The sequence below is a fragment of the Haliotis asinina genome, chromosome 16, assembly GCF_037392515.1.
Source record: "Haliotis asinina isolate JCU_RB_2024 chromosome 16, JCU_Hal_asi_v2, whole genome shotgun sequence".
NCBI classification, from domain to species: domain Eukaryota; kingdom Metazoa; phylum Mollusca; class Gastropoda; order Lepetellida; family Haliotidae; genus Haliotis; species Haliotis asinina.
This window is the reverse complement of record NC_090295.1, coordinates 24,139,581-24,200,828: the sequence shown is the minus strand read 5'-3', so window position 1 is coordinate 24,200,828 and position 61,248 is coordinate 24,139,581. Positions and strand designations below refer to the sequence as shown.

Sequence of the window (61,248 nt, the reverse complement as noted above, 5' to 3'; positions counted from 1 at the left end):
ACGCGATGAAAAAGCCCGCGAAATCGGAGTTCAAACGATTCACTAAATTTTTCCCATCGCTGGGGGAAAAATGGTTTCAACAGCTGTTTTGCGCTGCGCCCATTACGCATGCGCATTGAAAGGGTTCGCGTAGCTTGAAACAGTATGCATGCCCGGATTATGAGGTCGTGAGCAGTAGTCTACTCTTGGTTGTGTACACAAACAAGTAAATAATCTACTCGTTACATAAAAAAACTTGTTGATTGTGGTAAGCAACCTCTGTCACAGAGAAAGCTCAATGTCTGGTTTATTGACACCTATATGTCTGCCTGCCTGTCTGCTGAAGACAATATGCTATACAGAGCTTCAAGCATTGAACACATGCAATTTGAACTTAACACTTATCAGGCTAAACGCCATAAAAAAATAAATGATTTATGACTCGTCCCCCCGAGTCCTCTCTCTGCCACATTATGTAATTAGGCAGGTGTGATGCTTGTACACACGACGTGTTTTCATGGCTGTAAGTTGCAAACAAACTACAGTGTTCCCAGAAACTATTGAGAAAATCTTTGTTTTTTTTCTAATGATGCTAAGATTGGAAAAAGGGCTTTCACTATGCACTAAGCATACTAAATAAGGGAGACAAATCTTGAAGGCTTAGAAGGCAGCTCATTACGTCAAGAGTTATCTCCCTTGTCTGAGCAGACGGCTTCCTGTGTTGACATGGCGGAATTTACAGCAAGAGAGAAAAGAAAGCTCATTCTAGATGATTTTGAAAGGGGTGAGGCTGATGCTAAAGTGTTAGCTTGTAGACATGGTATTCCTCTGTCTACAGTATACAGAACTTTGAAGAATATTCAAACAGGAACCGGGATAGAGCATAAAGCAGGGGCAGGTCGGCCTAGGAAATTCAGTGTTGTGGATCGCCGAAGACTTGGGCAGATTGTGAGTAGGGGCAAATTGAAAAGTGTGGAGAACATCAGAAATGAAATGATTAGCAGAGGAAGTCCTCAGGTATGCAATGAAACAGTTAGGCAGGAATTACAGAGACTTAATTGGGTGAAAAAACGTGGAATTCCCTCGCCGTTGATGAAAGATGCACAAAAGGAAAAACGTTTTAACTGGTGTCGGGCTCATGAAAATCAAGATTAGGATAATGTTTTCTTTTCGGATGAAAGTTCTGTTGGGCTTTTCCCAAATTGTGTGAAAATTTGGACCAAAGATACTGTCAAACCTATCTACCATCGACCAAAACATAGCCCGAAGTTTCACATGTGGGGTGGCATATCGGCTCGCGGAGTGACGCCATTGTGTGTTTTCACGGGAAACTTGACAAAAGAAAGATACGTTGACATTCTAAATGGTCACCTTCTTCCGACAGCACAAACATTGTATGAAGATGATTGGATTTTCCAACATGATAATGACCCAAAACACACTGCGCGCTACACAAAACAGTGGTTGTCGGGCGAAAATGTTCAAGTTTTAGACTGGCCCAGTTACAGCCCAGACCTAAACCCAATTGAGAATATGTGGGGAGTCATGAAGGACAGAATAAACCAAAAGGGACTGAGAAATATTGAAGATATGAAGGCCGAGGTGGTCCAATATTGGGATACCCTGTCACACGATTACCTACAAACTTGGGTAGTGTGCCTAGGCGTATTCAGGCATGCATTGCTGAGCGAGGAGGTCTAACAAAGTACTAAAACAAGACTGAGACTGTAAAAGGATGATGTTTTAACATGTTTATGTAAGTAAAACGCCAGAAGTTAATAAACGTAATGAGTTACATGACGCAACATGATTCTCAATAATTTCTGGGAATACTATACATGTCATTTACATATGCATGTATAAGTGGGCTTATCTGGATATGTGTACGTGCGCATGTGCATGTATATGCACGTGTATATCCATTTGTGTAAGTGTCAGCGCATGTATGCGGGTGTATATGTAAATGTATTCGAGTATGCATATGTTAGTATATGTACAAGCTTGTTGGTGTGTATATTCATGTATATGTATGTAATACTATTCATGTATATGTGGATATGTATGTAATGTATATGTCTATGTGTGTGTATATATGTATGTATGTGTATATGTAAATGTGTGTAGGTATGTAGGTGGGTAGACAGGTAGGTAGGTATATGTCTGTGTATATAAATGCAAGTACAAATCAGCGTGCATGTAGATAAGTGTGTGGGAGTGGATGTCTGTCTGTCCCCCTGTCTGCCTGATGGTCTGTCTTTGTGCCTGTCTGTCTCCCTGTCTGCCTGTCTGCCTTTATGTCTGTGTCTCTATGTGCATGTCCGCGCGTTTATGGGAAATTAGGCATGGGTATATGCACATAAATCTTAAACCTTTACATGTTACAACTTGCATATGATGTATACGTTTGAGTATATGTATATAAGTCTTTTATTTTCTAATAAATGTAATATTTTCATATTACAACCATGATTATCACTTCCTACTATAATGGATGTGTGCACACTTATGAGTTTTTTCCACAAATTCCACGAAAGATCCTTTCTTTCTAACCTGCAGATCATGATCTGTCTTGTTACTCTTTTCTTTTCTTGTCCCCCCAAACAAATGCTGATTTTGAGTCTTCCCTTCATGACAACTGATTTGAGTTCACAAAATATATGTATATTTCCCTGGTTTGTACTCAGAAACCAGAATGTATTTGCATGTTTGCTTGCCAATGATCTAGTCCATAATAAACTTGACGTAGTTCATGTTTCATAGCCAGTCTATACCAGTAACAGCTCTTACTCCCACCATTGCCGCCATTTATTTCACAATTTAATGATTGATAATTCTGCATTTATGAGGTCGATTGCCTGTATTGAGAAATGTCGTCTATTGATCAAAGGTTTGTGGCGGCGGATTTCAATGGCTTCCAACAGTTTCCTTTTTGTGGAGTCCTGGTTTTTGGTTGACATGACTTCGAACTCGTCGAACTTGATGCGATGACTGGGGAATTTTTGTTGATGGTCTGAGAGGGCCGATTTGCTGTCTGCCTTACGTACAGGTAAAACAATAACAAAGTAACAAGTGGAATGAATTAACGAAAGCTGGAAGCCAGTATAAACAAGCACTGATAGGAAGCCGGCAGTTATGATTACAATGATGGAAGCCAATGGTAAAACATTACAGATGATAGGATACGTTTACATAACACAGATAGGGGATAAGGGCGATGTACATGATTGGGGATAAGGATGGAAGCCGATGGTGATACATTACGCATGATTGGATGATGTTTACATAACACATGATTGGGGATTAAGGATGATGTTACATGAGGGTTGATGAACATGATTACATGAGAGTTGATGATGTGCAAATACAAGTTGATAAGTATCTATCTGTGTACATTCTATCTATGTAATTCATTAGTGTTTACACAACAGTGTGCCAGTGTATAGCCAATCTACCCGTGTACATCCGTATCAACTTGTGTTTGTACATCATCAACCCTCAATCAGTGCTTGTTTATACTGGCTTCCAGCTTTCGTTAATTCATTCCACCTGTTACTTTGTCATTGTTTACCTGTACATACATATAGCTATGTACCCCATTCTCATTCACCTGATAAAGGAGTAAGCATTAGCTCCGAAACGTTGTGTTCTCATAATAAAGCAGTTGATATCCATAAAATCTTCATTCTTATATTTAAATACACATTTTTCAAAGACTTTCGATAAGCAAGATGTCAAAGTAACCGGTCTATAATTACAACGGTCGTTAATATTAAATTTCTTATGTATAGGTATGACAAATGATTCTTTCCATGTGTCTGGGAAGACTGATGTTTGAAGTGACTTTGTAAAAGGATGAGTTAATGGTAGAGACATATTAAAGAAGACGATACCAGACGTAAAATACGATTTCCTGCCCCATCTGGTCCTGTCGCTTTATTAATGTTTAATGATGATAACACGTCTTGAACATCCTGTTGAATGAGATGTAAATCAGTCAAATATGCACTGTTATTATTCAGAGTAACGTTTGGAAGATCTTTATTAGGGTCAGCTACTGTTGCCTGCTCAATAAAGTAATTATTCATGACATTTGCTATTGACGCTGGATCATGGTAAACATCATTATTATAATCGCCACCATAGTTTGGTGCTATGGTTGTTATTTATTTCAATATCTAATTTTGCAATATAGCCCTTCTTGGCTTTTCTAACTGTAGAAGTTACCTAGTTTCGAAATGTTCTAAAAGTAGCCCAATCGCCTTCACGAATTTTTAGCTTCGCGATTTTATGTTCTCTATTCCGTTTCCGAATGAGCTTGCGGACATTATTATTCATCCACGGGGTATCTTTACTTCTTATCATAACAGTTTTATATGGTATATGAGAATCACATATATGTGATAGAGTTTTGACGAAGGAATTTGTATTCATATTTATATTCGGTGATAATAGAACGTTTTCCCAGTCAGTAATTTCGATGTGAGAGCAAATATTGTCTTTATTTTTCTGATTGTAGTCATAAACATTTCTCTGATATGTGCTTGTTGATTTCATACATTCCTTTAGTATTACGGATACTGGACAATGGTCACTGCAGAAAGGTTGCAAGACATTAGAATCTTTTACCATATCGAGACGAGAAAGAAATATCAAATCAATGAGGGTTTTACTGTTTTGAGTGATTTTGGACGGTGATTCTGTAACCTGATGTAAACCATGAATCGCCATAAGATTTGTTATTTTCGTGTCTAATTTGTTGAAAATATCTATATTAAAGTATCCGACAATGATTGTACTTAACGCCCTATCTAATGCATCCCCAATCGATTGATCTAACAAATCCCAGTACTACTCGTTTCAATCTGCTCTATAGAATGCACCCAGTAGATACTTTCTGCTTTTGTAACGGAACTCTACCCATAATGCTTCAAGACCAATCTTATCTAGTGTTTCATTTAGCAATGAGTGCGTTCTTAACGTAAATAGCGACCCCATCACCCCTTGTAGGTCTGTCTTTCCTGATAGGACTCTGGAAGTCTGGAAGTCTGGAATCTGAATACAATGAGCTGGAATTCCTCCATGGAGCCAAGTTTATGTCAAACAGATAACGTCATAGTCATTCAATTCTGCATTTATGAGATCGATTGCTTGTATTGAGAAATGTCATCTATTGATCAAAGGTTTGTGGCGGCGGATTTCGATGGCTTCCAACAGTTTCCTTTTTGTGGAGTCCTGGTTATGTAAACATCATCCAATCATACGTAATGTATCACCATCGGCTTCCATCCTTATCCCCAATCATGTACATCGTCCTTATCCACTATCTGTGTTATGTAAACATATCCTATCATCTGTATTTTTTTTCCGTCATTGTTATCACAACGGCCGGCTTTCTATCAGTGCTTGTTTATACTGGCTTCCAGCTTTCGTTAATTCATTCCACTTGTTACTTTGTTATTGCTTTACCTGTACGTAAGGCAGACAGCAAATCGGCCCTCTCAGACCATCAACAAAAATTCCCCAGTCATCGCATCAAGTTCGACGAGTTTGAAGTCCTGTCAACCAAAAACCAGGACTCCACAAAAGGAAACTGTTGGAAGCCATCGAAATCCACAAACCTCAATAGAGACCAAGGATACTACATACCATCGGCCTATGAAGAACTGATCAAACCATAGAAAATCTAAGCATTGTGTCTATTTGTTGTTACTACTCATCCCACTCATTGGCTTCATCACTTGTGCTTATTGTTGTATTAGCTCCCTACTGGCCTCCTCCAATTATGTACCACATGTTTACTCTATCACATGCTGTTGTTAATGTTAATCCGCTGTTTGTCACAACATACCATGTATATAAGCTTCTCACTATTTCGTTGTATTCACATTTAGCTTGAAAACGATGTAAGAATCTATATCGAAACGTTGCTCAAAGTAATAAACAAGAAGTTGTAATCCACAAAGCTGTATGTTTCATTCTATATCGAAACGTCGTGTTCTAGCATTAAAAAAGTTGTCATCCATATACACTTACTCTATTATTACAACAAATGGATTTGTTGTTCAAACTCTTCAATAAAGAAGAGCGAGTACTTTCTTAAAGTTACTGGATCTATTTTTTCGTCTCGTTTGATGTTGGTTTCTTTTTTTCGGAACATAACGTAAAATACAAAAGATTTGGCGACAGTGGAATTTCATTAAAATGTGACTAATACCCTGAGATATTTGGGTAAATGACTGCCTCACAGTAGAATTCATCGTGATATTTTCCACACGATGCATGAAAGGATAACATGCATTATGAATAGTGTAAATTTTGATGCATCAAATGTATACATCGTCCGAGCTGACATGGAACTTTTAAATGAAATATGAAGTTATGCACATCGCAAAATATCTTTTATGTAGTTTTTAATGGAAATGATAATGGTAAATAAACACATCTGTGAAGTTAACAGTGAATTACACAATGTAGCGAGAATGGTTAGGATGGGAGGCAAATCCAGTAACACAGATACTAGCGTGAACCCAGAAGAAAGAATAAATATTATTGTATAGACACGCATTTCATGGATTAATGAATTACTGAGCACGTCATATATGCATGTATACATCATAAAATGTTAATTTAACAAGCGAATATATATATCGCGTTGGGCGAAATGACTTAAAGCGCCAGACTGGAGATCCAGCCAGGTTGAGATGTCGGGATCGAGCCCACCTGTGACAGGGTGTAAAAACCTTGGAGTGAACTTTGTGTGCTGACTCCACCAGTGTTGCCACAACCCTTAGTGTGCAGTACACAACCCTGTGCACTTGAAAAAACCCACGAATCCGTTGGCATATGACCAGATAGTGGCCTCATGAATACGTGCAAACACCAAGTTGCAATAAACTTGGACAAAGCACTGTGACTATGTGTCCCAGTTCACCCTGCTGTCAATTGGGTACCTCGTCAGGATGAGTGAGTGAGTGAGTTTAGTTTTACGCCGCACTCAGCAATATTACAGCTATATGGCGGCGGTCTGTAAATAATCGAGTCTGGACCAGACAATCCAGTGACAACAACATGAGCATCGATCTGCGCAATTGGGAACCGATGACGTGTCAACCAAGTCAGCGAGCCTGACCACCCGATCCCGTTAGTCGCCTCTTACGACTAGCTGAGTCGCCTTTTATGACAAGCATGGGTCGTCAGGATGAGAGAACCACAATTAACTCGAAACACCTAGTGGTATCAAGGGGTTGAGATTGATAATACAATGTGACGTTAAGATCGAAAGAGACAAATATCAGCGCCTTGAGCAAGCACTATTTGCTTGGATATGTGCCAAAAATATCCAATAACATAAATATATAATAGTATGATAAATCACATACAGACTCATTGGATATTAATCGGGTAATAACATGTTCGTTCATGTTGTTCATTTCTCAGTGAGATCCATTCCTAAAACTGCTTGAAAAGGCAACTTTTGAAAGCAGGTGTTTCACTTTGGAACCTATGCGTGTATATTGCTCTCGTTTGATCACTTAGAGACAGTTTCAGGCTGTCTTTGTCAAACATGCCATTTTGCTTATCACATTAACTGTGTACATTTCCCGATTCACTCTATTAAACGCATTGTGGCATTCTTTGTTCTTTGTTAACGTTACATAGAATCATTTTGTTTACATTTTAGTTGGTATAATGTACATTAGGCGACCTACCAGTTTGCTTACCAGACCAAGTAACTACACATACTGATTCATTCCATTAAACTCATTATCGCAGTATTTGTTCTTGGTTAAAAGCAGACACTTTTCGAAGTATGGTATTATCAGTAGTCTGTGCTTTGGTATGCGTAGTCTGAGAGTTTAATGCATTTTTGTAATTTAATTGGCATTATTATCCCGCAGTGTTTTCCGGTCCAGTGGAGATATCAGACCACCTCTCTATTGTGTGGAAGCACTACCATAGTAATACGGCAAAACACCTGACTCGTACGTGGAAGTTATCTGAGAAAGCAACTCATTTATTCAGAGGACGGAATGATGAGACTGTCGTGGCTGACAGTGTATGTGTCCTTTTCGTCTTATGTGTTTTGTGTTGACCGTAGAGCAGGGTCAAATGAAACCCTTCTACGTGAAGCCCTTTTAAATGGATATGACGTCAACGTCAGACCAGTTCGTGACAAAGTGTCGAAAGTATCTGTTCACATTGGGATTGGTCTTGGGTACATTGGGCAACTTGATGAGAAGGCCCAAACCCTGAATATTATCGGATATGTCACCATGGGTTGGAAGGATGATTTCGTTCAGTGGAATAACACAACAGGGCCACCATCAATGAGGATGCCAGCTGGGAAGATATGGACACCCGAAGTTGTTATCGTAAACTCTTTGAGTAACATAGGACCTCTTGGATCCAGCGACTCGAGGCTCGAGATAACTTATACAGGCAATGTGAGCTGGGGAGTCCCCATATCGACATCACTAACATGCAACGTTGACGTCACTTCATTTCCTTTTGACTCTCAAACTTGTCACTTGGCATTTGTCAACTGGGCATCGACACAAAATGGTGTCAAACTAACAAATATGACAAGTCAAATAGATTTTACCTTTTTAAGGAAGAAAGGAAGTAGCGAATGGAAGATTTTAGGTAGTTCGGTAGTCGCAACCATGCTCCCAACTTCTCTTAGTATGACTGAGCAAATGGTATTTGCCTACATTCGTCTAGAAAGAAGGTTTATGTTTCATGTTGCCACGAGCATCCTGCCTGTGGTTTGTCTCTCGGCCCTTAACCTTTTGGTGTTCCGGATGCCAACAGAATGTGGTGAAAAGATGTCACTGTCACTTTCCATCTTACTTTCCTATGGGATCTATGCCACCATGGCCTCCACGACACTCCCATCGAATTCGGAATCCCCGTGTCTCTTCAGTATCTATTTAGCCATACTCATCAGCATCAGCTCTGTCAGCGTCATCGCAACACACGTTGTAGTCGTCCTGCATTACAAAGTTGGGTCATGCGAGTGGAAAATATTTACCCAATGGTCGTCTTGCACTTCAAAGTCAGCCAACATCATTGGAGCTTACTGTAATGAGAAAGACCACCGAGAGCGTGAGAAGTCCCTACTGTGGAAGGACGTTGCAATAATTCTCGACCGAATTTTCTTCTCATTGTTTCTTCTCGTGACATTCCTGGTCACAATGATCTTCTTCATCATGATGTCAAAATATCGTTAATATGATTGGAAGATCACTTAAAAGCGATAGATGGTTATCACCGCTATTTTCAAATTGATAGTAAAATTAGGGGTAACTGTATTTTTGTTTAACAATGGGGACATAAGTACATACACTGAAATGGTGGGAAAGGAAGTTGAAACAATCAACAGTGACGTCATTGTGGGCATTTTGTTATTACTTTGAATCGTTGTGTTCAACATGGAGAACATAGTGATTTACTGGATGCTAACTCCACTTTAAACTGTTTCCACAGCCGCCACTGGTTTAAATTTCAATGACTTCATGCATTGTATTTGTGTGACTGTACATTGTGTTCAGCACTACATTATACCTTCTACAATAAATACTAAGCAACGTTTTCCCTGGGCAGGTATTTACATCTGTAATATCTTATTCCAAAGAAACCATGAGGCCAGCTGGGTTATGTCCCATGTTTATTAAAAGGAAGTGAAAACTGTTTAGTATACGTCAACCAGACGGCACGTGACAATTAAGCTCTTCAATCTATACAACTAGACAGAAAGAATGATGTACGACCAGACGATTTCGTTATTTGGAAATATCGCTGCTAATCCTGGCCTGGTAAGATCTCTCAGCTGTGCAAGAATTTTTGGATTTTCGACAGATTTCTAACAATGGATGTTGTGATGCCCAAGATTGATTTTGGAACATTTTTGGTGTTTTGTACTGTATTTGTAAATGAATCTACTGGTGACATGACGAAGGTAAACGTTGTTGATAAGTAGATATCATGTGCAAGAGATAATATAATAGACAATACAAGTCTAAAATTTAAGGTCTCTGATCTTTGTCGACCTTGGAATGGTGTTACAAATGTACTGGGGATAAACAAGAAGCGTGCTAAAATAAACGTTTCGGACATTCTAGAATTTGTTGACAACTTGAACACTCTTTACTCTCGATTTGATACTGCCGATTTCGATAAGGGTGATACTTGTCCTCTCTATAAAGGTCAAATAACCAAGTGGCAATTGCCCCGGCGGCATTTGTCCAGATGGCTTTTGTCTGTGTACCCTTTGTCCTGCTCCCAATTTATGATTGTCACAACCTTACTTGCGTTAGTCAAAGTATTTTAGTGTTCAGTGTGTACAGCTGTCATGGGAGTCTGTCTCGTCAAAATCGATGTAATGTTTCCAAAATTGTTAACAAGTAAAATGTCTGGATTCAAAATGCAAGATATTGGCATTACCTACAAATAGAAAATTGAAAAGAAAGCCTTTTAACTCTCCAATGACAGTACTCTTTTCCTGCATTTCAACTTCTTTCTTCTTGACGACGATATTCAGAACAACCAGGGATCAAAAGTCTTTCATCTCAACAAGCATAAGTGTTTTAAATGAATTATTGTAATGTGTGTTAATGATTTTTGAATACTTTGTCAGTTGTTTCAAACTGTTATATTGATATACTTTTAGTGTCAGTGTTCCTTAGCTTAACTTTCGTGTCTATCAGTCTAAATGTGAACTATATTATGACTAATCATCATTTATCTTTAATCCTTTTTTTGTGCGTGTTGCCAACTATTTTAGCAATACTTAACATATGTATGAGAGCTTTTTGTCTTTTCATGTTTGGTTTAAACATATTTATTCTTGAAAAACGAGTGGATTGGCAAACAAGCTAGGAGCTTATGTTAATGCCTCTCCAACGCACTTTACAAAAGTAAATAAACCAAAGTTCTAATACAGGATAGTCACATGACAAACCACAAGGTAAATGCACATGAAACTAGTTAATGGTCAATGTTACAAAAGCAGCCAATATATTTCTTAGAGCTAATAATTATCAAACATATTTTAGTATCAAATCAACAAGAAGCAGTGACGAAGAGGTAGACAGATTGATGGCTAGATTAATTCTGCATATTTCTTAGTACAGTGTAACTAGGACAGATAAATAGATAGTGTTGGGTACCTTCACGATGAGCGCCAGAGGAACAGGAAGGATCGTTTGAAAGATGTCTTTCAAATTGATGATAGTTCAAATCACTACAGCCTAAACGAATCCTGCAGTGAATAATTTGACAAAATCGACTTCCATAATTCAGATCAAATCCAAATGTATATCCAGGCTTTGGGGTTATTTTTTCAATAAATGTTTTTGGGGGATTGTATCCTTTTAACGTCATTTGGTAAACCATTCCAAAGATCTACGGTACTTGGTAAAAAGGATCTTGAATAAAGAATTGTTTTTACGCGAATGTTTTGTAAGTTTGGTGAATCTCTTAAGTTGTAGGAATTACTGGCCGAACCGCTGTCTGGGACAAGAGTACATAAGTAGTCTGGTGCTTTGTCGTTTATCATTTTATGGAAGAGGTTCAGTTTTTGTATACGTCTTCTCTCAAAAAGAGGAATAAAGTTAGTTTCTGCATATAGTTTGTTATGGCTCTTGTTGCCCCTCAAAATGTCCTTAATGCATTCAACTGTATTTTTTTCCAAAGTGGTATTCTGAGCAGACGCGCAGTTGTCCCAAACGTGACTGTAATAATGAAATAACGGCAGAATGAAAGACTGGTACATATTCTGAAGTGACCTATGTGATAAACGATATTTCAAACTTCTCAAGCAGTTTATCTAGAAACAATACTGTTAATTTGAGCAGCCCAATTAGCAACCTTTTGAAATATAAGACCTAAGTGATTATGTTCATCAACTTCATTTATAGGAATCCCTTGCATAACTAATGGGGGCTTGGGGCTGGCAATCCGTTTTCTGCTAAATTGAATTGTTTCCGTTTTTCGGGGTTGAATTTCACTTGCCATTTATTCGTCCATATTGATATTCTTTGTAATTCGTCATTAAGACTGTTTGCTGTTAAAACAATATCCTCTATCATTGCATACAAAGATGTGCCATCAGCAAAAAGACGTATGTTACAAACAATATTATCCACAAGGTCATTAATATATGTCAAGAATAATAGAGGCCATAAAACTGAACCCCGAGGAACTCCTGCCAACACGTGAATATATTTAGAGTTACATCCGTTTATGAGTGCCTTCTGGACTCTGTTACTTAGATAACTAGTTAGCCATTCTATCAATTTACCACTAATTCCAAATGTCTGTAATTTATTTAAAAGCCCCCTAAGCCATACTTTGTCAAATGCTTTACTTATATCACAGAACACTGCTCTTACTTCTTTACCTTTATCCATAGCACTTGCAGTAAAATTGAACAAATCCATTAACTGATAAGCTGTAGAATCACCAGGAATAAATCCGGATTGCATTGTACTAATGACATTATTATCTCTTAAATAACTGAACAAGTATTTATGAACACACTTTTCGAAACCTTTAGATACGGTACTGAAAAGGGCGACAGGTCTAAAGTTGCCACATTCATTTACTGAATTTACCTTCTTGTGTAAAGGAATTACTGATACCTTTTCCTTATCCTAGGAAAAACTGCTGCGTGAAGCTATTTGTTAAAAATCTCACACAGGGGAAATGGTAATTTAATAGCACTTAGCATCAGAAAGGTATTTCCAGTTCCGTCAGGGCCAGTAGCTTTGCTGGTGTTTAGAGAAAGCAATATGTCTTGGACATCGCTCTGTGATAGCTCAGAACAATCTAATCTACTATGTGTTATCATAACTGGGAGAGGAAGGGAGCGATCCGGATCTGGATCAGTAGATTTACAAAAAATTATTTAAAATGTTTGCAATTGATTCTGGATGGTCGTATATTACATTTTCATGTGATGTAGGTGGAAATGATATACATGTTTCCTTTCATCTACGATAAGGTTTTATCAGACGCCACCATGTCTTACTATCACAAATGTCATTGATAATATTGTCTAATTTCTGAAAATACATAATTTCTTTTGATTTCCTTACAGCTGATACTACTTTATTTCTTAAATTCCTAAACAATTCCCAGTCAGTGGAAGAATTTCTTCGTTTGGCAATCTTATGTTTGCGATTACGTTTACGAATTAGTTTTCGTATTTCAGCTGTCATCCATGGTTTATCTCTGTTTCTAACTGTCACAGTTTTATCTGGAATAAATCTATCGCAAGTATGTAATAACAAATCTGTAAACTTGTTCACTAAAGAATCGATGTCGGTTATATCCAACATTTCTTGCTAATTAATCTGATCAAAATAAGAGAATAATCACCCAAGTCTAATAATGAATAATTGTTTTTCTTTCTCTTGAAACATGCGGTTTGTGGTTTGCAGCTTTTCAAACTAACGAAGACAATGGTCACTACACATAGGGTCAGTCACACCAGAAGAACATACATGATAGTTTGAGACAAAGATTAGATCAATTAATGTTCTTGAGTGTTCCGTGATCCTAGTAGGTTCAGATATAATTTGTCTAAGGCCTTAAGTTGCTTGTAAATACTCTGTACGTTGTTAATGACAAGTGAGATAGTCAGTATTAAAATCTCCTACAACAATCATGTGGAAGTCCAAGTCTGCTGCATTACCCATCAACATGTCAATTAAATCCCAATATGCATTGCTCTTATCAGAACGATAGAAAGTGCCAACTAGACGGTTCTTATTTTTACTTGAAAGTTTCGCCCAGGGTGCCTCTAGCTCCACTGCAGATAGAATGATATGTTTACAAAGAAGGTGTTTACTGGCGTAAATAGCAACCCCACCTCCCCTTGTGGATCTATCCTCTCTAAGTGGTTTGTGAAAACCTGGCATTAAAATATCATCATTAGAAATACCTGAGTGCAACCAGGTTTCTATAATACAAATTACATCACAGCCTTTGAATTCTATTCCTATAATATCAACTTTTTCTCTTAGACTGCGTGCATTTAAATGGACTACGTTCAAGTTTGACTGATTGAACAGCGTAGGTTCCGGATTTGGGTGAACATCCTCACAACAAATCAAAAGCATGATGGAGAGCCGAATGTGATTACCTTTGGTTGTCAAATAAAAAGAACACGTGGCATGTAGAATGTCCTATTCGTAAGAGATTATTTTTTATAGTAAGAAAAGAACATAAGAATAAAACACAAAAAACGAATCCCGACATTTTGGGGGGATGGGACAAAGACACGTCCGACTTGACCATAGATGGATCAAACAAGAACAGCATATATCAACTGGAAACTAATCAGTCTAAGTTAACTTATCCTCAGTACTTTTCGTTACACTCCACTACTGAGTCTAACAAAACCTCATGGGAGGTTGCGTCAGGTAACCTTTGAGATTGACCAATCAGAACGCAGCTTACCAAATCGCGAATGTGAACATTCTCACATACCTTTTGAACTTTTTATATCGAAAAGGTTCGTACCCGAACGATTCCGAATGCTATCTAGCGTACGCTTGCTTCCGGCTGGTGCACACGGCATACGTACAACAATGACAACGGTGAGTAAACAGTCGCGAAAAATAGTGTTTTTGGCAATATTCAAGGATGTTATCTTGCGGAAATATTAGCTAATGGTAACCGTGTCAACAGAAACCCCAAAGCGTATATACTGCAGGTCAAATAATTGTGTTATATTTTTGTTTGTGGAGAGATCTGTGTCGGTGACCTGAATATTTTGAAAGTCCCTCCGATCCCTGAATAGTAGCCGTTGTCTGACTGGTTAAATCTGTTTAACCGTCTCACGTTTGATTGGACAGTCATTGGTCGCTCAAAGGTTACCTGACGCGACCTTCTACTAGGTTTTGTTAGACTCAGTGGTGGAGTGTAACGAAATACACTGAGACTAAGTTTACCGAGACTGGGAAACTAATGCGATACAAAGAGAGCAAGCGTCGTGCTCTCATTGGTTTACAGAGAATGTGAATTAGAAATAACTTGACATGAAGAGCCCGCAGACCTGCCTCTTCGTATACACTGCAGGTGCTCATTTGAGCTAGATGACCATTTCGAGTTGGTTGAACAGACGAGAAGGTGACCAAAAAAAAAAAAAAAAACCACGAAAGTCAAGCACATCTCTGCTAAACACGTGAATCAGAACTGTCACAATATTTGTGATAATATATGTTGAGGAACATTTTCACATTTTTCAAAATACGGAAAATCAGAAGCAATATCCATTTCGTGTCTACAGTGCGGTTGAACTAGATTTGACACGTCTCCCGCTGGACCAGCTTGTTCTGTCCACCGATTGGTTAGCGTCGTACGTGAATTAACATGCAGGCTATAAGGTCACCAATCGCTGTGGGTCACATGATCCGTGTTTGTTCATTCAGCCAATGAATGTCTACTTATGTTTACAAAACATAAGACACGTGCTGGCAAAATTCCACCTGGACAGAAGATGTTACGTTGTACGATGTAACAACTCACATGCTGTTTTCCTCCTCACTATCCACATCGGTAAACTCCACTGATCCTTGAGAGCCCTGCGATAGTTTCAGGTGTATTTTGAGCCTCAATGAATGTATCAGTTTGTCAAACTAATGCCTTTTGATTATGAGCGATACCTGGCCATCCAGTCTCTTCACGAACATTATCCCGTCTCTCACCATGCAAGCTATTTTAGCAATACCTAACATATGTATGGGGGCTTTCTGTCTTTTCATGTGTGTGTATCTTTTGTTGTATTGTATGTGTTTCAACGTTAACCTTGTACACCACATTTTCTTCGGGATAATAAAACATTATCTTGTTCATATTATGTCATAATATGATGCCAATTGACACCTATCATATTTCAAAATATATTGACATGAAGACATTTTCTCACTGCTTTAGCTTAAAACCCCAGAAGGTAGCTATGTATTTGCATTTGGAACTTCAGTTTACAGCAAATGTGTATGCAGCGATGAAGTAAATTCGGTATCCTCAAAACAGCATGCAATACAACAGTTACAGCACGCATTGTCATTCAGGACAGCAATAATAGCAAAGATTTCGAAAAAGGTTTGCTCTGGATTAACATCCCTTACTTGTATTTTCTAGAATACTAGACAGTGTATCATTTTAGTGGCTTAAATTTACAGCATAAGTTGTCTTCGCTCCCGGAGAGACCTCTCGTTTTTACATTCCAAGATGTGGAAGCACTTTAATATATTCATATATGTTCCTCTGATGGTATCACTATACAATGAAATGGGTGTTTTATCTCTCCATGTAGCCTCTTGTTAATGATACAGACTATGTGATTTGATGGTCTAAGCTATTCAGTCATTGGACCTTCGGCAATATTTGCAAGGTATGTCCAAGTATGTATGTCTATCTCAGTTTTCAGCACGTGTAAATATAGTCTGGATTAAAATGGGTTGAAATGACTATGGATCTTATTGATCTATACCTCACTGAGATCCATTCCAGAAATTGCATGACCAGGCAACCTTTGAAGCTGGTGTTTGACTTTGGAACCTATGTGTGTATATTGCTCTCGTTTGATCAGTTACTTCCTGTTTTCCGCAAATCGGTGAGAGTTTCAGGCTGTCTTTGTCAAACATGCCATTTTGCCTATCACATCAACTGTGTACATTTGCTGATTCACTCTTTTAAACGCAGTGACGCGTTGTTTGTTCTTTGGTAAAGTATCCATAAAATCAACACATTGAGGTATGTCGATGTATGTGCTTTGTCATTAGTAATCTGAGAGCTTAATGCACTTTGTAAGTTGATTAGCACAACTGCCATACAGTGGTTTAAGACTCATTTGGAGATATCAGCTCATCTCTGTTGTTTCTGCAAGCCTTGGCAAGGTAATATGGCGAGACTCTTGCCTCATATATGGAAGTTTTAGAATAAGCAACACGTGTGCTCAGACCACAGGGTGATGACTGTAGAACTGGGTCTCACAAGACCCTTGTAAGTGAAACCCTTCTAAATGGATATGTCGTCAACTATAGACCAGTTCGTGGCAGCCTGTCGAAAACGACTGTTTACATTTTAGTTGGTCTAATGCACATTACTGTGTACATTTTCCGATTCACTCTTTTAAACGCATTGTTTGTTTTTCGTTAAGGTTACATAAAATCATTTTGTTTCCATTGTAGTTGGTATTATGCACATTAGGCGACCTACCAGTTTGCTTACCAGACCAAGTAACTACACATACTGATTCATTCCTTTAAACTCATTATCGCAGTATTTGTTTTTGGTTAAAAGCAGACAGTTTTAGAAGTATGGTATTATCAGTAGTCTGTGCTTTGGTATCCGTAGTCTGAGAGTTTAATGCATTTTTGTAATTTAATTGGCATTATTATCCCGCAGTGTTTTCCGGTCCACTGGAGATATCAGACCACCTCTGTTGTGTGTGGAAGCACTACCATAGTAATACGGCAAAACACCTGACTCGTACGTGAAAGTTATCTGAGAAAGCAACTCATTTATTCAGAGGACGGAATGATGAGACTGTCGTGGCTGACAGTGTGTGTGTCCTTTTCGTCTTATGTGTTTTGTGTTGACCGTAGAGCAGGGTCAAACGAGACCCTTCTTCGTGAAGCCCTTTTAAATGGATATGACGTCAACGTCAGACCAGTTCGTGACAAAGAGTCGAAAGTATCTGTTCACATTGGGATTGGTCTTGGGTACATTGGGCAGCTTGATGAGAAGGCCCAAACCCTGACTATTATCGGATATGTCAACATGGGTTGGAAGGATGATTTCGTTCAGTGGAATGACAAAAGAGGGCCACCATCAATGAGGATGCCAGCTGGGAAGATATGGACACCTGAAGTTGTTATCGTAAACTCTTTGAGTAACATGGGACCTATTGGACCCAGTGACTCGAGGCTCGAGGTAACTGATACAGGCTATGTGAGCTGGGGAGTCCCCATATCGACATCGGTAACGTGCAACATTGACGTCACTTCATTTCCTTTTGACTCTCAAACTTGTCACTTGGCATTTGTCAACTGGGCATCGACACAAAATGGTGTCAAACTAACAAATATGACAAGTCAAATAGATTTTACTTTTTTAAGGAAGAAAGGAAGTAGCGAATGGAAGATTTTAGGTAGTTCGGTAGTCACAACCATGCTCCCAACTACTCTTAATTTGACTGAGCCTGTGGTGTCTGCCTACATTCATCTAGAAAGAAGGTACATGTTTCATGTGGTCACAAGCATCCTGCCTGTGGTTTGTCTCTCGGCCCTTAACCTTTTGGTGTTCCGGATGCCAACAGAATGTGGTGAAAAGATGTCAGTGTCACTTTCCATCTTGCTTTCCTATGGGATCTATGCCACCATGGCCTCCACGACACTCCCGTCGAATTCGGAATCCCCGTGTCTCTTCAGTATCTATTTAGCCATCCTCATCAGCATCAGCTCTGTCAGCGTCATCGCAACACACGTTGTAGTCGTTCTGCATTACAAAGTTGGATCATGCGAGTGGAAATTATTTACCCAATGGTCGTCTTGCACTCCAAAGTCAACCAACACCGTTGGAGCTTACTATGATGAGAAGGAACACCCAGAACGTGAGAGGTCCCTACTGTGGAAGGACGTTGCAATAATTCTAGACCGAATTTTCTTCTCAGTGTTTCTTCTCGTGACATTCCTGGTCACAATGATCTTCTTAATCATGATGTCAAAATATCGTTAATATGATTGGAAGATCACATAAAAGCGACAGATGGTTATCACCGCTATTGTCAAATTTATAGTAAAATTTGGGATAACTGTATTTCTGTTTAACGGTGGGGACATAAGTACATACATACACTGAAATGGTGGAAAAGGAAGTTGAAACAATCAACAGTGACGTCATTGTGGGCATTTTGTTATTACTTTGAATCGTTGTGTTCAACATGGAGAACATAGTGATTTACTGGATGCTAACTCCACTTTACATTGTTTCAGTGACTTCGTGCATTGTATTTGTGTGACTGTACATTGTGTTCAGCACTACATTATACCTTCTACGTTTTCCCTGGGCAGGTATTTACATCTGTAATATCTTATTCCAAAGAAACCATGATAGCAACTGGGTTATGTCCCATGTTTATTAAAAGGAAGTGAAAACTGTTTAGCATACGTCAACCAGACGGCACGTGACAATTAAGTTCTTCAATCTAAACAACCAGACAGAAAGAATGATGTACGACCAGACGATTTCGTTATTTGGAAATATCGCTGCTAGTCCTGGCCTGGTAAGATCTCCCAGTTGTACAAGAATTTTTGGATTTTCGACAGATTTCTAACAATGAATGTTGTGATGCCTAAGATTGATTTTGAAACCGTTTTGGTGTTTTGTACTGTATTTGTAAATGAATCTACTGGTGACATGACGAAGGTAAAAGCTGTTGATAAGTAAATATCATGTGCAAGAGATAATGTAATAGACAATACAAGTCTAAAATTTAACAACAATTCTCCGACTCTGATCTTTGTCGAACTTGGAATGGTGTTACAAATGTACTGGGGATAAACAAGAAGCGTGCTAAAATAAACGTTTCGGACATTCTAGAATTTGTTGACAACCTGAACACTCTTTACTTTCGATTTGATACTGCTGACTTCAGTGATGAAAGCGACAGTGTTCCAGGTATATTATCTGATGGTTTGGTTTGGCTTTATAGTTGTAGGGCGACGTGGGCCTTTAAAAGGCATATTTACGCCCAACACATTGACTTGACTTAGTAAAATATCCACAGGTAATTTCATCGTGATAAGGAATCGTCTATTTAGCGTAAAAGAAACTATATGTACAACACTATTAATGTTCGTTTCGATACACGCAATCATTCATGGCCAGTGGTGGCCAACAGGGTTGTCTTGTTTTCACAGGTGTATTTAGTATATGTACAAAATACTATATCAACAGGTTTTCACAATAATTAACTGTACAGTTTCCAGATGACTTCGATAAGGGTGGTAATTGTCCTCTCTGTAATGGTCAAATAACCCAGTGGCAATTGCCCCTACGGCATTTGTCCAGATGCCTTTTGTCTCTGTATCCTTTGTCCTGCTCCCAGTTTAAGATTGTCATAACCATACTTGCGTTATTCTACAAGTTTTTTATTCAAAGTATTTTAGTGTTCAGTGTATACTGTTGGCATAGGAGTCTGTCTCGTCAAAATCGATGTAAAGTTTCCAAAATTGTTAACATGTAAAATGTCTGGATTCAAAATGCAAGATGTTGGCATTATCTACAAGCAGAAAACTGAAAAAGAGCGTAAACTCTCAAATGACAGTACTCATGTCCTTTTTCCAGAATTTCAACTTCTTCCCTCAAGACGGCCACATTCAGAACAACCAGGGATCGAAATTCTTTCATCCATGCAATCATATGTGTTTTAAATTAATTATTTTAATGTGTGTTAATGTGTCTGTTGTTTCAAATTGTTATCTAGAGCTACTTTTAGTGTCAGTGTTCCTTAGCTTAAATTTCGTGTCTCCACTATCAGTCTAAATATGAACTATATTATGACTAATCATCATTTATCTTTAATCTATTTTTTGTGCGTTGTTGGCAGGTATTTCAGCAATACTTAACATAGGTAGGGAGCTTTTTGTCTTTTTATGTGTGTGTATCTTTTGTTCTATTGTATGTGTTTCAATGTTAACCGTGTACCCCACATTTTCTTCGGATATTAAAACATTATCTTATTCATATTATGTCATAATATGATGCCAATTGACACATATCATATTTCAAAATAAATTTATATAAAGACATTTCTTCATTGCTATAGCGTAAAAATCCCGGAAGGTAGCTATATATATGCATTTTTAAATTTCATTACACAGCAAATGTGTACATATGCATGCAGCGATGAAGTAAATTCGGTATCCTCAAAACAGCATGTAACACAACAATTACAACATCCATATCAACCATGTTTGGTGGTATATACATTTCTTTGGTAATACATTTTGACTAGGAAATGGATAACATGTTATGTAATACACGCAGCAGGGCAGCAATAATAGCAAAGATTCCGAAAAAGGTTTGCTGTGGGTTACCATCCCTTACTTGGATTTTCTTGACAACTATACAGTGTATCATTTTAGTGGCTTTAATTTACAGCATAAGTTGTCTTCGCTCTCGGAGAGACCTCCCGTTTTTGCATCGTTGTCTCCAGTATGTGGAAGCGCTTTAATATATTCATATGTGTTCCTTTTATGTTATCAATATATAATGAAAATGGGTGTTTTATCTGTCCATGTAGCCTCTTGTTAATGGTATAGGGTATGTGATTTGATGGTCTAAGCTATTCATTCATTGGACCTTCAGCAATATTTGCAAGGTATGCTCAAATATGTATATCTATTTAAACATCTCATTTTTCAGCATGTGTAAGTATAGTTTCGATTAAAATGGGGGAAATGACTTTGAGACTTATTGATCTCTGCCTCATTGAGATCCATTCCTGAAACTGCTTGACTAGGCAACTTTTGAAGCTGGTGTTTGACTTTGGAACCTTTGTGTGTATATTGCTCTCGTTTGATCACTTACTTCCTGTTTTCAGCAAATCGGTGAGAGTTTTAGGCTGTCTTTGTCAAACATACCATTTGGCTTATGACATCAACTGTGTACATTTGCCGATTCACTCTTTTAAACGCAGTGACGCGTTGTTTGTTTTTCGTTAAGGTAACATACACTCACACATTGCGCGATGTGTCGATTTATGTGCTTTGTCATTAGTAATCTGAGAGCTTAATACATTTTATAAGTTGATTAATATAACTGCCATGCAGTGGTTTAAGAGTCCTTTGGCAATAACACTCCATCTCTGTTGTTTCTGCAAGCCTTGCCAAGGTAATACGGCAAAACTCTTGCCTAATGTCTGGAACTTTTTAGAATAGGCAACGCATTTACTCAGACCACAGGGTGATGAGGGTATCATGGTTGTTTGGTTTTCTGGCTATTACGTCTTTTGCGTTTTGTGTTGACTGTAGACCGGGGTCTAACGAGACCCTTCTACGTGAAGCCCTTTTAAATGGATATGACGTCAACGTTAGACCAGTTCGTGACAAAGAGTCGAAAGTATCTGTTCACGTTTCAGTTGGTCTTATGCACATTGGGCGACTTGATGAGAAGTCCCAAATGCTAACTGTTATCGGATATGTCAACATGGACTGGAAGGATGATTTCGTTCAGTGGAATGACACAACAGGGCCACCATCAATGAGGATGCCAGCTGGGAAGATATGGACACCCGAAGTTGTTATCGTAAACTCTTTGAGTAACATGGGACCTCTTGGATCCAGTGACTCGAAGCTCATGGTGATATACAATGGCTCTGTGAGCTGGGCAGTCCCTACATCGACATCAGTTGCCTGTAACGTTGACGTCACTTCATTTCCTTTTGACTCTCAAACTTGTCACTTGGCATTTGTCAACTGGGCATCGACAAACAGCTGTGCAGAATTATCAAATACGATAAGTCAAATAGATTTTACCTTTTTTGAAAAGGAAGGGAATAGTGAATGGAAGATTTTAGGTAGTTCGGTAGTCACAACCATGCACCCAACTGCCTTTGATAGGAGGGAACCGGTGGTGTTTGCCTACATTCGACTACAAAGAAGGTACATGTTTCATGTGGTCACAAGCGTCCTTCCTGCGGTTTGTCTTTCTGTCCTGAACCTAGTGGTGTTCCGGATGCCACCCGATTGTGGTGAAAAGATGTCAATGTCACTTTCCATCTTGCCTTCCTATGGGATCTATGCCACCATGGCCTCCACGACACTCCCGTCGAATTCGGAATCCCCGTGTCTCTTCAGTATCTATTTAGCCATCCTCATCAGCATCAGCTCTGTCAGCGTCATCGCAACACACATTGTAGTCGTCCTGCATTACAAAGTTGGGTCATGCGAGTGGAAAATATTTACCCAATGGTCGTCTTGCACTTCAAAGTCAACCAACATCATTGGAGGTTACTGTGATGAGAAGGAACACCCAAAACGTGAGAAGTCCCTACTGTGGAAGGACGTTGCAATAATTCTAGACCGAATTTTCTTCTCAGTGTTTCTTCTCGTGACACTCCTGGTGACATTGATCGTGTTCATCGTGATGTCAAAATATCGTTAATGTGACAGGAAGATCTCTTGAAAACGTAAGATGGTTATCACCACTATTTTCAAATTTTGAGGAAAAAAGTGGGTTTAACTATACTTCCGTGAATTTTTATATTCCTCGGCCGTACTCAAATACATTTGTGCACGGTGTAGAAATAGGTACATGCAATGACGAAAAGGAAGGTGAAACAATCAACTGTGATGTCATTGTCGGTATTGTGTTATTACTCTGAATTGTCGTGTTCAGCATGGAGAGCATAGTGAGTTACTAACGGCACTTCAATATGTTTCCATAGATACCACTGACTACAAATAATATTGACTTCTTGTATTTGATTTGTGTGGCTGTAAATTATGTTCGGCACTATCTTGTACAATGTACACTAACCAGCTGTCGTCAATGTATTACTTTGAGAGGTATTTGCATACGCAATTTTCGCTCTATTACCGATCCATATTTCTTTGGAAATAAACATATGTTTGAGCCAAAGACTGGATTAACCGATGTCCTTCTATCTGTCTGACACGGGGATCATTTCCTCAGTACGAGGATAGTAGGACATGCGTGAGTGATTAAGTTACAATTTTTACGCCGCTTTTAGCAGTATTCCAACAATATCACATCGGTGACACCAGTATAGGTTTCACACATTGTACCTATGTTGGGAATCGAACCCGGGTCTTCGGCGTGACGAGCGAAAGCTTTAACCACTAGGCTAACCTACCACCCTGGTACTATAAGAAGAAAGACAGGCAATCGTTTATTGTATTTTAGGCCGCTGGCCATTATACAAGAGCGTCACATGCAGAGTTGTAATGTAAGTTGTTGGAATACACATTAGGACATGATCCATTATTGTAAGTGCTCTTTACGACGCATACATGCATATTTAATAGAGAGCTAGGTTACGAAGGGTGGATTCATTAATGTTAATATTCTAGTAAAAGCTATCAGTGACATTTTCGATAGATAATGTACTAGGAATCGCTCTTGCTCAGTACCCCTTAAACATAGAATCGTCTGCTGATGCCTATTAACGTGAATTTATCAAGGAAGTCACAAAATTATAAGATACATCTTGCCTCATGTAGACAGACATACGCCAAATCATACCAATCACAGATAGATAAGATACATCTTGTCTCATGTACACAGACATGCCACATCATACCAATCACAGGTAGATAAGATACATCTTGTCTCATGTAGACAGACATACGCCAAATCATACCAATCACAGATAGATAAGATACATCTTGTCTCATGTACATAGACATGCCAAATCAAACAATCACAGCTAGATAAGATACATGTTGTCTCATGTACACAGACACGCCAAATCATACCAATCACAGCTAGATAAGATACATGTTGTCTCATGTACACAGACATGCCAAATCATACCAATCACAGATCGATATTATTTTATCCATAGGGGTCAGTAAAGTTGTCTTCAATTTGTCTGTACAACATGTACGTTAATGTACTGTCAATCCAGTGGTGTCAAATGCAGGCTAATCAATATGTCGGCAGAAACCGTCTACACGTTAGGATGCAGTGGAGGTCACCTGTATTTAAGGCGTATTTAATCTAGGGCTCTATAAAATCCCGCGGTTTTACTTCCTGTTTTAAGCTGTTTGGAGGCGTTATTATGTTTGGCAGTGATAAAGACATAACGGCTAATGTTACAAGCGGTTGCTAGTTACGAGATATTGTGTTAGGAAAATATCAGTATTTGGTTAGGAACATACCATTGACATCTTATGAGAACAGTAACTTGTGACGCATACACTCAGACACAATACCAAGTCAGGTCTTTTGGTCCCCACTCTTTTGAACATTATGCCCTCTACATGTGGAACGTTAACGTTCTTCCCCAAGATCTTGAACTTTCTCCAACGTTTTATTCATTCAAATCGTTTCTCAAAATCTTTTCCGCCACTTGTATTATTCATAGTAAGCTTGTCAGCATCTCCTCCTATGCACTTTTAGATTGCTGACCTTTGAGCACGCTGCAAGCGTGGAAATGAGCGTATTATAAGAGTGCACTATTGTTTTCCTGTTACTGTCAGCCTGTGTCTCTATCAATACTTTGATGCTCTGGTACAACAAAATCGTTTAGTAACGTTGGTAACAGACTGACACGCGACAAACATACGTACACTTTGAATGAATGTGGCCAGTTCTGCACCACTCTCGATCGCCCTTAACTCCAATAACTGAGACCCGTGAAGGTCCCGGGGTAGAATAGGCCTTCAGCAACCCATGCTTGCCATAAAAGGTGACTATGCTTGTCGTAAGAGGCGACTAACGGGATCGGGTGGACAGGCTCGCTGACTTGGTTGACACATGTCATCGGTTCCCCATTGCGCAGATCGATGCTCATGTTATTGATCACTGGATTGTCTGGTCCAGACTCGATTATTTACAGACCGTCGCCATATAGCTGGAATATTGCTAAGTGGGACGTAAAACTAAACTCACTCACTCACTCACTCACTCCAATAACTGAAGACAGGTACATTTAAAATCATCACTGATTTCTATCCTCAACATGAAGTAGCCAGGGCTGCGAGGGGATGTCATGCTTCACCGAAACTTCAGGGAATTGTTCCAGTCTGTTCAATGTGTTAAAGGTGTCACACATACTCATCGTCAGATTGAAACTAGACACTTGTCCAGTTGACTTCCACTATAGATGTTGCGGGTGCATCATCACGAACATATATGTCTATCAAAGTGCTCTCGTCTTGGTATCAATACAGGCGATGGGCAATATCATCTTATTGGAAAGATATTGCTTGACGACCCATGATACTGATTAAAAGTGTTGCATGGCCGTGACGGCAATACAGCTCGTTTTATTGGGAAATCCTTTCTGGACTCTCTGTCGGCATTCACCAACGACTGCTTTTGCAAGATCTGGGTTTTGGGTCGATTTACCATAACTACCATTTTCAGATGTGTTCTTGGGATTGGGAAAGTCAATTCCTGACATCACTTCGCATTAATTAAGCTGACAGTTGTTCAGTATGAGGTGATGGGTTTCGTGTTCTCAGTACAGGACCATGGGGCAGCACAACTGCACAAGATGACTGAAGGCGTTTTACTGCCTCTGGTTTATTGTCAGTTACAAGGTATATCGTGTCAGTCCATCATCGTGTTATGGACCAGCAATGGCCATTCAGCAGTTATACGTAGGAGTTATGAGAACCAACACATTTACTCATAACACGAACTCTCAGGGTTGTTAGGTATTGTGTCCTTTTCCTCTTTTGTGTTGCCTACAGAACGGGATCAAACGAGACCCTTCTACGTAAAGCCCTTCTAAATGGATATGACGTCAGCATTAGACTCGTTCTTGACAGACTGTCAAAAACAACTGTTTGCATATTAGTTGTTTTTTGTTTGGTTTTTTTGTTTGTTTGGTTTTGGTTTTTTTTTGGTGGTGGTGGGGGGGGGGGGGGGGGGGGGGCACATTGGGCGATTCAAGATGATGAGGCCCAAACACTGATTGTTATCGGATATGTCAATAAAGTCTGGAAAGATGATTTCATTCGGTGGAATGACACAATAGAGCCATCATCAATGAGGATTCCAGCTGGGACGGTATGGATAACCGAATTTGTTATCATCAGTTTCTTTGAAGAACTGGAACCTCATGGATCCCTAGTAAGTTGGTATATTGGCATCAGTAACGTGTAACGTTGGCGTCACTTCTTTTTCTTTGACTCTCAAACTCGATTGCGAGTTGGGTAGAACTATCAAATACGACAAGCCAAATAGAATTTACTATTCTAAGGAAGAAAGGGGTAGTGAATGTAAGATTTTAGGTAGGTCGGTAGTCATAACCATGTTCCCAGCTTGACATGATTGAGTCAGTTGTGTTTGCCTTCATTCGACTACAAAGAAGGTACATGTTTCATGTGGTCACAAGCATCCTTCTTGTGGTTTGTCTCTCGGTCCTTAACCGTGTGTTGTTCCGGACGCCAACAGAATGTAGTGAGATGATGTCAATGCTACTTTCCATTTTGCTTTCCTGTGGGATCTATGCCATCATGGCCTCCACGACACTCGGAATCCCCTGTCTCTTCTGTATTTATTTAGCCATCCTCATCAGCATCAGCTCCGTCAGCGTCATCGCATTGGTCACCTTGTACTTCAAAGTCAACCAACATCGTTGGAGGTAACTGTGATGAGAAGGAACACCCAGAACGTGAGAAGTCCCCACTGTGGAATACGTTGCAATAATTCTAGACCGAATCTCTTTATGAGCTGTTGTTCTAGTCAGCTCCTCCTGACGATGGCCATGTTCATCATGATGAGAGAAAATCGTTAATGTGATTATATGATGTTTAAGAAAACACTTCTGTGTGTAACCATACCACTTTCTACCCGTGAAGGTTCGGGATAGTATGGGCCTTCAGCAACCAATGCTTGCCATAAAAGGCGGCTATGCTTGTCTTGAGGGGCGGCTAACGGGATCGGGTGGTCAGGCTCGCTGAACTGGTTATCACATGTTATCGGTTTCCAATTGCGCAGATCGATGCTCATGTTGTTGATCACTGGATTGTCTGGTCCATACTCGATTATTTACAGACGAAAACCTACTCACTCACTCATATGCCACTTTCGTTGTTCTTACAGAAATACAAAGATGCTTCCTGTTATAAGAATATGTGTACCCCGCGTCTGAAGAAACAAAAAGGAATTAGAATGAGTTCAGGAAGTACAGATTCCGTGCTGTGTGACTGTTTCTTGTCTATCACCGCACTCAACACCTTTCCACCTTTTTGACGGTGATATGTAAATCGTGTCTTGACTATATACTCAAATGATTGACATTATGAGCATCGATCTTCACATGTGGGAAATACATAAACCAAACCTTAGGGTCTGACCATCCAATCCCGATAATCCTCTCTTAGGACAAGTATTCGTTGCTAAGGGCTATTTCTAAACCGGACATTCGATATTAAGTTCCAGCAAGATTTTCTAACATTCCTAACGTTAATAAGATCTTCGAACTTGGCAAGCATAGAACTGAAAGAAAATTTTCTTCTTTACAGGTGACCTTACATGATCAATTTCCTGAGATTACTGACTAGACATAAACACTGGGGTGTTCGTAGGTTACTGCTGGGAGACCATTGTTTCGAATACACCATAACTGCGTAACACTGAAAGTAATTTTTTTGTTAGTGAGTCGGTATCATCAAGTGTTTCTTTATTTACATCGCCGTTCCCCCTTTTCCTAATTCCCTGAAACTATGTTATGGATCCACACTGGTTAGTATTGAAAAGAAAACCATTTCTTGGTTCACGTGACAGCAGGGGCCATTTCAGATTTCCAATAGCCTTCGTCTCGACAGATGTTCTAGCCGCACAAGTCTTTGTTTCGATTTTTTCCAATGTTCGCCGTTGAAACAAGAATAGTCTTACAACTCTTTTCCATACATTGTTTGTTTCCATACATTGTTGTTACGTGACTTGCCAGTGCATGCGTTTGCTACGAGTTGCATCGACGGGGCAGAATGACTATGTGAACACATTGTATCGTCCTTAGTCGATAGAAGTTTATAAACACGGAATGTCTCTTAATCAGAGGTTTTGCGTGTTGCGTGAGTACAAAGGTTTTCAAAAGCACATTCCCATTGAATCACGACGTGGAAATATCGGGAAAACATTCTACATTTATAGCAATGCCTGTTAATTGATCGTGTACTATCCTACTATACACGTGTATGGATCACAATCAAATCGTCCCACATTCTCCTTGTCTTTATATTGATGAGGGCAGATATTAAGACTCGTCTGCACAAAGAATATGAACAGCACAGTTGATCAAATCACGTCCGGCGCTTAGTTCTCGCTCGTTATTTGACTTCTTACATGAGAGTAAAACTGACAAACACACAAATAACAACTACAACATAAATAAACTTTCAGCAGCGCAGTCCACTTGTCTTGACTTAGAATGAGGTTCATTAGGTACCATTTTAACCCACGATTAAACAGCTATCGTTACCTGGTTTTCTGTTCGCTGAATATTTGTTGATAAAGCACTTGGGAATTATTTGTGATAAATGAAATACGATCTTAATAACAAGACATTATGTAACACCCGAGGCAAAGACGTTTGCACTTGCAGTTTACCCATTGATTATAACATGGTGTTGAATTTGTATTCTTATCTATATGCCAGTTAGGTAAATTATGCAGTCACTTATATTTATCACCTATTCTTTTTTCATCTAAGTCCTGGTGTCCCAAAGTAGGATAAATGAAGGAAACACAACTGGTTATTGAAGAAGACCATACGATGAAAATGTCCTCAAGATTTTGGCAAGTCTGACTAAAAATATAATTCGGCATCAGTCCGAGCTACTTGGAGAAAGGGCTTTATCTGTGGATCTTAAATACGCGAACAATTTTGAAAGATAAACTATTATTATGTTGTACAGATTAAGCTAAATATGCAACAGAGAGGGTTCGAGTGATCTTAGCACTGTCAGACCGGTAAGGCTCATCATCAGCTTAGGCTCTACACACAGCCCAGTCAGCGAATGGGGCTTTTCCAAGAAAGCCCTGCCTAGTGGAAACCACCAAGAATTTTCCGGAGCATATGGAGGATCCCCAACACTGAAACCTTCTGCATTACCCAGATTGTCAGAAGGGATGTGTTCCCAGTGGAGAACCAGGGCAGTCTCCTGATCTGCCCCAAGCGATCAGGACGTACCAAACCAAGTGTATCAAGAATAATAGGGAGCCTGACGACAGTATGCTTGGGATGCTAGCGAGACATTTCATAGGTGAGGCCTGCATACTTAGCATGCCTTTCCCGAATCTTGCCAATCACATTGCTGTCAAATGGAACAGAAAATTCAATGATATAAAACAATTCATTGGCTTTGTCAAAAAGGACAGGATCAGGTTTGTTAGCTGGAGCTCTTCTGAGGCTGTATATGGGCCTGTTCCAAAGAAGTTTAATACTTTCATTTTCCACGATGCCCTGGATACGTTCATTGTCGTGCCATGGATGAAAGACGATCCGTTGTTACCATGTTTTACAGATTAAGATAGAAATGCAGCAGCGAGTGTTCGGGTGATTCTGGTACAGTCAGGCCTGTAAGGCTCATCATCAGCGCTACACTCAGCCCAGACAGCGCATTGGACGTCTCCCAGGAAACACTGCCTAGTCAAACCCTCAAAGAACTTTCCGGAGAATATGAAGGCTCCCCAATACTACAGCCTTCTGCATTACCCGGTGGTCAGAAGGGTTGTGCTTCCGTAGAACCCAGGCACAATTATTATTACAAATTGACTCTAAGAAATGGACTCAGAATTCCGATCCGATTTTAAACATGGCTTTTACGGCGATGTGACTTTCACATATTCAAAGGTTTACATATGTAAATGCTGTATTCATGTACGGATGAAACCTATAATTAGTCGCATACTAACCACAAAACGTCATGGAACACAATACAATTCGATAGTTTCCAAAATGATTTGATGGCGATATCATTAACCACACACATTTGTAATGATTAATTTCAGTTTTATTGAACGATTACAACACGGCGAATTCATCAATGAATCGATGAAGTATTATGGAGGAACGTTGTGATGTAAAAGTAGTTCCGGCATCTAATGAAAATGTACAAATATACGATCGACCAGTCATAACCGAGAATCACTAAATAGCACAGTGTGCAAATATACAGAGATATCACACAGAATCTCCTCGCCAGTATGGCTAATAATGTATGTTTAAATCAAGATTCTCGATTCCATATTGCTAAAAAAATCAGAATGCATGTGTTGATACTTTTGTATAGAAATAGTCAGTTGTCAATAAAGAATTCTAATCAATTTTTAATCATACGGTATTGAATATGTACACGAAAGAATACATGTATTTTGTGCTTACGCAAAAACTTAGCGTTTTTTTTTTTCAGTTTTAGTCCCCAGTGTGTTCGGCATGCATGCCAGTCTGGTTATCGTAAGGACGTGTGGATGCCGGTTGTTCTTCCACTATGAGCACCTTCTCTTGCTCAGTCATCCCCGATGTAAAGGTTTTCATGGTGTCCTCTAAAGCTTTTCCCCTTGTTTCATCAAGCCCCAGTGTAGCAAGCACTGTGAGGAACACAATGATTCCCAGTGCAATGAATGGCACCATCAGATCCTTATTTCCACCCTGAAATGACATGAGATAAGTATCTGTTAAACATACACGATGTCGATATGTACATAACAATATGGGTGTTGCATTCATTTCAACTGTTCAAAATATATGCATCCGTAGTTATACTGATTAAAAAGACACAAATTCCAGACGTGTGTGAAGATATTAATACAAATAACAGAGTTAGGTGTGAAGATTGATCAAAGATGTGTCTATGCTACAAACAACCATATTCGATTTGTGCATCTGCGTAATCGGCTGTAGACAGACATGATGACTGCTTCGTGTGTTCTTGGATTGATGTCAGTTAAAGACAGAACCACATGCAACAGGCTGACGGAGTACCAAATTTTACTTTCACGTCAACACTTCTTTACTTCACGCAGTGCTTGCGTTGTAGATGATAATACTCACTCTCAAGAAATTACAGAACGAGCGACTAGAAATGGAACATATCTACTTTTATGTGCTCATGAAAACTGAATGCCATGGAGCCACTCACCAGAGTCAAGACTTGACCTGCGAGTATACCGCCAATTCGTGCACCGCAATTCATAGCAGCGTATCCCAAATTCCTTTGAGCACACAAAAATAAATAATAGTTAGTGGGATAATACTGTTTTCTGTGACTGTACATTTCGTAAGGTGTGATAATCTTGGAAGTAGAAATGTGTTTGGTTATACGCTGGTGTCTCTTGGCGCATTAGTGGCGTGGTGCTTGTCTGGTGTGTAACACTTCACTCTGCAATATTCCAGCTACATGGAGTTGGTCTGTAAATAACCAGATCTGGACAAGACAATCCACTGATCAACATCATGAGCATTGAATACGCATTTGGGATACGATAGCATGTATCATGACCACCCGATGCCGTCAGTCGTCTCTTATCATCAGGGGTATCCTGATCTTAACGGATAAACAATAGTGGTGACTTTCTCAAGTGGCTGCCATACCAATGAATGGGGGATAAAGCATGGAAAATACACTCCACACACATTTGAAATATTCTAGGGCTGTGACGGGTAACTCGGACACCCGGGACGGGTGGGTAATGACTTGGCCCCGGGTACCCGTAATATGTTATTCTTTCACGATTAAACGGTAATATTGTCGTTGAAGATTTAGACATACAGCCATATCTTTTGAAAAAAATGCATGTTTAAGATGCAGGAAAACTCGACATTTTAGCCTCCGTGCTGAAGAATCTATTGTCATTTCTTGCAAATTTGATGTCAGAGATTACCACAAGGTATATCCGGGTAGGATAGGGTAATTGGGAGTGGTTTACTCGGGTAGAAAATTTGGACCCGTCCCATCCCTAAAACATTAATGTTTTGAAGTAAACATAAGTGATGAGAAGCAGTCTACATAAATTGCTATATTACGACATAAATAAATTTTCATTCAAATCTTGAGAAACGGATGTGAGTGTCAAAGAAGTGTCACACCCTTTACATCATTTACCCTTTCAAGAGGACCATTCAAATAGTTATCATCACCAGCTTTTCTTTGGGCAAGTCAATAGAATATTTTTCGGCAGAAAATTCACTGATACCAATATACTGGCGGTGACGTTTCAAACACGTTCTCCCATACTAATTAATATAAACAGTTTGTTGTTCTTTAAAATATGGATATTTTTTACCCATGAATGCTTTTCGTTTTGATTTAATCTGTCTTTGATGTGACGCGGTGCACCGAGGCATTATAAATATTCACATTAAGAATTGTACTATATGCAACAAAATGGTCATAAGCATCAATTTTGCGAGGCGGACATTTTGATTTCTGCAAACGTTCCCTAGCGATGTTGATGGTGCACTCCACGCCATGACACTTGTATATCACTGTGGGCAAGAAGATAAATATTAATGCAAAATATTGCTTCTGTTGCAAAAATATAACGTCCAACAAATAATTAATCGCGAATGTCCGACAAGGGCGCAAAAGTAAAAGAGATGTGAATAGAACATGAATATGCCGCTGATAAGTGATGACACCAGGTGTTAACGGAGAACATGAATGTGCCGCTGAACATAAGTGATGACGCCAGGTGTTAACGGAGAACATGAATGTGCCGCTGAACATAAGTGATGACGCCAGGTGTTAACGGAGAACATGAACGTACCGCTGAACATGAGTGATGACACCAGGTGTTAACGGAGAACATGAATTTGCTCCAGGACGACATCTCATACCTGATAACAGTTGGATACTGTTCTACACACAAAGCCTGTATAACCAGCCATCCCAGAAATGTTGCACACTTGGCCATCAGTGCGCATGCGTTGATATAGTTCCCTTTATCCTCCTCCGGAGCTGTGGGACAAAGCAGCGACTGGTTCTTAAAGAAGCGACGTTTTCTGTGCATGTATTTGAACTATTTCTTGGTCTTTAAATGCGCATAGCTTATGCACCTGGCGAAATCGTGTGTGTGTGTGTGTGTGCGTGTGTCTGTCTGTGTGTCTGTCTGTGTGTCTGTGTGTCTGTGTGTGTATGTGTTTTGTCACTGCAGTGTTGCAGCACACCTTTGTCTCACTTGGTCGACCGTTTGTTTTACAGGAATATGTATTTAAGTCACAGACTCACCTAACCGTGTCGATATCGCCAGGCCAAAGCATCCTGCGGCCGTTAGAAGGAACGCCACGGAGCCACAAATGCGCCTTCCGAATCTGAACATGGATCCAAGAATGTTTTTCAGTGTGGAATGGATGAAAAATGATTTTATTTGAACAGGGAAATTCATATTTCAATGTGATGACGTTTTTGCATCTTTGTCCATCAGGTTTTCGTGGAATCCGGTTTGGAGGGATACATTGTAACGAAATGAATCAGGTAAATGGACAAAAAAAAAGACTCACCAGAGACCTCGTTAAGAAAGATTGGCGTCACAGAGTCGAACCGAATTCAGTTCATTCGATTCCAGGATACATTTTTCATGTTTCTAAAATGGCTATGATGTTGACAAACTTGTTTGCATGCCTGTTGTAATTTAATCAATGATTAGCTGTATTTCTCATTGTCCACGTCTTTCCCTTCTCATTGATATTTTTAGTGAAGTTTTTACCACTTTCCAAAGATATTGCTCGCACTCTGGAAACAGTTTATAAACACTTTAACATCAATTGTGTTTGGTCGGTGTATCAATAACCTTAGTTTCGGAAATGTCTTTGCTTTTTCATTTGCAACACATTTCTGGAAAAGACAGAGGAAAGCATTACACAAACTCTTTGATGCAGACTCACAGAGACGTGACGAGGACGATGCAAGGCGTTACTGGCAACTCAGTCAGGGCCATAAGGAGCATGTTGAGGTAGAAATCACCTGACAGATTCTTCAACCCAAAGCTAATGGCATAGTACACGACTGAGCAAGAAAACCTGGGGGAAAATGAATTTCTCCTGTAAATTATTCTCATTTCAGGGACATTTACAGTCAATAACCACATCATAAGTGTGTGAGGTTGGGAAAATCACATTAGCTTGGTGCGCCCCGTGGCGGCAAGATTTGTTTGATCCCCAGGTTGACAATACAATGAATGCTTGGGGGAAAACAAAGCGTTTTGAGCATGCATGTAGCTGGGATGGACTATAGTGTCATGTAAATACGCTTATAACAATGATGAAAATGATCAGTGACAGCAACTGTCTTCGAAAAATACCTCTTTAATTTATATCATTGCAAAAATATCTCTCCTACATGTCTTCTAATCATCACGATCGCAGCCTTATGGCATATGTTGCATAATTGTACAGTTGTGTACTGTGACTGCTACAGTATGCGTTCATACTAATTTATGCATTCGTTGTTCCAGCATGTCGGTCAGTTACAAGCTGGCATGTCGGGTGCTCATTGGTTCATTGTACTAACATGCTTTGAAATGATCCATGAAAACATAATAACTGAGTCGAAACTTCATGTTAGTTTGATATATCATTACGATGAGGTTTATGTTTTAAAGGAATTCATGGGAATACAACTATGTTTGACCGAAAGAAATATTTCGTGCGCATACAAGTAAGAAATTGATCCCAGCTAACAATTTCACGCTCACACAACGTTATGCTTTCGTTGTTTCGTTGTCACAAAGGCGTGGCTTGACTTTGTGACACGTCATGATTACGTCCCAAAACAACCACAGGGTCAATGTTTTTAATGCTGACATATTTTATTGTCTGACGGCATATTTCACGATAATATTCGAACAGTTTTCCCAGCAGTTGTTTTGGTCGTGTGTTTTCTGAAGCTTTAGCTGAGAAGACTGAAAAATCATCTCATGCACTCCATCGTGACACTAAAGTATCGGAAAGGTTGTTACGACGTTGTGATGAGTTTCCTCAATGTAAATTTGCTGAATGAACTTCCCCATCTGCAGCCTTCTGAAAACGTGTGCAAGCTGGGATATGCGTATTTCAAGGTTTGGGACGCGCGAGATTTTGAATTGTATCCGTTTTCTTTTTCCGATTCTAATTTAGTATATATTCAGCCACAAGAAGTGACCTGACGACATACTGCTAAGCTGCGGTATTCACTTAACCATGCAAATACCAGTGTATTTCGTCTGGAGTATCATTTGATGATGGTACACATTACTATTCCTAACAAAGTCACATTCAGGGATTACTTAAATATCATAACGAAACGCATTTTCAGTGAATCACAGACAGTATAATTCATAATCTGATCAACCTACCAGATATAGCACGAAAATATTGTTTTCCGAGTTAGTTTCCTTGTCTTCAGCAAATCTTTATAGGAGTAGGAGTTGGCTTTGTTCCCCTCTGCCTTCTCCTCCTCCGCGATCAGATCAAGTATTGAAGTATCAGGAACTGGTTTCTTGTTGTAGGCCGCCATCTTGATGATAACACGCCTCGCCTCCTTAACTCGGCCCTTTACCGCCAGCCAACGGAGGGATTCTGGAACAAAGCTTTGCAAAAACATAAGCCACGAGTTTAGGAAAGATTTAAAGCTTAATCTAAAAAATGTTTAAAGCTAATCCCATTGTTTTACTTTAATCGATATGACAAAATAAAAGTATCAAATTCATTGTGACATGTGTCATGTGATCAAACACGGTGGGTTTTTTTACTTTTGTAATGAAATGGTATAATTTGAATCGAACAACTGTCTCACGGCATAAGTAAGATCTCAGTAGTAACATGGTGCGAAATCACAGGACTTGCACGATATTTCTGAGAGACCTTCTTCGGTTCAATGGTTAAAGATTTTATTAGGTGGGCAAAGAAGAGTGATAACTTTTGTAATTTTTGTGCGATTTGATACATGATTTGAATATATAGGAATCTTGTGGGTAATCATACGCTCTTCACGCCGGAAAACCTGGTTTCGATTCCACAATGTGTGAAAGTCATTTATCATCCTTGCCGTGATATTGCTGTAATATTACTTAAAGCCTCTTAAAACTAAGCTCAATCAACATTTTACATATAATAACATATTTTTACTTACAACCAAGTAAGGAGGATGGGAACTGTCAAAACTGCCATTGAGAGATGCAGCCATTTCCAATGGTGCAGCCATTTCGCCATGAGGCTGAATATCATGATCGACACCGGCCACGATGGAAGAGATGAAACAAATGCTCGCCATTTCTTCCCAACAAACTCGATCTGGTAGAGGTATACTGTACTTAATATAAAGCTACAGGCAATGCCAAGAACCGCTCGTAAAACTGTAAACATGATCCAGGAAACAGAGAAGGCCGAAGCTGTATTTCCAACGAAGATAAGAAGAAGTCCAATGTAGAAAACCTTCTTCCGACCATATGCGTCTGCACAATAGCCAGCTATCATTGTGCCAACCAGCACACCGACCATTTGAATGGATATCATTGCATTGCTGATCCAGCTCATCTGACAGACCAAGTTCCACTGAAATTAGGCAAAAGTGCAAAGGCATATGTAATGCTGCACTTAGTGTGTAATCATTTCACCGATGATGTCCGATGAAAGTGCATTAGCAGTGGAAGACGAAGTGCATTTTATTATTTCATGCCATTTGTATAGTGTTTGTCACCTTTTGCCAAGTTTTTTTTGAAACAATTCATGTGGATGTGGGAGGTCCGTCTTCCACATGTACTAGACTGTTGTGTTTGGGTATTTGAATCAAACATGGTGCTGGTGTGTTTCAGCACCCGTGATTTTCTCTGTTTTGGACAATGTTTCATTTCAATCAAACACAACGAATAAGTTGCTCCAATGCATGTTCCATAATGTCGTTTAAAGTGTCCATGAAGCATACAGAAAGAATTTACCGTAAAAAGTAATGACTGTCAAAGTTTAAGGTGTTCCCATACTTTTTGTTTGTAGTATATATTCATGTCCTCAGAGCTGGAGGCCTTTGATTCTGAATAGCAAAGCTTAAAATGAAATCTTAACAGTCAGTATATTTGATATTAGAGCTTCTGCAAGACATATTTACCTTTTGGTACGCTCGAAACATTCAGCTGTAGGCTCGAATCCCGATGCGCACCCGTAATTATTCCGGTGTGTTGGGACCATACCCTTATCAAAACCAACTCGCTCGTTCATTCATTGCTGTGGGATTCTCATTTTCTTCTGGGTTTTTAGAGGCATTTAAAAGTTGGTATTGAAGTAAAAGGCATATTATTTGGGTGGCAACTTATTGTTTATTGATGTCACAACGTTTTATGGGCCATTCCTTGTCTCTCCGGCAGATGAACTGATACCACAACGTTTCTGGGCATAGATCCATAGTCTATAAATCTCACCCTTTCATCACATCGTTCTTGCATACACCACTCAACACTAGCTCTTCTTTTACAATTTAGTATATATACTCATTTATGTATCTTGTTTGTATCAATGTACGAAGTGGCAAGGAATAGACCAGAAACATCGTGACATACAATAAACAAGATGTTGTCATACGTATTATTTGCCTTTTACAGGGTAAGCAAAAAAAACTAAAAAAATACAAACAAGCAAAACAAACAAACAAAAAAACCCAACAGTTTTCACATATTTACCTCTGTGACAACCGTCTCCATGGAATCACTGAACTTCCTTTCACATGTTCCGTTCCAAAAACAATTTTGGTAACTCTCGTTCGCATAGCTCATGTTCCACGGCCTGGATTGTAGATCTTGTGACGCACACCACCAGTCAGGTTCCACGCCAGCAAATGCCATCATCAACATGGTAGGGGCAAGTACCAGCGTGGATAACGCCAATATCGGGACCAGAATCAGTTGGTACGCACCAAATCCTCCAAGGTCGTCAATGAGAGTTTCCAAATGCATGCCTTTCACGTACTGAGCGAATGTGGGACTGCCTTTGTAGGTGAATTCTACAAACATCCGTGCACAAAGGGCAAGAATTGTTATTTCTTTAAAACGTGGATTTTACGTAAGGTTGGTTTGTTTGGTGTTTTAAGCCGCACTCAGCATAATTCCAGCTTTATTTCAGCAGTCCGTAAATAATATGTTTAGGCCATACTAGCCAATGATCAACATCATGAGCATCGTTCAATGCAGGTCAGTAAGCCTAACCGCCCGATCTCGTTAGTCATCTCTTACGACTAGCATTGGTTGTGCTGAGATCAATTCCACACCGGTTTCGGTTACGGTTTTTTCCGTAAGGATTAACGATTCTTACAAGACATCGTTTCAGTTCAGAAGATCTCGCAACGAATGAAGTTGTCTGTAGTACATGACTGGATTGACAACGATAGCTGAAGTTTATTTGTGGTGAATAGAAACCTGACATGATATGCGCAATGAGCGTATTTGTTTTGTCGATTAATTGTTTTGATAAATATACAGGCAACGCTACCATGAAAGTAATCAATACACACTACAGTCGATTCAGCCACAGGGATATATATAAACTCTTAAAAAAAGAAACGCACAGGCCCAAATAAGGAAATGCATTAAACATATTTACGTGTAAATAGGTCCATTAAGCATCAACACAGTTAATTCAGTTCGGTCACTGAAAATGTGTGGACACAAGAGGGCGTTCAGGTTGTTACGATAGTGTATTTTCTGCAATAATTATTATTTGGGTCACAATGTTTAAAGTTTTGAGTGATAATTATTTTTGGTCACATTTCGTATCATAACTGTTCAATGCTTTTCGTACTTCGGCAGCAGGCTTTAAGATATCGCTTTAGAGTTACCTCCCTTTGAGTGTGTGTTTTGATTAGTTGTGCGGGAGACCACGAGAAAATTCTAAATTGAGTTGATATTACATTTGTGCCCCATTACTTTATATTTGACTCATTTGCATTGTACATGAAATCTCTATTGTGAATCTTTGTACCTTGATCTTGCTTTCTGAATACATATAATTGAATATTCAAGACTTGTAAGTGTTATACTTTGCTAGTTCTGAGGGGAGTTCCTATACCATTTTCTACGACAAATTATTCATTGTAACAAGGTCAATGCACGGTGACACCAACCATTTCAGCCGTCACTGCGCGACGCTGCCTTGGGATTGCACAAGCCGTCGGATGTTTGCTTGGAGAATTCTTCATCATTCCTCCTGTAACACGTCGGCAAGTCTACAAGAAGACGGTAGCGACGTGTCGATCACGTCCCAGTGATGCTCGATCTAATTAAGATCAGGCGATTTGGAAGGCAAGGGAAGGACACTGACGTTCGCATTGGTACAATGGGCATTTGTTACGCGAGCTGTCTGGGGTCGCGGTTTGTTGCGTTGAAACAGCTCCCTCTGGTTGTTAAAAGTGTGAGGAGCTGGTTGATGTAGCTGTTTGATGTAAGATTGCCTCGAATTACCACGATATTCGGTTCGATACATCCGTTTAGGACAAATCCCAACACTATGGCGTATTTCTACCCAATCTCTCGACATGTCGAACGCAATGTGGCACAGAACGTTCGTGTCCACGTCGATAGACGAGTTGTCTCCCATCCCATCAATACTGGAGGAAACTCGATTCATCATTGAAAAAAAAGCGTCGCCAGTTCCCCAGATTCCATGACAGTACTCTGTCGAATCATTGAACATGTCGTTGTTGGTGTGGTCGTATCAGGACAGGTTTAACATTTGGTAGATATATTCGAATTCCCAATTGTGTTGCAGTGTCTGTTGGTGTAGCAAATGAAAGACATTGATGACAGACCTAGATGAATGTGTCCAGACCAGGAGTGCCATGATTGCGATATGGTGCTGTTGTGGTAATGCTGTGTCTTGCAAAGGAGGACTGGGGCTCCCCGTGCTTCTCCAGTCTTGGCATCTCTACTCGGACATATTGCACATGTCGTACTTGGAAAGCGTTTTTTGCATGCTCTTTTCACGCGTCGTTTTGATTTGTTTATGATACACGTGTACAAACGCGCAATGAATAACGGGATTCCAACCTATGAATTGTTTTAATGACGGCTGCTGTTAACACACATCCAGAGGAACTGTTGAAAATATCTGAGCGTTTTTTGTATTTCTGAAGAGTTTACATGTCTACCACTATCTGGTATGTCACCTCAGTAACAACGAAATATTGAAAATGTCTTCTGATACAATAAAGAAATCAAGTCTGGTTTGTTGTCTTGGTTTTTTTCCACCAGGTATGTTTTTTCGATGTATCATTTAACTTTCTTTAAATGTCAATCAGTTTCAATAAATTCTACTGCAATATTTCTCGATTTTGTATTGTCCACATGCTTACAATTCTCAAGATTAGTTGTGGGATCCAGCACTAGGTTCCAGTCTCCAACTACTGCCAATGAATCATTTTCAAATTTTAAGATATATATTATCAAACAGACTGATGCAAAATTGAGGATCATCATAATTAGGTCCATAGAAATTAGTTAGTGTTAATCTTATGTCTTCTTTTGAAATATCAGCGATAACATAATTGCCATTGTTATCTATTAGGGTCCTATGTATCTTGAGATCAACATCATTATTAATAAGTACGGTAACACTCTAGAATTAAATCTCAATGGTGCTATGATGGACTGCAAACCCCATTTTGTATGATAATGGAGGCAGATTCATCAATATGAATGTCTTGACCGAAATCTTTTTTTTTTTTTTGTTTGAAGGAATTACAAGTATGGATTTATAGATTCGTTAGAAATGTATCAGAAAAGAATGAAATGCCTTCAAGCATTAAAAGTCATCACCAGTATTCTAAAATCAAGTAAAGACAGCCCATTACTTATAAACTGGAGCACTATCACTTTACTCCAAGACTTTCAGTATAGATTTTGTTACGAGTGTGTATTTTCTGTATATTTTGTTGTTAATTAAGTAATAATTATTATTGGGTCACAATGTTTAGCGTTTTGAATAATAATTATAATGATCCGAATTTTTTGGATTTTGGCAGCAGGCTTGTCCGGGAATTTTCTGCCCTTGACTTCCTGTTTGTTTACTTCCGGGAGACTGTTTCCAGTGCATTCTGCAGTTTTGGTGATGGCAGTAAGTGCTCGTACTTTCGGGAAACGACTTCAAGTATATATGAAGGCTAGTTGCCGTGTTGAGAGCGATACAGATTCACTGGAGTTACATCCCCAACATATCCGTCAACGCCTGAAACTGCTGTCAGATCGCTCGCTATGTTTTCATTCTACATAACTGTTTCTCCCTCGTACTACGACTTTGGTGAGTTTGCTATATTATATTTTGTGACCCATTGCCTTAGCTTTTGTCTCACTTGAATTGTATTTGCAATCGATATTGTGATATTGACTTGTGACTTTGTATAACTTGCTCACATCATTGCCTTAATACATTATCAGAAAATTTTAAACTTGTCTTTGTTCTGTTATGCTGGTTCACAAGAGGGGGGGGGGGGGGACATAGTTTGTCACGGTAAATTCGTAACCGTTACGAAATCTACAAGGCGTTATTTACACAAAAATGGAATTGGTCAGAATGAAAAAAAAGTTGACAACGGTCTGTGTTGTTTGTGCAAAGATGTAAATGAGAGTTTGCGTTGTGTTCGCTGGGAATGTCAGGTGGCTCAAACCTTATCATATATCCAAAAAAGTAATAGAATAAACAACTTCCACCATAAATGGAGCTTACTTGCCCCAGTACTCATACTGTATTGATTTGTACTTGACAGTATCTATACATCGTCTAATTAATGCCTCATGCATGTTTATAAAAATATCATTACAATAATCGGTCACCTGTATTTTATGCAGCTGCATTACTTTAAACTGTATGTATTACAGCCTTGCACTTGTGTATCTGTATTATTTTTGTCTTGGGTACCAATTAAAAAAAAAATAAAAAAACTTATGTTTGTGAACAAATTTAAATACTCACATTATCTCCCCAAATTGATCTGCATGTATTGGAAAATTCGTTGATTGTACGTGGCACGTTCGTAAAGGTACGTTCAAACGGACTTGAACGGATGTTCCAGCTGTAGATACGGAAAAAATCTATACTCTTACTGGTGATCCGGGCACAGTAGAGCAGAATCTTCTACAAGAGTATTGTAAGAACGGCTCGGATATTGCTCACTCACGTGCCGACGTGTCTCAGAATGCTAATTAACCTGTCCCACTGAACATTCACCCACTTTCAACTTGTGCAATACCATGATGTTACAATAGTGTTGGAGGACAATTATTTAAGTATAAGACAACATAATCTCAGCTCAGCTAATGACATCCATAACGTCTTATTCTTGAATGGCAGCTTCTGTATGCCTTCTAAGTGTATGTAACTATCCTAATCATCGAGGTAGCTGCAAGGGCCCTTGTCACCTCTACACGCTAAATAGGCAGCGAAACGAACTGTCCGTGGAGTGTTGCCCATCCCTGAGACACTAGGACACCACAGGGTTGTTGCCACGACAGCATGCTCGAATACCCTTTGTACCCAACCGACACGGAGGTACCGAACCTTAGACGCCAAGCTGGTACTCGTACCATGTATGCACCTCTGAGGCAAAACGACAAGCATGGAGAAGTCAGAAACAAAAAGAATCGCATTGCCAGATTATAATATGATACCGTTTTTTTACGTGCCGGGCATCCACTGGCAAGAAGCTGGACCTTTAAATACATTTAATAAACCACATGTCATGTCATATTTACGTTGTCGTCCCAAATTACAGATTGCCAGCTTAAGTGACTGGTACTGAAGGCAAAGAAAAAGACCTTTGTTTCACTTTTCAGGTAGCCGACTTCTTTCTAGTTAAGTACACTGAAGAGAATCAATGCTCTTTTCAACACATTGCACATAAACTCGATCTATTACTGGTTTATACAGTCTGCATTTCATTCTTCGCATTTGCCAATTTGATGTGACACTTATTACGCCCTGCTTCTTTGGTTAAAGCAGACTATGGAATGTTTCATTTCATCATACGTTTTAACACGAGGATCTCAAATATATGAGTGCAAAAGTGCCCCAAAACATTCTATTACGAGGAGTCTTGTACTCATATGTTTACTGGTAAATGTAAACGATCACGGACATAGGGTTTGGAGTTCTATTCTCTGAATTCCTGATTCTTCGTTTGAACATCACGTCTTTGAATGTCTTTTTCCCACAACGTTACTAGAATATGATTTGCATTATTCCGATGTTTGTCCAAATTATTGGTCTTTGGAAGCTGGGCAGTGATTTTCTGTCTCAGGTACAATCGGACAAGCAATACTTGATGCTTCTTGAGGGGCGATGGTGTAGCCTAGTGGTTAGACTATTCGCTCACCACGCCGAAGCCTTAAGTTCGATTTCCCACGTGGATACAACGTTTGAAGGCCATTTCTGGTGTCGCCCGCTGCGATATTGCTGGAATATTGCTAAAAGCGACATACGGCAAACTCACTCACTGGATGATACTTCTTGTGGACTACGAAAGAGAGTTTCCTTCGTCTCAAACTAACACCATGACATCCTGCCATCGTGGCAGCCAGTTCTTGTCCATTTCCATCAACACAAATGCCAGGAGAATTATGCAACGTGTATGTATGTTTGGTTCAAATGCATCGTATAAGCGCGGAAAGTATTGACTAATATATGCAGATTGTTTCAGGTGTTCTTAAGATGGTAGTTAGACGAGACCGTTTCAGTCTCCTCTTGCATTAATGTTTAACATGCGAATTTGGAAGAAAATGTTTCCCTTTGTGTTTGCAATACAACTTCCTTCAAATATCATGCTGGGTCTATTATGCCCTATTTGTATTAAGATAGTTGTAAGCACCGCACATTAACATTAAATTACGACTACCTTAGCCCTGAGAGTGCTTAAAAAATCTAGGCTCTGGATTGCATGGATGCACATTGTATCGCCCAAATGCCAACTATTGCTTGATAAGATGAAACGCAACCATTAACCACTGACAGTATGTATTGGCTCTCATAAGTTATTCACATACAAACATCAAGGGCTTGAGGGGTATTTATCAATATTGTTATCACATTTAAGATATAAAGAGTTCATAGTAAGTATAAGGTATACCAGAATGAAATGTCAGATCTACGCTGTACAGTTATGCATGTTTGAGGACAAAGACCTGTCACGGTACAGTGTTCAATATCGTCATCGGACTTGCGAGTCAGAGACTTATTCGTATTGTCACAGTATTAATTGTACGCCCAGCACGTCACCCATTTACAGTATTTATATTGTCTGGACGTTCGTGGTTTAATATTTCATTGTCCCATGCTTTCATCCTTTATCTTAAAAATGCGGTGGCTGTCAAATAGTGATGTATGCTGGGGAGTTGCATGATCCCCGGGGAGTTGACAATATCAGAAAGTAGCATAGTGTCCTATGACCGGAGATAGTAATGTACGTTGCGCCGTGAGCAGAGAATGTGCGTGGATATGAGAGCATTCTTAGTATTACTGTTTCTTTGCCATTTATGCGAAAGGTTTACTTCATGCTTCGTTAAAGCGAGGGAAAAACTGAAAGTGCAGTGTACAGGTGAAAAATAGATGCAAACGGTCCATTGAGCCAGCTGAATATCCTATTTGTTCGCAATGTTTTCCCATTCTTCTATGAATGACCGAATCATCAAGAAAGTCATTTTCCGTTAGCACATGGATCTTTAGATCTGCCTCTTTGGAGTAGGTGTCCTTTTTCATTAGTCTGCCATACAGAAGAATGCAATGTGTCTTCCAAGGCTTTGCCACTTGTCTCTTCAAGTCCGAAGGTAGCAACACCAGCGAGGGAAACCAAGACTCCCAAAGCTATGTATGGCAGCATGAGGTCACTATTTATGCTCTGAAAAATTCAAAGGATGAACATAAAGAGCAAAGTTCAGATATAATACTAATTTCGCTTTGCTATAGTACGATGGTATTAATATGTAGCCTTTATAACAACGACGATGGTTCTCGCAGAGGGAAGTACGACTGTCGAAACTCAGTAAAGCATGTTTTGGCTGATGTTTTTAATACTACGTATGAGATTGAGGTGTTTTCTATTTTACATAGACATTTCTGGAGTATTGAAATTGGTACCATTAGAAATCAGACAAGTTAAGAAGCATATACTATGCATCCTGCTGACGTGTAGATCGCGTTCTGACCATGATTCTTGGTAATAGAAGAGAATATGTGTGTAGACACAAGAGTAGTAATTTAACCAGCAGGTGTTCCACTTAGGTACTCCTAGTCAAACTAATCAACCGCAGGGTGTAGTCAATAAAAAAGTCTAGATACTCACGAGAGACAGAATTTGACCTGCAAGAATAGCACCGATCCTTCCACCCGAATTCTGAGCACCAAAGGCCAGGTTTCTTGATAAACAATAATGAAATATACAACTGTTATTCACATTAATCACACACACACACGCACACACACACACACACACACACACACACACACACACACACACACACACACATCGATAAGGTTTAAATGATATTTGTAATGTAATATTTATATTTAATTAACACAATTATTCCTGTTTTGCGAATTAATTTATAGAAAGATATTCCTTTATTGTTTGTAACGTGTGAATGTGAATGAGTTCTAATGACGCATTGAAGATTACTTCAAGCATACCCGAAATATGTCAGAAAAAGCATGATTAACGCAAGCTTTGTTGCGTGTCTTACTTTAATGGTCACATGCAACCCAAAAATCAAACATAATTAAAACACAATTATCACTCATTAATGACATATAATATACATTGCTGCAAAACTAAAAAAAGCAAATAAACAAAATTATAAGCGTACAATCGCGATTCAAAAGTGGAATATTTTCTACTTGGGTTTACTTCCCTCGAAACGGAGGGAGGGTCATAGCGGGTGGGTGTGCACTCAAGTGTAACGACGGCTTTCGATTGGCTGTTTCATTTGCTGATACACTGAGGGCTCATTGTGTGTACAGAGAAATGATCTGTTTGATGGGCAGTTTAGAAGTATGTCGAGTCACATGAATGTAAGATTCTTTGTGGATAACAACTGCTTTTTTTTGCATGTGATGCGTTCAATTCAGTATCGATTCGTATACCGTTACTAAACAAAATCATACACACTAGAAGAAGTTGTTATCCATAATGAATGCATATAGAGATGTTGGGTTTTGTAAATGCATGTTCTCTGAACTTACGTTCGATCCAATCATAAGCAGGGAGCCTATATAGATGTTATCCCTGTCAAAAGTCATCTCTGTAGAGATGGTGAACTACTGCGTGGGTGGAAACTGTCATTTGCCCACGTACAAAGCAGGACTTGAAACTAATGAGATTGCACCAGTTTCCGTCAGATTCAGTCTTCCGAAAAAAATGGATGTAGTTTGTTTGTCATGTGTACATGTATCACACCTGCCTAATTACATAATGTGGCAAAGACAGGACTCGAGTGCACGAGTCATAAATCAATATATTTTGTTTATGGCGTATAACCTGATAGGTGTTAAGTTCAAATTGCATGTGGTCAATGAATGAAGCTATGTGTTGTATATTGTCTTTAGCAGACAGACAGGCAGACATATAGGTGTCAATAAACCAGACATTGAGCTTTCAACATGGGTTCTTTTTATGTAACGAGTAGATTATTTACTTCTATGTGTAAACAAGATTGCCAAGATTGCATACTGCTCACGACCTCATTTTCTGGGCATACATACTGTTTCAAGCCCCGCGAACCTATTCACTGCGCATGCGTTATGGGCGCAACGCAGCACAGCTGTTGAACCATTTTTTCTCCCAGCGATGGGGGAAATTTAGAGAATACTTTGAACTCCGATTTCGCGGCTTTTTTTTTCATCGCGTTTCCTCAACTTTATAGGTTGAATTGCCATTTTTGGTGTATTGTTTCGGTAAGTGTATAGCGAAAGGTATCAGAATCTGCAAAGTTGTGTTTTATTGCATGTGACCTTTAACACGGATAAGTGAACTCAGGTACTCTGACTCCTCCAAGTAATACTGGTGAAGATCCGGGCTAGAATTTGTCTTCAACAACCTACGCTTATCGACTGACTAGACCGGGTGGTCAGGCTCGCTGACGTGGTTTGCACCGTACCGTATCTCTATTGCATATATTGCTGTTGATCATTGGATTGTCTGGCTCAGACTCGACTGTCTTTGCGCCATATAGCTCTAAGAACACCAACCAACCAATGAAATAAAGCACTGGGTGCCTGTTACTTTCGCGTTGGACACATTGTTTACCTGATGACTGTCGGGAATTGTTCTGTACCCAAAGTATGGGCAACTATCCATCCAACGGAAATTGTAAATTTGGCAGTTAACGCGCATGCGTTGACGTAATTTCCTTTCTCCTCCGCAGGCGCTAAAGAGAAATGCGTTTGCATAAATTCAAATAGGTAAATATCCATGCAAGAAATAGCTTCTAAGATCATATTACTTTGATACTGCGCATACCTTTCTTGCAGAAGACATTCACACTGACTACTTTAGTACTAGAACTACTTCACTACATGCTACTACTACTACTACTACTACTACTACTACTACTACTACTACCTAATCTTGTAGATACAGCCAGTCCAAAGCAAAGAATAGCAGTTACGAACAAACACGCTGCGATCCCAACCCGCCTTCGAAATCTGTAACAAAGAAATTAGTAAGAACGGAAACCATGAGAGCCACTGGATTCCTTTTGTCAGACGAACTACATTGCCGTGCACATCCATGTGCATGAACTGAACTAACACCATTGATAATTGTTTATTGTTTAACGCCTGATTCACCAGTATTATATAAATACTCGAATCTTCAAATAACTCAATCCACCTATTGGAATATGATGACATGAGCTTGACCACCTGGTCCATTTACTTAGGCATGAACTATTAAAGACTAAACCAAATCTCAGTGGCTAGTGAAGGCTTACAACAACTATGGCTTTTAATCTTGTATCACTTTTCATACTATTGGTACCAAAATTATAAAGACCTAACTGGCAAATCTCCACTTTCAAAGGCCTCAGTTGATTGTAACTCTAATAATTGAAGAGTTACCGATAACTGTCTGCTGGTAAAAGACAAACAAGCCCGGAAAATTTGAAATAACATTCCAGTCATCATGGCACTGGCACACTCACACCGCGATAAGTAGGACACAAGGTGTTACTGGGAATTCAGTGAGCGTCGTCAGCAACAGGTTGAGGTAGAAGTCTCCGGAGAGATTCTTTAAGCCGAAAACAACAACATAGTATAATCCCGAGCAAGTGAGCCTGTGAACAAAAAGAAATGCATATGACCATAAAATGTCAATGATTCATAATGACGTATCTGGGCTTTTTACCGTAATTCAATTGGGTTAAGAAATAATGGTGTCATCGAGAAACCGAGATTCCAGAAGTTCATAAATAATGGTTCATTTAATTCAACAAATGATGGATCAATAGGGGCCACTTGGTTTCCACACGGCCACACAGCACATGTACAGTTGCATTATTTGCCAGATGATTTAGTTCTATGCTTGAAACATCTTTCTGTGGTACTACTCTGTAAGTTAAATAGCTATAAGCATAATGCATAGAGTTGACATACGCATACGCATACATGGAATAAAGGTTTAAGTGCTTAATCATTTGCAACATATTTCTATCAAAGAACACACAAAGATCAAGATCGTCGCTGAGAAGCAATCAGGACTGGACACCATGGGATAATGGAACGTTGTGTTCCGAATACATCAAGATGTAGGTCTCTCTTACCACAGGAAACAAGTAATTAGAGTTTTCAATCCTAATTCCTTTGTCTTAAACAGATCCAGATAAGTATAGGACTTTGCTTTGTCCCCCTCCGCCTTCTCCTCTTGTGCAATCAGCTCCAGGATGGACGTGTCCGGCATTGGCTTGTTGTTGAGTTCTGCAATTTTTCGGATGACTATTTTCGCTTCCTCCAGGCGTCCTTTTACAACAAGCCAGCGGACAGATTCTGGCATCAACCTTAAGACAGAGATGGTGATTCTCATAATTCAAGGTCAGATCCATAAGGACAACGTAGTTTCTTTTTGCCAGATTGATTACAGTATACAGCAATCAAAAACCCTTTTGCAACTAAATTATCCTTCTTTAAATTAAGCCATTAATGGTGGAACACTCATCGTTACCCAGTGAAAATATTACCACTATCTGGTGACATAACCTCTGCTGGTGTATGTCAAACATGAGTGACAATTACGACAAATATTAAAGGAGACCATGTTTAGTATGTAAATATCCAAAACGAACACACGGTGATGTGGCCAACTATGCACATATATATTTATATGTATATATATTATTCTTACTATACAACCACTCACAACCACGTAAAGAGGTATGGAAATGCCAAAGCTGCCGTTCCTAGATGCAGCCATCTCCAGTGGTGCAGACATTTTGTAAGAAGCCAGAATATCACCATCGCCAATTGCCAGTCCGGCACAGCCGCGATGAAGACTCGCCACTTAGCTGTAACAAATTCTACCTGATAGAGGTATAGAGTTGCCAAGACAAGACCACATGCCATGCCAAGAAATGCTCTCAAAGCTGTAAACATGGTACAAGAAACGGAAAATGCTGACACCATATTGCCGAGAAAGAGCAACAGTAATCCACTGTAGAAAACGATCTTCCGGCCATATTTGTCTGCACAGTGTCCGGCGATGATGCATCCAGTAAGTACACCGATCATCTGAATGGATATTATTGCATTGCTGACCCAGCTCAAGCCGCAGACCAAATTCCACTGAAATCAAGGAAAGTTCGCCTTGTTAATATGTGGACGTGAAAAAGCACATACATACATACATACATACATACATACATACATACATACATACATACATACATACATACATACATACATACATACATACATACATACATACATACATACATACATACATACATACATACATACATATGCTAATGGGAAACTCACCACCACTCACAATAAACACTTCAATATTATGTGTGTTGGCTGTAATTCCCTTTGAATTTCGTGAAGTGTCTCGTATGTTGGTACTTATGTATTAATGGGGACGTCTCCCTTCACATTTGGAAGATTCGGGTAAAAAATAATGCCGTATTATATATGTTCAAACACAAGTGAAAAGCTTTACCACTGATATTTCATCTTTTAAACCGAGGCAAGTTTCATTTCATCCGTCTTGTCTTAATATCCTTGCTATTTCTCGTAACATTCAGATAGACCGCAGACATCGCCTTATTTTGCAATCACTGTGGCTTTTGCAAGTACGTTGTTGATCCAATTCATTGAGTTAATTCCACTATTTAAGCAATAGCCAGGGTGGATATCGTGCGTTATAAACGTAATTTTGCAGATCATAGTTACCTCTGAGACAGCCGTAACCATGGCATCACTGAACTTCCGGTCACATGTTCCTTCCCAAGAGCAGTTCCGATAGCTTCCGCTCATATGACTCCTGTTCCATTGGCTGAGATTCATGTCACGTGATGTACACCACCAATCGGGTTCAACACCAGCAAATGCCATCAGAAGCATAGTAGGAACAATAACTATCTTTGAGGAGGCGAGGGTCATAGTCAGAATGATTTGATAAACACCAAAGCCCCCAAGGCCTTCGATGAGGCCTTCCAAATTCATAATGTTGGATAAATACAGTCCTTGAAAATCCTCGCAGTGGCCATAGAACAACACAGAGAACTCTGCCTGGACAAGTTACACACAGCTGAAACAAAAACCAACCTATCTGCACGACCTCACAAAAACTGTATATCGTAAAGGAACCCTGTGGATTTAGTGTTGTATTATTTTACTGCCATTATCAACCGTGAATAGTAAAGTAAACATTCCATACAGATAATACGCGTGAAGATCCGAGCGGGAATTGGTCCTCAGCAACCCATGTTTGTCGTAAGCGGCGGCAAACAGGCGCTCAGGCTTCACGGTAAATGCTCTCAGTGCATGAATCAAATCTTAAATGCCAACGTATCCAGGCAACACGAAGACACCGTTGTCCATAACGTGTCGTCGTTGCATACAGACAACCGTTGATAATTTCTGTCGAAACAAGTAAAATCCTGCATTAGTCCAATAACCGTCCAAATACATTATGAGACTAGATAAATCTAACACTGGGACAAACGTCTCGTGCTCTTAACATTTTCCAAAACCAAAGAGGAAGTACTGAAATAATCAAAGGTTGCCAGTTACGTCTTGCTGCCAAATACATCTTGCTGCTTTTAATCCGCACAAAATAAATTGAAATGTTTGTCAATCGGTATATATCAACATTATAGTTCAAGACATACCTTTGGCAAAAGAGCTCTGGAGCAGACTTATGTACACGGTGGTTCTGAAGTTACCGGGATCCTCGCTTTGCAGCTAGCACTAAGGACAGCACTTAGTCAGGATGGATATGTCATGAGGTGCTAACTATTCAGAAGACATAATTGACTCACCGGCTGTTGCTTGTGTGTTCAGCATTAATATTGGACGCAATCACGTTACAGAATACATTATCTCAATAAATCAAAATACATTAATGGTCAAAGGCAATTTTATCGACATTGTACGATATGTTCTGAAAATTTCTGCCTTCGTCTTCGGGATCCAGACCCATAATAACATCTTTTGGGTTCTGTCCACGGATCGCAGTTCCGCTAAACGAATGTCGCTTCTAGAGACGACTCTGTCATCTGTACGAAAAATTATGTTGTGAGTAATTGCATGTACCTAATTAAAAAGCACAGTGTCACACATTATCGTTAAAATGTTGACTATATGCACTAACCAAAAATTGATGATTGAATCTTCAAGGCGAGGTTATAGAGTGCCTTTGGGCTGTTACATCTTGACGATGTTATGAACTAATGCAATATTACAGAACAGAGGTCCCGTTCCACATTCTTGCGCTTAAACCGTATTATATGTTATGATTTAAAATATCATTCCTTGTGAAATATCTTTCCATATTTTAAATGTATTTTTTTCAAGATTGTATAGGATGATTGCTCATTCTTCATCAGAACTGGGCGTTATTCAAAATGTAATTGCATATCTGGTGTCAAAAAAAAGTAATCTTCACAGAGTCATTTGTTAATAGGGTAAAAGCTTTGTGTGTTTACAATGCAGAGGTGACATGTATATATAGTTTTCCCTCCTTACTTGTGTTATAGTGTATTTTATATTGAATTATTGAAAGTGAGAACATAAATACGCGGGAACCTGGAACACATATTACTTCTCAAATTCTAAGGTTGTAAGAAGACATATCTTGTAACTGTAAATATCAACAACGTCGTTGTGTATCAAATACACACCACGGTATCATTATATAATACAGAGCGATCACAGCTGCATGAATGCAAACACGCACTCATGTGTTATTTATTGCAATATACATCTGAAGAGTAATGCAAGAGACGCTCTGACTACGATGTCCACATAACCAACGGTTTTCCGAAAAAAATAATTCCAAATATGAAATCCCATCCCAACTGTAAGCCATTGCAACATAAATTCTATAATTCATGTTAGCCGAAGTGATGCGTCAGAATATTAAACATTAGATCACGTGGGGATGGAATGCAATTATATATATTATGAATATCATTTGTTGGAAGATGGATGTTCACCTTTTAGAGTTGAGTGAGTTTTACACCGCACTCAGCAATGTTACAGCTATATGGAGGCGGCCTGTAAATATTCGAGTCTGGACCAGACCGTCCAGTGATGAACAGCATGAACATCGACCGGTGCAAATGGGGACCGATGACATGAGTCAACCAAGTCAGTTTGCCTGACCACCCGATCCTGTCAACCTTTTTAAAGTTTCGGAGGTCACTATACATTTTTGTTAAAGCCAGTTAATATCGGCGATACAGGTTCTTGGTAACCTGGTAAATAACCTGTAACAATCTCAACGCCAGATGGGAGTGTTGCCGGGTAGTTGCTGCCATTTTGACAGATTTCTACCACTGAAGACCGTGACGTTCCGAATTAGAATTGACCTTCCGTGACCCATGCATGTCCAACTACGAGACTAAGGGGATAGAGCGGTCATGCCTGCTGACTTGGTTGACACATGTGATCATATCCTAAATGAGTATATTGATCCGAATGCAGTTGATCACTGGATGGTCTGGTCTAGGTTCAATTAGTTACAGACCGTCTCAATATAGCTGGAACATTGCTGAGTGCGGTGTAAAACTATATTCACTCACTAACATATTTACGCCCAACCTTCTAGAACAACCACGAAACCTCAGAATGTTGCAGCATGTCTAAGAATAGATCAGCCCATTTTTATATTATATTGTCATCTGAAGTTAAACTGTTTAAGATTTAACTACAATCTTACGGGGATATGTGTGAGATACTAGTGGTTTTCAGGGTTTCAGTTTCTAATTTTCTTGATATACAACGTAATTATTAATTTTTTCTCGTCACGATATGGCTGCTATCCTGCCGTTGCGGTGATAAATATTCACTCACTCACTCTAAGAATATATCAACTATTGTAAAAGTGCAAATCCGCTTAAACAACGTAACCATGTCAAAAGCTGAAGTTAATCTGTGACTTGACCTGTTAACCCCCATCCATGTCAAATTTCATTGCGAACCATTGCTTTTGCCGCATTTACCACTTTTATTGTGTTTAATGTTGACAAGTGGAACCTATAAATTAAGTGGAAATCGCGCTGTAAATATGTTCTGTGGGAAACAAAACACTACTTACAAATTAATATACGTTGCTTATATGTACATATGAATTACAATGGCAATACGAAATAAACGCTGTTTTAAATATAGAGGTAGTGAGTGAGTTTAGTATTACACAACAATATTCCACCAATATCGCTGCCGGGGACACTAGAAGTTTGTTTCACACACTGTACCCGTGGAGAATAAAACCCGGGTCTTCAGGGCGAGGAGCGAACTCTTTAACCACTAGGCTACTCCCACCGTCCTTTTTTATCTATCGCTGCATCAGTAGTGAAACATCCAAAATAGAGTATCCAGGGTACAAATGACAACATCCACACAGCTGTCCCCAAGTGAATTTTTAACAGAAACAGTATAATACAAATACATGTATGTCGTTCTACAATGCCCACAAGCACCAGTACATAGCGGTATTCCTTGCTTTAAAATCATTCCCAAAGTGAAATGTGTATTCATTTGATTGTGGCTTTAACACCGAATCCCGATATTCGCCTCTTACGACAGGCATGGGCTGCTGAAGATCAATTCTAACCCGGATCTGAAGAGTGAAATTTGTGAAATATCGTTCACCTGAATACTGTAGGGAGTTATTCGTCAGCGACACCTGACGTCTTCGTGACGAGCGAACGCTTTGACCACTAGGCTACACAGCGCCCCTTGCTCTATGTGACTTTAAAGAAGTAACTTCTGACATCTGTAATACTGAAATAATGCTGAGACCACAGTGCGGAACACGTGTCAATGGAACACGGCCTACATGTTGTTCAACTAATAGTGTGTATTATTTGAGTTATAATCATAAAGTTCATGCGTCAACCACAGTCTAAATTTTGAAGACAAGACGGTAGTGTAACAGCAAAATTACACGATACCATTTAGAAAGTGGTCAAATGCAACATATGTCATATTTGGGATTTCACTTTCTTAGTCTTAGTGGAAGTCGCGGTGGCTGAGCGGGCTAGGCGGCTGACTTTGTGTGCTGGCGACTAGGTGCCTGAGGGTGCGGGTTCGAATCCCGAATGAGACTCATCCTAAATATGACATATGTTGCATAACAGCAAAAGCTATTACTGTCATGCTAGTTCATTCTCAGTCTTTTTTGGTAGACGTTTTGGCATGACGTGTACTGATGAGAACTGCTGTTGCTAACACTTCTATTTTCGTGTGGCAATATCATTACCAACCACAGGTAAATACATCAGGTAAATAGTGATAACATAGTGTATTGTGGACCCCGGAGATAACAGTCGACCCACAACACTGATGGTAACACTGTATATGCATGATTCAACCTTACGCCAGCCAATCACATCATGGTTGTGTTGTGCAATGCTGAGGTGTGCAGGTCGTCACTGCTTAAACAACTAGGTTTCCCGGTTGGTATTGTTCAGTTTTAAAGATGGCTGAGTTTAAATGCCTCTCGTTGTTGCTGACGTGCGCCACCCTGTTTTGTTTTTGTAACTGTCAGGACAATGCGTCTGCATTTAACAGACTGGACCAGTTTGAGGAAGTTCTGCTTGATAACAAAGTAGATATTCTCCGTGTGGAACAAAAGGTGATCCATATGATAGATGTTGCAAAGTCGTCATTAAGAGATGAACTGAAGGAGAGCATACTGGATCTAGTGAAAAATGCCATGTCTGAGATTCTGAAAGGAGAGTCTCTCCCAGACATGGTAAAGAGTGAAGTTGTCTCTGAAATGCGGCATCTCAAGCAAGAATATCATCACATGAAGAGGCAGTTACATCACATCTCCAAATCATTCAAAGAACTGCCAAACGAGACGAACGTAAGTCATAAACCTGACATGGAAACGACGGGGATTGGGAATCCAGAAAACCCGAGTGACGTCTGTCTCAGAGATAAACGCAAACTGGAAATGGAATTAAAGAAGTGTGATGTTTACACGGCCGATCTCGAGACACACATCAAGGAATTCATGTCATTGAATGAAACGTACCAGTCCCAAATAACAGAACTGAAATCGTCCCTCACTGTGCCTGCTTGTACCCCTGCTACGGTCAATGTTACCTCGCCCTCCAGTTCACATGTGTCACTTACGACACCCAGACCAGAGGAGGAGAGAAGTAGGATCTTGGTTGCTCCAGTCTGGACAAGTTACACACACCATTTGCGTCAACTCAGCATCCAGAGTAACCATCTCAGTACCTACCAGCATTTTGCTATGAAATATGTTAATTGCCTCGCCTACATAGCAAAGACGAACACACTTCTGATTGGATCAAACCAGCCTTACGTTATATATTCCTCCACCCTCGATACAGATGAAGTAACAGAATTACGAAGAAATATTCGAACATTAGGCCTGGCAGTGGATGAGGATCGGGACACTGTATTCATATCCAGACTAACTCCCAAACACTCAATCAGCCGCATGTCTACACAGGGCGAAGACCTCAGCGTTATCACTGAGTTATACATGTTCACAAAATCTCCAAGGCAGATAACTCTTGACACAAGAAGAAGGCAGATATATGCGAGTGTGTTTTATGCAGTGATCACAGTTACGTATGATGGTCATGGTCTCAGAACATTGGATACCGGAGGTTTCTTGCACGCTGTGTTTCTGGATCAGCCAGCTGGTGTCTTGTATTATAACAACCACAGGAAACTGATGAAGATGAACATGAGCGATGAAATAAGCACAGAGGTTACAACACTGGACGCTAGACCCATCAACATATTGATGTACAGAGGGATCATCTACTACGCTGGAATTGACCCAACACTTGTTGGTGCGGTCAATACGTCAAGTAACACCGCATACACTCTGCAGCCAATAAGCATGACCCAAGTCGGTCAGATACACATTTGCTTAATTCCCTGAGTTCAGTATTGGATAGTTTGATTGGCCAATCAGAAGATTTCAACCACAGTCAACACTTACCTAAACATGTGATCTCTCTTTAGTATGTAACTAAAATATCAGCAATTCTCTTTTATTCAATGTCGATGGTCATTTTGAAATTATATGCACAATTATGTTACAAAATGAAGAGGTCTGTGTATATCAACTGTGCTACAGCTAACTACAACCACAGGTCACCAGTTGTGAAAAGAACTGAATGTACACCTCGCTTAGCTCATTACAGACGCGGTTTAAACAGACACGGGAACGTTTGCAAGGGGCTGTATGGCTGTTCACCAGCAGTAAAATCAGACTCTGAACGTCGACCATTACAGACACGGTTTTGTTATTTCTGGTCTGTCGCAAGGTGACCTCCTATCAGTGCAGCTCATTAGATGAGACTATGAACGTCAATCGACATCACTTGACCTACTGCACTATTTAATCGTCTGATGACGATTAACTCATGATTGCCTTCGCCAAACACTTATGGTCTTGTCCTGGCTTGTTTGAAATGCAATTGATTGTTCAGATTTTATTCATACACCTTTTCCCGATAACAAATTAGTTGTACTCAAAGTAATGTCAAATGATAATACAGTTGTCTATCAGAGTCTAAATTAGATTATTAATAAATCGTGTTTCCAGAAATTTATTTTTGTGTGAGTGGTTGCACAGAGTTATAGCTGTCTTGCGAAATGCTGACATCAGTCTCGGCCAACAGCCTGTGTATTTACTGACCCCTGTCATATGTTCTCCGCAAACTAACAACCCTAACACATACATTTTTAGAATAATTGTGAGGGGGGTAATTCCTTTTGGTATCCTAGTCATACCGCTATTAATGACAAGCGGTTGGTTGGTTGTCATTTTATACTGCGCTCAGCAATATTCCCAGCTATACGGCGGTGGTCTGTAAATAATCGAGACTGCAATAGACAATCTAGTAATAAACATCATGAACATCGATCTACGCAAATGGGACCTGATGACCTGTGTCAGCCAAGTCAATGTTACCTGACCCCGTTAGTCTCTTCTTACGACAAGCTTGGGTTGCTGAAGAGCAGTTCGCACTCGGATCTTCGCGGTGGAAGTAGTAAATAATTATTGCAAAGAATTTTGTGAACATAAAAATTTAATCAGTTTACAACTACTAGAGTGTTATGAAATGCAGTCGGTTAGGCGTAATAAGTTCAAAAGTATTTACAATGGGTATTCAAGCCAGAACATCATATCATGGTATTTCACGGAAATGTAAAACAAACAAAAAAAAAAGAAGGAAAAGGTCAGCTAAAATCACATCCAATATATTTCTTGTTATAATTCAGTTCATTTGAGACCATCTGTCCATGTTTAGGTACAGCCACAATCTTCACGTTCAAGTTCAGTACTACTTCACAGTTTGTTCGTCACTTTCATCTTTCCCTGTGTCGCACGGCTCCATGGCGCAGGACACGAGAGCCGTTCCCGGGTTGTCCGATTTGTGTTCATTCCAATCTGTATCAGATTTTGAAGCGAAGATCATAGTGTCTTCCAGTGCCCTCCCCCTGGTTTCCTCGAGACCAATGGTGGCAAGAACATTTAGAACCACCAGAATCCCCATAGCAATGAAGGGCAGCATGAGGTCCGCAGTTCCACCCTGTAGTGATCATCATTCTTTAAGCAAAATAGCAATGCCATCCAATCATCATACAAACGAGAACAACAAATCACTAGTGAAAGAATTTTGTTTGGTTGATTGTTGTATATATTATATACAGGCTGTCAGACGGTGTCAGTGATCAACATCATGAGCATCGATTGGTGCAATTAGGATACGATGACATAAATCAACCAACCTGTCCATCTGATCCCGTTAGTCGCCTCTTACAAGCATCTGTTGCTGAAGACCACATCAAACCCGATCATCAGAGGTAGTAAATTATTTATGCCTCACACTTGACACTGGTCCTGATTGTCCGATTCCGTTAGTTGCTTAATTCGATAATTCGACCATCTTGGATAGTCGGAGGTCAGTGTTAACCTGAATCTTAACGATTGCATTTTCTGATCATTCTTGCGATGCATTCGTAACATGGGTTCAGTGAAATGCCAGTTTGACCAAGCTCCCAAGAACTCAAAAAGGTAAAACCCGTGAATGTCCCGGGGTAGAATAGGCTTTCAGCAACCCATACTTGCCGTAAAAGGCGACTATGCTGGTTGTAAGTGGCAACTAACGGGATCGGGTGGTTAGGCTCGATAACTTGGTTCACACGTCATCGGTTCCCATTTGCGCAGATCGATGCTCACGTTTTTGATCACTGGATTGTCTGGTGCAGACTCCAGACTCGATTATTTACAGACCGCCGCCATATGGCTGGACTATTGCTGAGTGCGGTGTAAAACTTAACTCACACGCTCACTCAAACAGGTAAAAGACGATCAGGATTTTCTCTCTGTTTTATACCCTGTGCTTCCTATCACTATTTGCTAATAAACATATTTAAAAGATATGGCAATGTAGTGCAAGAATCACTCATACACACACGTTCTATGGATATATGTATGTATTGCTCTAAGTGATCTTTTTGTACCAGAAACTAACCAGTGAAAGGACTTGACCAGCGAGAATGCCACCGATTCTTGCAGCAGCACTCTGAGCAGCGCACGCCAAGTTTCTGGTAGAATAAATGCATGGCTTCATTTCAAACTGACAAAACTAGTTTTCATTCTGCCGTGATGATGACAGAACACAGCCTCTGCCTCCTGCACATATTTCATGGCATATATATATATATATATATGTTTACCAAAAATCAATGTTGTCGATAGGATGGAAGAAGGTGTTCAAGTCAAAGCACATGAAAAATCTATGATTAATTTGTTCTATATTCTGTTCAGCTGGGTCGATGCCTCTGCTGGTGGAGCGAAGTCCCAGAAATTCACCAATGTAAGTTCCGTAGCATATCTGAGTATGCTGGGTGAATGGACGATGAAATAGAGTCATTTGATGTGACCTCCAAAATGAAGTAAAATATATCTATTCACCAAACAATTTTCTTTGTTCATAAGCAACAGAATCTATGTTCTTCAACAGAAATTCAAATATATCTAAATGGATAGTTCACTCCATTGTGTACTTGAATGCCTGGTTACTTGCAGGCCGCCGTCGCATGGCAGGAGTAATGCTGTGAGGCGTTAGGCCAAAAATACTTCCTTTCTACGGCAAATGATGTGAATGGTAGGCCAGGATATGCTTACCCTTTTCGCGAGCACCTGGAGGCATTACTGATTTTGAGTGATCCATTCATATAATTTTCACAGCTATTTCTGCTTTTGCATCAAATGGAACTTATGGGAGTTTCTGAGAAAGTCATCATTGGATTTTTCTTTGGAAGTGACGTCCCATGTTGTATCATTAACGTGGAGGCTCTTCGTCATAGTGCCGATTTCAAACACATTTATTTTTTGATGATCTTCTTAAGCGGCATGGTGAAAACAAGGCATTCCACAGACTTCGAGGCAAGAAACGTGGACACAAAATGATTTTGTGAACGTGGTCCTGTATTGGAGGACGGTACAGAAAGTGTGCCTATCAAGCGAAGTGCCATGTCAAATAGGCACAGACTCAAAGGAAGGTTTTTCAAAGGAAGACTCTCTGTAAGACCGCTACACTGAGTTTACACACAGTGTGTTGACGAGAGGAACAGCACTGCTGTGTCCTTTACTTGGGTGAAATCGGTTGGCCTGAAACGTAAAAACAGAATACTCTGTTTGCTGCACGGAACCATTCACTAGCCACTCGAAACCAAACTGGTATACGATATCAAGTGCCATCCAAGTCAGAGAGACTGACAACGCAGTACCGTGAATCGCCTCTTACGGCAATTAGAGTTTGTTGAATCTTCAAAAACTGATTTGCAGAAAAATAACCTGCTGTACTGTGTATGGGGTGGTGCTA

General features: G+C 39.6%; 3 protein-coding genes across 3 annotated transcripts in view; 1 reads left to right on the top strand and 2 right to left on the bottom strand.

Annotated features, from left to right (window-relative positions):
* The first annotated feature begins 18,372 nt into the window (after positions 1 to 18,372).
* Positions 18,373 to 23,160, top strand: LOC137267715 (neuronal acetylcholine receptor subunit alpha-5-like). The gene is made up of 2 exons (XM_067802176.1): positions 18,373 to 18,604; positions 22,136 to 23,160. The coding sequence occupies exons 1-2, from the start codon at positions 18,373 to 18,375 to the stop codon at positions 23,158 to 23,160; spliced, it is 1,257 nt and encodes a 418-aa protein (XP_067658277.1).
* Positions 23,161 to 31,111: 7,951 nt separating this feature from the next.
* LOC137267714 (uncharacterized) lies at positions 31,112 to 52,174 on the bottom strand. The gene is made up of 17 exons (XM_067802175.1): positions 52,024 to 52,174; positions 51,083 to 51,440; positions 50,052 to 50,473; positions 49,459 to 49,692; positions 48,841 to 48,972; positions 48,261 to 48,343; positions 47,946 to 48,066; positions 45,987 to 46,059; positions 45,359 to 45,542; positions 38,347 to 38,651; positions 36,807 to 37,228; positions 36,031 to 36,264; positions 34,583 to 34,717; positions 33,927 to 34,009; positions 33,536 to 33,656; positions 31,839 to 31,911; positions 31,112 to 31,348 (listed from the first exon to the last, which is right to left on the bottom strand). Exons 2-17 carry the CDS (start codon positions 51,353 to 51,355, stop codon positions 31,112 to 31,114), a joined length of 3,132 nt encoding a protein of 1,043 aa, XP_067658276.1. The 5' UTR covers positions 51,356 to 51,440; positions 52,024 to 52,174.
* A 6,524-nt stretch (positions 52,175 to 58,698) lies between these two features.
* The window catches only part of LOC137267712 (organic cation transporter protein-like), an 8,368-nt gene continuing 5,818 nt past the window's right edge, over positions 58,699 to 61,248 (bottom strand). Inside the window, exons 7-8 of the mRNA XM_067802174.1 lie at positions 59,893 to 59,965; positions 58,699 to 58,947 (exon numbers count right to left, since the gene is read on the bottom strand). Coding sequence (XP_067658275.1) covers positions 58,699 to 58,947; positions 59,893 to 59,965 — 322 coding nt within the window. The remainder of the gene's footprint in view (positions 58,948 to 59,892; positions 59,966 to 61,248) is intronic.

Coding starts and splice junctions, on each gene's coding strand:
- LOC137267715 (XM_067802176.1), top strand. CDS start 18,373: ATGGCCTCCACGACACTCCCGTCGAATTCGGAATCCCCGTGTCTCTTC. Junction 18,605..22,135: donor TGAGAAGGAACACCCAGAAC/GTGAGAGGTCCC, acceptor TTCACGTTTCAG/TTGGTCTTATGCACATTGGG.
- LOC137267714 (XM_067802175.1), bottom strand. CDS start 51,355: ATGAATTTGGAAGGCCTCATCGAAGGCCTTGGGGGCTTTGGTGTTTAT. Junction 48,973..49,458: donor CTAATTACTTGTTTCCTGTG/GTAAGAGAGACC, acceptor TTTTGTTCACAG/GCTCACTTGCTCGGGATTAT. Junction 48,067..48,260: donor GGCTGTATCTACAAGATTAG/GTAGTAGTAGTA, acceptor ATTTCTCTTTAG/CGCCTGCGGAGGAGAAAGGA.